The 71,169-nt window shown below is 49.5% G+C and overlaps 1 protein-coding gene across 2 annotated transcripts; it reads left to right on the forward strand.

The window, feature by feature from the left end:
• The first annotated feature begins 31,164 nt into the window (after positions 1-31,164).
• CALB2 (calbindin 2) lies at positions 31,165-57,911 on the forward strand. Of its 2 annotated transcripts, XM_004448830.2 has the most exons (12): positions 31,165-31,336; positions 43,020-43,096; positions 44,471-44,560; positions 46,802-46,882; positions 51,768-51,824; positions 52,358-52,435; positions 52,941-52,996; positions 53,348-53,387; positions 53,531-53,584; positions 54,419-54,490; positions 57,235-57,356; positions 57,550-57,911. In XM_004448830.2, exons 1-11 carry the CDS (start codon positions 31,243-31,245, stop codon positions 57,349-57,351), a joined length of 816 nt encoding a protein of 271 aa, XP_004448887.1. In that variant the 5' UTR covers positions 31,165-31,242; the 3' UTR covers positions 57,352-57,356; positions 57,550-57,911. The 2 variants fall into 2 exon arrangements, with proteins under 2 accessions (XP_004448887.1, XP_004448886.1); XM_004448829.2 differs by having other exon boundaries at positions 57,235-57,911.
• The last annotated feature ends 13,258 nt before the right edge of the window (positions 57,912-71,169 follow it).

A 71,169-nucleotide genomic window follows, 5' to 3' on the forward strand; every position in this document is an offset into this window, starting at 1 on the left:
CCTACATTATCTTCAGAATTTAACATAGAGGCAAAGTGAGATGCTTACCATTAAATACATAGAGTTTAGTTAGTACAGTCATGTAATATGGAGACAGGAAAACACTGAGAGAGAAAAAGACATTTTTGTCATAAGTGTCTATAGGGTAACTAATGCTAGCATTTTCCAACTTTATTGTTTATGGCAACACTCACCTTCTTCCCATCCCACAGATATTCTACTAACTAGCAAATGACCTAAGTCCCTTTCCTCCAGATCTGAAAAGGCAATATATTGGGATATCTATTGGCTTTTGACCACCCAGCACACATTTCCTTTTTCTAACAGCACCACTATTTTCTTTTGAGATACAATACCTTTTCTCTTAGCAATACAATAATCCAAATTCACCTTTTCCTATACAAAGAGTATCCATGCAACCAAAGCCATCAGCAGTCAGACAATCACTCCCTGGAATTTTACTCATGAGCCAAAGAGACTGAACTGGGATGGGGGGCAGGTATGTTCGCTGTCCCAAAGCACTCCCAGGCTGGCCTTGGTTCTGCCCAGCCTGGTTCTTCAGACTCCAAAAGAAATGTAGTGAACTCCCAGTTCCTCCCAATCAATTTCCCTTTGCTTAAATTAGCTTGAGTCAGTGGCTGCGGCCTACCATGAAGGGTAATATTAAAAATATTTTAAAACTAACTCATCTAAACAGATGCACTAAGTGATCTGAATAGGCATCACCCATAAACAACTGATCTGACTGTTCTGGTGTATTCTGGTTGAAGATTAGCTCAGCTTGCACCTGACAAAAATCCAGAACAAACACTGGCATTATGATGTTCAGAAATAACCTCACTTAAGAGAGATCACAGAGATGAGGAACTCTGACAGGCTCAGAGCAGGGATTTAATGAATGGCAAACCAACAAATGAATTAATGAAGTAAAAGCTTCCCAGAAAAAACTATAGGACAAGAGTGAACCTGACCTCTCACCTACATATAATCTAGAGCTAGGCATAGTAGTCTTTCCTAGTGGAAGGATTTAGGTCACCCACTTCATTATATGCATTTTACCCAAAGTTTGGAAGCATTCCACTAATGGTATGCAAGAAAAATATAAGTAATACACAGATAAACATTTATAAAAATGTAATGGGTTCATAACTTATCTTATTGTTACCCTCTATTTATGGCAACTGATACTGGTTTTTCATTCATTGTAGTAAGATATATTGTCCTTAGAAAATAAATTTATTTAAGTAAAAATGGGTCAATTTTCAAAAATTATGTAAATAAGAGTGTTGGTGGTACAAACATGTGGCTAGGATCATTACGGCAACATGAGAAGACTGATACTTAGGATTACATATAGTAGGCAAAGAGACTAAATATATGACCAAGACATGACTTTTGACTTCTTCTTCGACCCTCTAAGCATAGCATTCCCTCCTCTCTCTACCACAATCTCTCCACCTAGTAAATGGGAGTGACAGTACTAACAGTATTCACATATTTGGTGTGAAGGACAGCACCTAAGTGTAGCCATAAAGTGGTATAGAAAACCCAACTATGATAGCAAATTGAGCTCTGAGTCCCTTGCCCATGGTCCACTGGGCAGCTGTTGATGCTTCTGCGTTTTAGACAGTTTTGCCTTGGGCTTTATTCAATTCAGTGACCTTGACATGAAGGACTGTCTGTGCCCCAGTTCTAAGTGTCTGAGTTGTGTTATCCCATCCTTCCTGCTCTTACTGTTTATTTCAAAGTGAACTCCAAAAGACTAAAGAGTTTTCCTATAAAGCATTTCTTTCTGACTTTTTAAAAACAGAGGTGGCTTTAAAAATTAAACTAACACCCACATTGGGAAATGCATTTGATGCCCACATTTTCTAGGTACTCTCCAGTGTTCTTACTAGCCAGAAAAGCATATATCAGAGAAATGATGTTTAAGGGGTGGTACTTGCATGGCTAAAGTCCCAAATTGGAATTATTAAAAAAGACCAATGAGGAACAAGGGTGATATAATATCAACTTTCTCATCTGTAAAATAGGACTGCTATTCTTACCTAATCCGCTGGATTGCAATGAAGCAAAAATTGTAAACCAGCAGCCCAGGAATTAGATCACACCCATGTGTTAGAGTAGAGGAAGTGGGAAGGAAGGATTTTTTAGAATTACCCAAATTTTAAAATTGGGAGCCCTTTCATAAACATGTTTATTTCCAACTTCTTTTCACAAAACCAAAAGATCTAACAACAAAGGACCCCAGGACCACATTCGATGGAATTAAGATGTGGCTGTCCTCTTGAAGTGGGCTGTGTACTTCCCAGGTAACTACAGTCCTCAGTTATCCCTACTGTACTACACCCGGCCCCTTTGATTTCTTTATATTATCAGAGGCCAGTCAAAGGTTACTGTCACTTCCCATGATGGAATTGGCCACAACTGCCCAAGTTGCTCAGGAATGTAGGTGCTGATATAAGCTTCATGAAGGCAGACACAGATTTTGCATTGTATTCCCAGCATCCAGTACCTATCAGGTGCTCCACATATTTCTGGGATGGATAGATGGATGAATGGATGGATGGATGGATGGATGGATGAAAAGATCTTGGGTCCCCCATTGGAGAAGAGAAACATGTAGAGTGCTTCAAAGTCATCAGAGACCATTGCCTTGCTAATGTGGCCCTGGAGAAGTCATTGGCTACAAAGCCCAGTCATAGAAAGGGATATCAGTCCATTCAACTTTCATTGTGGTAAAGAGTCTTTCTCCTGAAGGGGAAGGAAATAAATGAAAGAGAGAGAAGAGAAATTCCCTAAGATTTAAGAGAAGACCATAGGGTAAAACCAGGGACTTTGGAATCAGATGAATCTGCACTCGAGTCTTGTATCTGCTACTCACCAGTTGTTTGACTTCAGCCAAGTTGCTTAATCTCTCTGGGCCTCAATTTAATTTGTAAATTGTTAATCTGTAAAGTGGGGATAATGATTACCTTCTAGGATCATTGTGAGCATTCACGGAAATGATTCATATAAAGCACTTAGCAGATTGAGGGCAATTAAGGTCTTAATGAACATAATTCTGGTCCCTTCTTTTTCCCCAAATCATCTGTTTTCCCTTTCCACTGAATTATTCCCATAACATAAAGTGTAATATAATAGCTCCAGTCTGAAAAAAAAAATACAAGTAAAAAAGCTTCCTCTTGATCCTTATCTTTCTACAACTACTATTGCCTCATTTCTTTATTCCTCTTTAGAACAAAACTCTTCCAAAAATTACCTAGACCTGATTTCTCTAGGCCCTCTCTTCCCATTCTCACCTTAGGCTGTCAGGCTTTTGCTGTACCATTTCCCTACATGACCTCTAGTTAGGATGACCAATGACCCATGGTTAAACCCACTGACCCATTTGCAATTCTCATTTCAGAACTTGCTGTGTCTGATCTTCACTGATACACTTCCCTCACTTGCCTTCTGGGACAATTATTTTTCTGTCTCACTGGCCACTCTTCAACCTTTGCTCATTCCTCATCTGTCAATTGCTAAATGTTTTCTGTTTAACAGGAAGTTTCATCTAGTCTTATGACTTATCATTTCTATTATGTGATTAAAATAGGTAACTCCAACACAATACCCTTCCTGAACCCCAGATCTGTATATAGAACTTGCACTTGTATAAGTGTTCTCAACTTGGATGCCAAATAGGAGATTCAGATTTAATATTACCAAAATTGAACTCCTGTCCTGGAAGTGATTAGACTCTAGTAGCAACAAGCATATTTGGCACCTACATATTGGTTTCTAATACTATTCTCCAATAAAAAGGTACAGGGCTCCTTGGAGAAATGGCTGATCTTTGGACCAGGGCAGAAAATATACAAGACAAACATCTTGTAATGCCAGAAAGTAATGAAGTGATTTTTCTTTTTAAATCCCACATTGACAGGGGTATGTCAAAAGGATGCAGGAGCCAAATAAAAGAGCTCCCAATGGCCACATCTGGAACAGTTTGATCAAAAAATAAATAAGTACTGGATTGTAACCCAAAGTAAAATGCAAATATCCATGAGTTCATGCTGATATAAATAAATGACATAAAATAAATTAATGGGGGAATATAGACAAATATCCATGCAGAAGAATTTAAAATAATTTATGTAGATATTCTGCTCTTAAGGAGGTGGAGTGACTTCTTTTCAAAGATACAGCATGGAAAGGGGGAAAGAGAGTAACTTCACCCTGGAGAAACCTGACAAACACAACCTCAGCCAGGCGATCGAGGTCACCATCACTGAAGGGATGAGAAGGGCACTTTACCTCTCTGATCTTCCTCCCAAAAACCCATAACCCTAGTCTAATCATTAGAAAAAAAATCAGATAAATATAAAATTAAGGGATATTCTACAAAATATCTGATCAGCACTCCTCAGAATGGTCAAGGTCATTAAAATCAAGGAAAGTTTGGGGAAGCAGACTTGGCCCAGTGGATAGGGCATCCGCCTACCACATGGGAGGTCCACAGTTCAAACCCCAGGCCTCCTTGACCCGTGTGGAGCTGGCCCACGTGCAGTGCTGATGCGCGCAAGAAGTGCTGTGCCACGCAGGGGTGTCCCCTGCATAGGGAAGCCCCACACGCAAGGAGTGCGCCCCATAAGGAGAGCCATCCAGCGCGAAAGAAAGTGCAGCCTGCCCAGGAATGGCCCGCACACACAGAGAGCTGACACAACAAGATGACATAACAAAAAGAAACATAGATTCCCATGCTGCTGACAACAACAGAAGTGGACACGGAACACGTAGCAAATGGACACAGAGAACAGACAACTGGGGGGGGGGCGGGGGAAGGGGAGAGAAATAAATAAAATAAATCTTTAAAAAAAAATCCGTAAACATTATTTAAAAAAAAGGAAAGTTTGAGAAACTGTCACAGCCAAGAGAAGCCTAAGGAGACGGGACAACTTAATGTAATATGAAATCCTGGATGGGATCCTGGAACAGAAAAAGGACATTAGATAAAAACAAAGGAGATGTGAATAAAGAATGGACTTTTCTTAGTGATAATGTGTAGATATCGATACATTAATTTTGACAAATGTACTATACTAACGTAAGATGTCAATAATAGGGAAACCGGGTGTGGGGTATATGGAAACTCCCTGTATTATCTGCAGTTTTTCTATAGTCTAAAACTATTATATAATAAAGAGCTTATTTTTAAAAATTAAACTTGTGGTTTCACTCCCACACACAAAATAATGCAGTGTTTTCCATCTCAATAAATGAAAACTCCAAACTTCCAGTTGCTCAGGTCAAAAGTTTAGGAGTTGTTATCAACTCCATTCTTTCCTTCACAGTCTACATCCAATCCACCCAAGCACACTCCCATCTCAGGGCCTTTGCACATGATAACCCCCTGTCTAAAATGCTCTTTTCCCAGATGACCACATAGTCTCCTCCTTTGTACCCTTTGGCTCTCTATTCAAATGTCAACCTCTTTAGCAAAGCCTTCCTGGACTATGCCTGTAAAATAAGAGCCCACACCACCACAGTACACTTATCCCTCTCAAGTTCTCTTACTTTTCTTTCATTCTTCATCATGAGAACACAAAAAGCAGCACCAGACTGCCAGGGCCTGGCTTGGCACTATCAGCTAAGCAGTGGGATTCTGTTGAGCATAAACAATCTCACTGCACAACACCAGAAGGATCAAGACAAAAACAAGACCACTCCATAATCATGTCTGAAGACAGACAAAACATAAACATTGTCCAAAATATGGCAATCACCAAATATCCCTTTTTCTGGCTAGGTGCTATTGCCGATTACAGCTTTAGCCTCACCCCATTCTTCTGGCTTTATGGATAAGAATTATTTACATACCCAATTATAGAGTTATCCGTATTTCCAATCCTGAGCAAAGCCTCACTTCCTTGAACCCACCCTACAATCACTCAACACAATCCCATATCCTATAGCAAGTCCTTTCTAACATCTTAATGAGAAGCCCGTGGTTTGCTGCAGTGTACATTCTCCCTCACTGTCAAGAGCCAACAAATACAACTTTGTATAACTGGTGGTCTTTGACTGAAGGGTATCAATAACCACCCGATGTTCCAAAAATTTAACTCCTTATTTATTGTCTCTCTAACTCAGCACTGCATCCTCCTAGCCTGGAAGAAAGTAGACACACAATAAATAATAAATAAATCCATGAATAATAAATCTTTATGATTAAGGATCCTCAGACAAGGATGATGAGAAGCATTTCAGGGCTATATAGCAGGTAAGCTAAGCCAAACTAATTTATAGTTGGCAAACATTTCTTTCCTTAATTTTTTAATTTTTATTTTGAGTCACTAGAAGGGCTCCCCAACCCTTCTTTTCTTGGTGAAGTTCAATTAGAAAAATTCTGGCCTTGGAAAATGGGAAAGGGTAAGAGGTCTGTATTGAAGACAGGAAAGTCTTGCTGGATTAGGGTTGGGGTGGGGAAGAGAAAGTGACTCAGAGACCTACAGTTGTGGTATCGTCAAGGAAACCACTACCATTTATCAACCCCTACACTCTTCACATGCATTGATTGTCCCAGGCAATTCTCTCAATAGCCCAAGAGTTAGGTACGATTATTACACCATTGCACTGATGAAGAATGTGAACCTCAAGAGGATCAAGTGGTCTGCCTTAGGTCAAACAGCCAATAGGTGGCAGGGCTGGGATTTGAATCCAGATCTGTATGATGATAAAGCGCATGGTCTTGGCCATCATGCTAGAGCTATCAGATCCCAAGAAACCTGATGATAGAGCAACAGGTCAATACTCAGGAGTGAGAGTGCTAGGAACACCTAGGTGCTCTTCCTTGTCCTTGTATTTTTCTCTGTTCCTGCACAGTTGATGATTAAATATGTATTCTCAGAGTTTCCTGCAGAACTGCCTGGGGGCAAGGTTTCCATAAAACCATACAGTCAACATTTATTCATTTGAGTGCCTAGGATGTGCCAGGGACTGAGTCATGGTACATGGGTGAATAATTTACAACTGGGAAATATTCCTACTAGGTCTGATTTGCCATGGTTCAGCCTAGAAGTCCAGGGGTAGACAAGATGACCGTGGTTATCCCTTCCAGCTTTGGGGTCCGGTAATCCTGGATGCTCTCAAAACTGTTTGGCCTCCTCTGCTGTCCATCACACTTTCTGCTCAGAGTGATTGACAGGACAAATAAGCTCCAGGGCTGCACTTCAGCCCGGCAGCCCATGCATTCCAGATGTCTGGTTGGCCTCAGTGCTCAGCCTGGTTTCATCGTGTTGGGACCAGGAGTCTCATAATAGCCTCTTGGTGCTCCCTGTGGGATCTCCAGGCAGCTTTGAGAGGGTCCAGTTTGCATTTGCTGCAAAGGCTTATTAAATCTAGGCCCTTTTCTTACCACTGAGGCTCTGGGAAAGCCATCCCTACCAAACAGTGGGGAAGAGATATTGAAGTCATGCCATGGGCTGGAACCATCCAAAAATATTGCCTGTTTGGTGCTGGCAGAATGATAACTCCATCTGATGCCTGACTTACCATGAGGCCCGCTGCAGGAGCTGTCCTGGAAGGAGTCACAATGCTCAAGGTCAGCAGCAAGTTCAAGAGCTTGGTGCAAGCAGGGCGAAATGACTCTTATGGATTTTCAGATCAAAGGGGTTCAGCTCACAAATCGAAAGGTGCTTCTCTTTCCCTCCTGCTAAGTCTGAAGCCTCTTGCCAGCACCTCACAGGTCCCCATTTGGCCTTGATTACCCTGGATGCCTCTCAGCTGGTAGTGATCTGGAGAGGTGGGTTTGAAGGGTAATCTCGCCTCAATCAACATGGCGCACGTGGTGCTTGGAGACCCTGGGTGATGAGGCTACACAGCTCAGGCAAGAGGGCAGGGTGTCTGATACTCATGTTGGTGTCACCACCTACTTAATTTATAACCTCCAACTCACTCAACTCTCTCGGGGTCTCTTTTCTCAACTATCAAGTGGGATAGGAGCCACTCTTGCCATATGGTTAAGGGACAGGGGCTTTGGAATCAAACAGAATTGGGTTCAAATCCCAAATGTGTTCTGTATGATCTTGGACAAGTCACTTCACCTTCCTGAGCCTCCACTTCTCCATCCGAAAAATGGGCTACCAGAGGTTCCAGCCTCCAAGGGTCATAGTGAAGATGAAGTGAGAGATGTGCATTGAAGTGCTCAGCACTTAGATGGCACATAGCAAGATCAATAAACACGCCCTGTGGTAGTTTGATATTATTTATGAATTCCAAAACAGAGCTATAGATTATGTTTGTAAGCTGGTTTCTTCCTCTGGTTGTGATATCCTTTGATCGTATTAAATTCAAAGGTTTTACATTTACTTGATTAAATCAAGTAACCCATGCCATTAGGGTTGAGTCCCTGCCCCTTTGGTGGGCTATATAAAAGAACACCCACACAGAATAAGATACACACAGGAATAGAGAGCGCTCCATAGACACAGCAGCGAGAACTTCATCCTGGGGCCCCAGAGAGAGATGAGTCATTCGTCCAATAGCTGTCAGCAGAAGAGACCAGAGCCCTGAGCAGCTAAGGCAGCCTGGAAAGAAATGAGCTCTCCAGCCTACAGCTGAGATTGAAAGAAGCTGGGCTCACAGAACCTTAAGAGGAAGGCTGAACCCTCACAGTAATCACCTGCCATCTTGCTTCAACACGTGGCAAATGACACTGGTGAGAAATTAACCTTGAGTTGGACTCTTTAGGGCCTTGTAACTATAAGCTTTTACCCCAAATAAATACCCTGTATAAAAGCCAACAGATTTCTGGTACTTTGCAACAGCACCCCTTTTGGCTGACTAATAAACCCCCTATTTTGGTGAAGTGGGGCTTTCCTAAGATTAAAATAGAATAGTGTAAGTAAAAGCACTTTTAAAAGAACAAAGTACTGAAAAACTCTAAAATTTTCTGTAAATCACTCTACTCCATTTTGTTTACTGGAAAACATTGGCTCAGGTCCCACCTGTGCCTTGGAAGTAGGAGGTAGTGCAGGTTTCTCCATGAAGGTTTCCATAGCTCTGGAAATCCATGAGTAGGGGGATTACTCTCCCCTACCCCAGTTGGGAAAACCAAGGAGAGTTTCACAGAGCAGTAATTGGGCTAGGTCTCAAAGAAAGAGTAGAAGTCCAGCCGGTGAAAGAAGGAGGGGGTACCAGACAAAGGGAAGGGTGTAAGCAAAGGAAGGTAATCAGTCTTTGGAGAATAGTAGGTTTTGAAGTGGTGCCAGATTATTCGGGCTTTATTATAAGAATTATACCTCTGAGAAATTCAATAAGGCCTTGTTAATATTGTTTCAGTGGTCTCAATTGAATTGTTAAGACCATTGTTCTTAACAATGGTCTCAGAATTGTTATGAACTGCAATCACAATTTTATAAAAATAAATAGAATATATATAAGTATATACACTACACTGATTATACACATAAATCATACATACATCAGCTTTTTAAAGGATTGGCATGAGCTAAAATACAGTTTGCACTGACTGAACATTTATTACATTCTGGGTGGTCTTCGTGCATTATTTCATTATAACCCTTTGAGACAGGTATTTATTAGTATCTCTTACTTTGCGGATAAGAACATTAGTAAATTGCCTAAATTCTCACAGTTAGTAAATGGAAATGCCAGGATTTGAACCCCCAAAGCTCATCTTAACCACCAATTTTGACTCCTTCCAAAATAATTCACACCAAAATGCTAACAGTGGTAGCTTTTAGGTGGAGGGATCATGGACAGTTTTTCTATTTTGTACTCTTTCAGTTCCCTAATTTTCAATAAGCAAATGTATTCTTTTTGTCTTTTCATTGTGAAATGTAACACATTTAGAGGGAGGTGAATAACACATATATTTGCAGCTTAATAAATTGTAGAATAAACACCTGGGTAACTACCGCCCGTATCTGCACCCCAGAAGGCCCCCCTGTGTCCTTCTGGTCCATAATAGCCTAGTCCTTCCCCCCTAAAATAACCATTTTCCTCACGGGTATCTTGTCCACATCCTTGTTTTGTCTTTCATTAAAATCACCACCTACTCATGTATCCCTAAACAATGTAATTTAATTCTGCTCTTTTTGAATTTTATATAAAAGGAATAATACAGTATGTATTCTGTTGTGTCTGGCTCCTTTCACTCAACATCATGTTCTTAAGAATACCTTATTTTGGGGGAGCAGCTGTAGCTCAAGTGGTTGAGTGCCTGCTTCCCATGTTTGGGGTCCAGGGTTTGACTCCCAGTACCACCTGAAAAAAAAGAATATCTTATTTTTATAATCTGAAAAATATATATAGGTATAAAATACATACATATATATAGATATCTTGGAATCACCAGAGTGTCTTCAGATCCTGACGCCAATTGCTATCTTCCCAAGCGATACTGAATTATGGTCAGAGAAGAGAGAGACCAGGGACCAAAGCTGGCTCCGTCCTGTGCTCTGCTGGTGCTGGACTCATGGCTGTCCTTCTGCCCGGCCAGCTCAGTCATGTACCTCTGAATGGATTATCCACTTCACTGCCATGTTTTCCAAACCACTGTCTGGGTCACCAATCGGATGCTTCTCGATCCATGGGGGCAACCAGAGGGATGTTGATGTGCTCCTTGGAAGAACATGGTGTTCTCCCTTTAAGGACAACCTAAAATCCCTTCAATTTAGAAAATTACATAATACCTCTCCTCACTCCTTTTATTTGTTTCAATTTTTTAAAAATTTATGGAAATTTTCAAACACAAGCAAAAGTACAGAGACTAGTTCAATGAACCCCATGTAACCATTATCCAGCTTTAGCAATGACCACTTGTCCAACCTTTTTTCTTCTCTACCCTCAATTTTCCCCCTTTCCACTGGATTATTTTGAGATCAAACCCAGATTTGTCATCTGTGAATACTTTAGTATATAGCATTGAAAGATAAGATCCTCCCGGTGCTTGGTGCTGGGGTTGGTATATACTCATGAGACCTGAATCTCTGGACAGTCCATATGACAGCCAGGCCCTGAGCCTCAGCAGACTTGCAACTCCTACCCTCTGGTTTATTACACTCACCCCAGCCAGCTAACAGGGACGTGAAGAAGGTCAACCACCACACCAGGGAGCCAAGAGTGCCTACAATTGCAAGTAGGGGAATTGAATCCATCATCCATGTGGAATCTAAGCCCCCTCTTGATATAGAGGTGGAGTGGACATCACCATCCCAGGGTCCACAGGATGGAGGAATAGAGTATGGATTAGAGTGGACTTACTGATATTCTGCTATGGAACTATTGTGATTAGAATTGGAAGAAATTGTTGCATTTGATGTGGAGAAAGTAGCCAAGGTAACTGCTGAGGGTAGGGAGAGGGGAGAAGAGATATGACGGGGCATTTTCAGGACTTGGAGTTGTCCTGGGTGGTACTGTAGGGACAGATGCTGGACATTGTATGTCCTGCCATGGCCCACTGGGTGGACTGGAGGACAGTGTAAACTACAATGTAAACCACTATCCATGTGGCATAGCAGTGCTCCAAAATGTATTCACCAAATGCAATGAATGTCCCACCCACAATGATGAAAGAGGTTGTTGATGTGGGGGGAGTGGGGTGAGGGGGGTGGCGGGTATATGGGGATCTCATATTTTTTTAATGTGACATTTAAAAAAATAAATAAAGAGAGGGAAAAAAAAGATAAGGTCCTCCATTAAAGATATAGCCATAATACAATGGTTATAATTCCTTAACTTCATCAAATGTCAAATTAGCCTTTAAAAATATTTTTTTACAGTTGTTCTGTTCAAATCAGAATCTAAACGAGGTTTCCCCACACTGCATTTTGTTGAAACGCCCTCCCCCCCCCGCCCCTTTCGTGGGGAATGGTATTTAGAGACTGTAATCTGGGTGCTGGGCTTTTCTTTGCTATGGAGGAGGTCTTTCCTTCTAGATCTTTGGGGGTTCATAGATACAGGAAATACAAAAAAATGCATGTGGATGTATTGTTTTAAAAGAGAAGAAATATCAGAAGTTTATACAGATATTTCCCAATTCAAAATTTAAATTAATTTTTTCTTGGCATCTTTAATTTCATATTTGCATCTCTTTTCTCTTATGCTGAAAATCTTGTTTTCTAATAATGCCATTACTTATCTGCTTTACTTTACTAAATACCTGTGTGGAAAATAGTTTGGAAGTAATAATATTAATATTATTTCTAAGGAGATTTTTACTGAGAACAGTTTAAGATTTGTTTCCAGTTCTTTGTCCTTAGGATATACTCGCTAGTAGGCATATAAAGTTAAGTCACTGAAATCACTGATCATTACGTGTGGTTATGATACCAGCTCCATAGATAATTAGGTTCACTTGTTTCATAATTCTATCAATATTCAGAGATTATTTTCATTTTTGAATATTTTTAATAATCATGTGACACATTTACACAGTGTCAAAGTCAAATCTGTATAAAAGGGGCCTTCCAGGAAATCCATCTTCCATCCTTAAACCTCCACTTGTTCCATCCTTCATAGGTAACTAGTGGCTTTTTATCATTGTTATTTCATCTTTTCCTATTTTAAAATGCATTTCTAAGTGGTAAAGACTCCCCTTTACAACAATAATCATGGAATGCCATATTCTTGTTGTAGAATCTTTCCTCTGAGAATTTGAATGTTCTACCCCCCAAGGAGAGAGGCGATTTTTATGGATAAACACACAGGAGAGTGAGGAAGAAATTTTCCCAAGAGCATGCAGCAGAGATTCAGCTAAGATTCTCGCGTGCTAACTTTTAGGTCCTGTTCTATCCAATGGTGTGCACAGATCAGCCCTGCCTTGCACAGCTATTGTACCCAGAGATATTCTAAGGTTGCTCTAAGTCTACAGTAGGGCCAAAGCAAGTGAGTTTTCACAAAATCTCCCCAGGGGATTCTGATAAGCAGCCCTGGAGAATAACCACGAACCCAAGCCGATGATAGCCAATCCGGCTTCTGTCTGATGATCTCAGGGCAATTTGTTGTAGCAGGAACGAATCTTGCACACAAGACTGAGGGGTGAGAGATACATTGCCTCAGTTTTTCTCTTCTCCCGCTCAATCTCCATTCTGATTGCCCACCAGAGGGACGGATGCTAAATCTTGGCCAGCTGGAGGTCTCCAACCCCACTGCCCCACGCATTTGCATCTAAGTGTTGGGGAGCATGAAAGGGTGGGGGGTAAGTCTGATTCTTGCTGTCCTCTGTCCCCTCTGACCTTGCAGGGTAGGCAGTCACCCCAGCCACCCCTGGGTGTCGGTTCACACAGAAGGTTGCTTCGCGAAGGCTCATCTTGACCACAGCCCTTACGTTTTAGCACCTCCCTGGCCAGCTCCAATGCCAAGCCCGCAGTGCTGAAATCTGCTGCCGCAAACCCTTCTGGGGTGCAGGAAGCTCAGTGGGGCCATCGGAGGCTCTATCTGCTTAGGTCTACCCCGTAGCCCTTCCTCTTCTGGAGCTCCACCTAGGAAATGGGACATTCTTGGCCCAGGGAGCAGAGAGCCTGGCTGTCTTTCTCAAAGAGCCACTAACTTCTATGCACTTGTTGTTTCTCCCTCTGACAGCCCAAGGAATCTTTCCTTAATGTGGTGTTGAAGAATCCTTATTCTTGTTTATATAAAAATACTCCAAATCCCTTTTGTTCTCCTAAGGCTAGACCTCAGAATGTAAAAGCCTGGAAGCATCTCCTTTTTCCTTTGTTGTTACTTCCCTTCCCAGGGCTCTCACACTGCACGATTCCAGAGGGCATCATGCACATAGCCTGTATGAGCTTATGCAGTGCACAGCCTGAGCAGCTGTATGATTACGCACAGCTGCATGTGCTGCAGGAATGCTCACTACATAGCCACACGGTATGAATGGGAAAAATTCCATCAGTTAAGGTTTCAAAAATATTGTCCTGCCACTTAATAAAGCGCCAAGGGGAGGAAGTGCCCCTGGGCCTGCTTGGTGACTTAGAAGTCCAACTGGAATAGAATATCCAGAGTTAAGTATGATCTTCCTCTCCCCACTAATCTGTGCCAACTCCCCAATCTTGGCACCTCACTATACCTTGGAGAGTCTCTGAGCCTGCCTCAGATGAGTCCCAAACAACCTGGAATCCAGAGGATACGCTGGAGACACCATGAGTATGACCAATGAAAGCTCTTGAAGATCCCTTTCCGGAGACTTCTGGCATTGTGGGGCACTTGGGCAGAGTCAGTTCTAATTAACAAGCTTCCACATGCCAGCACAATTCAAAACAAACCTCTTAAAAGTTGCCTGATCGCTGGTCTGTCCCCAGTGCCCAGATTCTAAGATTTGGCCAGTTACCATGGCAGCTGCTGCCCGAGGAAAATGTTCCCATTTATAGAAACTGGCTGAAAGCATTTGGATCCAAGAGCGCCAGGGAGCCGAGCAGGGGATGTCACTGTCCCAGACACATCAGGACGTTTTTATCCAGAAACCATGGGTGGGAAGAGCCTGGCACCCAGACTCCAGGCCCTGGCACCAATTTACCATGTGGCCATGAGCCAGCGACCCACCCAGACCTTCCCCTCTGACGCTTGCAGTGCCTATTTCATCATCATCCGGAATTCATTCATTCATTCATTCATTCATTCATTCATTCACTTGTTCATCCAACAATATAATTCATAAAGATCCACTCACTCTCTCCATGCCCAGCAAAGAGCAATGGAGAGTCCCTGTGTTCATCAGGGTGGTTTAGTCACAGAAGCCAATAAGAAAACAGAATTATGATGCAGTGTGATGAAAACAATGAGGGGGAAAGTGTGGGTGCCATGGAAGCACCAGACTGGGGGGTGGGGTATTTTCTGGGTGAAACCTAACCTGAGACTTGAAGAATGAACAAGAGTTGGCCGGGATGGCAGGGAGAGGAGATAGGAAAGAGGGAAGATGCTCCAGGCAGGAGAGTAGCATGTGCAAAGGCCCAGAGGCAGAAGACGGCATTCAGGGCACAGCGAGCAGTTCCATGTGACTGGACCACGGAGCACGAGGCTCAACGAGGAGAAACGCAGCTCAGGAGGAAGGCTTGTGAGGGATAAGGAAGATCCTTGGGGTCTTCACCGGCTGCCAACCACCAGGCTCCCGTTTGAGAGCAAACAGCCCGGGAAGAGACGGAGAACTGGTGGAGAGGAGACTTTTGAGGGAGAAACAACAGTGTTCCCAAGGAGAAGGGAGCCAAAAGGGGAGAGGTAGGGGCACCGGGGCTGTACCTCATCGTTGTCCAACAGGCCGGGGGGCCCCAACCTTGTCCAGCCAAGACACAGAACATCCCTGCCGCCTCCTACTCCTGTCTCCTCAGAATGTCACGGCTGCTCAGACCCCCGGAACACAGCACGGCCCCTCCCCAGTCGTCCTCTTCAGCTGTTCTAGTAGGCCTTGGGTAAGAACTTCCTGCACACCAACCTGGGCTTGGCACTATGCTTGGTATTTCAGATGCAAAATTCATCCTTTCAAAAATTATGCTTGATGTCTTCCAGGTTCATCCACGTTGAAGCGTCTATCAGTGCTTCATTCCTTTGCTTGGCTGAATAATATTCCATTGTCCAGATAGACCACATTTTGTTCACACACATTTATCAGCCAACAGCCATTCAGTTTGTTTCTGCTTTGTGGCAATTGTGAGTAACACTGCTGTGAACATGTGTGTACAAGGGTTTATGTGGACATAGGTTTTCATTTCTCCTGCGTATCTGCCTGAGAGTAGAACTGCTGGGTCACATGGCAATTCGATGTGGAGCCATTTAAGATGCCGCAGCCTGTTTTTGAAAACAGACGCACCATTTGACATTCCCACAAGCAGTGTGTGAGGGTTCCAATTTCTCCACATGCTCATCAACACGTGTTCTCTCTCGCTATCATCATAGCCATCTCAGCGGGCGTGATGTGGTATCTCACCGTGGTTTTGATTTGCACTTCCCTGAGGAATAATGATGTGGAGCGTCTTTTTCCCTGCTTATTTTGGGCTGATGAAAATGTTCTAAAATTGACTGCGGTGAAGTTCTGCCACCCCTTCGCTCGAATCACATTCATGTTGGAGACCCTCATAATGGGGCAGCTACTTGGCCGCAAAATTCAGTGCCTAGTGGGCGGCTTCACATCCCTTCTCCACAAAGACTTCTCGATGTAAAACTGGGGAGTGGCACAGTCTGTGTGGCAGCACCTTGGCGAGAGTGCCAGAGCATCAGGGCAATTAGCACAGGCTTGTCGATGGGCCCGGTGCTATTTTTAAAATCTTTCCAGCAGGCAAGTTCCACATAGGATTCCAGAGTCCTGCTCAGTCTCTCCAGTGCCTTGGATGGCAACCGACCAGATTAATCACTTGCTGGCCATCACCCAGAACTTTAGGGGAAGATGCAGTCCCGCCCCTCAGCCCGGGCTCCCACTTGCCACCTTTCCTTCTGAAGATGGTGGGGAGTTAAACCAACTAGAACTTCCTCATCTGTACCCCCTTTTCCTTTCACCTCCTGGAGGCTTCCCTGACCCCATGTGTCTAAGCCCCTGTTGTCAGGACAGGGCAGTAGAGGCTTCAGAGCCAGCCACCTGGCTCCCAACCCGGGCTCTGCCACTCACTGGTGGGCTCTTTGGGCCAACTCCTTAACCTCATGTACTTCGGATCCCCCTGCTGTATAAACAGGGGTATACTAGAACACCAAGCTTCCAGGGCTGGTATCTTCCTCGGAAAGAAACCACGGCCCTCAGGCTAAATCCGGCCCACCACCTGCTTCTGTAAATAGAGTCTTATTGGAACACAGCCACACCCCACGCACGCTCCTTCACCTGCAGTCTGCGGCTGTTCCTGTGCTTCAAGCGCAGAGTTGAGTAGTTGCGACAGAAACCGTGTGACCCACAAAGCCTAAAATATTTACTAGCTGGCCCCTTCTATAAAAGTTGCCAGCCCCTGTCAGACCTCCCAGAAGCAGACGCTGGGAAAGGATGCATGGGCCAGTGATTTATAAGGGAAATGCTTCCAGGAGAAACCAGGAAGGGAGCGTGGGGTGGCAGGGAAGGGAAGGAGGCCAAGCTGGGGTGTGACGCCAGGCAGAGTCCTGGCCCCAGGCTCATCTGTGGGGAGCACTCCGAATTCCCTGCGCTTGCAGGTGACAAAGGTGGCAGGGGGACGCTGGGGGAAGCCTGGCCTGCTGAAGTCAAGGGGGCCACGTAGCTCTGGCAGGGCTCACGGCGGCTCTTCTGAGCTCCCCGTGCAGAGCCTTGGGCCAAGCACTTGACCTACGCCGCACCGTTCAACCCTCACGAGGTGGGGCGTGTACAGCGCCTACTTGATGGCCGCGAATTCACTAAGTCCACATGGGCAGAGGCAAGCTCATAGGAAGCTAACAGGGTCAACGGAGCACAGACGTGGTTCTCTAGGACAGCCTGACTGGTTGTTGGGGAATCGGGCGTGGGAAAAAAGAACTTCCATCAGAGCCCTTGTCAGTCAGGAAGGGCAAAGCGGAGGCTCTGGAGGGGGCGTGGGAGCTGCCGAGTTGGGGAAAAGAGCTTCTAGCAGGGGACAAAGCTTAAGCCAGGGCTTGGCAATGGGGAGCAATGAGGGGAGTCCTGGGGCCTCCAAGGAGGGTGGTAGGGCTGGAGTGAAGGCCAAGAGGGGTGGCGGCAGGGGTGAGGCAGAGGGATGGGAGGGCCGTGCAGGCTGTAAACAGGGGCGTGCCCAGGCTAGGCTGGCAGGTCCGGGCGTGCACTCGGGTTTGGGGAGGAAAGGCAGCCTGGCAAACAGAGACGAGGCAGGCAGGCCGGGGCAATTCTATTACGGCTCTCCAGCCAGTCGTGGCCCGAGGAAAGACGGCTGATGTCACAGTCCACGGGTCGGCTGAGCAGCAGTAGTCCTGCTGAACTGGCCCTGCCTCTCCAGCCGTCAGTGGCCTACAGATCCAGGCAGCAGAGAGAAGAGGCAGGCAAAGCTATGCTGCTCAGTAAAGGCAAGAGGCTGGTACCCAGACGCCAAAGCAAGGGTCAAGGCCGTAAATACACGTAAATGCACGAAGCCAGCTTTCACCTTTTCACCTGCACCCTGGACAGTGCGCGGGAGAGCACCACCCTGACTGCAGATTCCATGTTCTTTGGAGATAGCACTATCTGGCTCTCAAAGGAGCCTTGGACTGTACAAGTTTAGAGTTTGCATCAGCAAGGTCACTTCCTCTTCTCACCTGTCCTCAGAGGTCCTGGGAGCTCTCTGATTTGGGCTTATACTGGTCACCCCAGATGGTTCATTCCCCAAAGAGTCAACTTATTTCCTGTGGCCAAGGCCCTGCAGCTTCTACACTTTGTGATTATAAATCTCTTTCTTCTTCTCTTTCTTGCATACACACACACATCCACAGTTACTAAAATTCCACCACTCAAAAATTGATTCCTTTAGTCCAACCTCCTGGGAGAAGAAGGAGGGCGTAATACATTAAGTCACCAACACCTCAGTGTGAATTTATTAATCAGATTCTTCCCCCTGCATTAGCTGGGTGTTAGGAAAGCACAAAGCATTGGAAGGGGAAAGAGATGGAATGGCGGGGAAAGAAAATATAAGCAGGGGAAAAACAACTTTCCTTTCTACCCAATCTTGGTCAACCTGGTGTTTTTAGTCAGGGGACAGGAAACTTTTTCTGGAAAGGGGCAGACAGTAGATGTTTTCAGCTTTGCGGGCATAAAGCAGCCGTAGGCAAACGTGGCTGGGTTCCAACGAAACCTTGTTTGTGGACACTCGAGTTTGAATTTCATACCATTTTCACCTAGGACAGCTATATTTCTTCCTTTCCAATCAATAAGTTCATTATCTTACCTTATTGAACCAAACAGGGCCTCCGGTATAATATTGAATATAAAAATATTCTTAATCTACTGGGAATATTTTAATAATGGATCATGAGTTAATCATGAAATGTTGTTCTACTCTTGAATTTTTCCCTTTCAACCATTTACAACTGTAAAAACCATTCCTAGCTTTTGGGCCATACAAAAACGGGCGGTGACTGGACTTGGCCTTCAAACCACAGTGTGCCAACCCCTCAAATTTGGGTCCCTCCCATCTTGTCAAGATGTCCCCTCCACAAGGACACACAGCTGATCTTTCTTCGCTGCTTGCCATCCTAGCTTCCCCTTCTTCAGGCAAAGAGGGAAGAAGTAGGTCCGCACTCTGCGTGCCTTGTAGCTGGTTCTCAATTGTGGAGGAGACAACAGGGTGACAAATGGGCTAGCATGTGGGCAGGCTGCTGCAGAACAGTGACCTTAGGGTTCACAGCAGGTGAAGAGAAGTGAGCCCGGGGGTTCCATCTGCCCACCCCTCCCCAGTCCCACTCCCCATCTGCCACACATGTGGGGCACTCGTTAGGCCCCTGTCCCAAATCACCAAGGGTATTTATTGTCTCCATTGAACTGCAGGCGTATCATCCCCATTCATAGTAAGAGCAACACTTCTTACCGAGCGCTTACTGTGTGCAGGCTCTAGGTTTCTACTGCTGGTGTTTACTGTGCGGGCAGGCTCTAGGTTAAGACCTCGATGCATTCAATGCTCTCAGCAGCCCATGAGTTCGTGCTATGCATTTTGTGGATGAGGAGACGGAAGATGAGGAAGTTCACAAGACCCAGGATCCCAGCCCGGCAGATCTGACTCTAAAGTCTGGGCCTTTGCCACCAGGCTCCACTGCCTGCCCCTACCTCACAGCCACCCTGCAAGATCAGATTTTCCAGGTGATTGAACCTGAAAAGTTCAGGTCTTTGTCCAAGTCCACGCAGTTGACAAATGGTAGAGGACGACCCTTTGCTGGCAAGCCCACCCTGCCCTAACAAGCAACACACGGTGCTGCCAGAAACAGGCCCTAGACTGGAGGGCCAAGTGCCTCAGCAGGTGGTGAGAAGCACGTTTTATTCTGAGTGCACGTCTTAGGTCAGCTCTAAGGGCACAGCCTGAGACGGGGATTCCTGTGCAAGGAGGGCGGGGTCTCAGGAGACACCTGAAAGACAGCGAGAGGAGACGGGAGGGCAGGGGGAGACGCCAAGCACAGCGGTGGGCTCACCTGAAATCTAACCTCAACCTGACCCCACGTGGAACTCGGGGGCATGAATGGACCACAGAGCTGTTTCTCCTTGAGGTGGGGGCCAGGTCTTTATACCTGTATGGATCAGCCACTGGCTATGGGCTGTCCCGCAGTGGGGTGTGGGGGACATCTCTGGGCAAGGCGGCAATTTTTTGGAGAATGACGCAGCTCGGTGCCTTCGTGGCCAATACTCACAGCAGCTGGGGAGCTGGGGGTCATGGCACCACAGTGAGAGGGGACCTTGGCTGGGCACTGCCATCATCTCCTCGGAACAGGAGACCCAGTGGGTCCAGACAACACTAACTGGCTCTGCAGCTCCTGGAAAATCACATCCCTTTGCTTCCCTCCTCCCTCTCGCTTGTCACCTCCAGCACCGGCTGGGCTTGGCCCAGGCTCCTGGCGTCTGTGTCAGGCCATCGGCAATCACAGCCAGAGCCGAGGCATCCAGGAAGCGCCCCAGTTTGACCCCTTCCGCCCAGGCCTGCTCACTCTGCACCCCATCCTGCCACCTGCCCAGGTGGGGATTCCCACTGACGCCATCAGGAAGGCCGGGCAGGGAAGTAGCTGGGAGCCGGGCCTGCTGGATCATGAATGAGGGGAGAGGACGAGCGCCAGGCAGCCCCCTCTCACCAGCCGGTGCCGCGGCCCCCAACAAGGCCAGCAGCTGCCCTCCTGCGGGCTGCCCAAGTGGGCTCGCTGCCTGGCCCCTGAGTGCCAGGAGTTGAACTGGCCAGGTCAGTACAAGTGGTCATTTCTAGAGCCTCCTCTGGGGTCTTGGATCTGTGTACAGAAACATCCTCTTCCACTCCACCCTCCACTCATTCGTTCAACAATTATTCACTGAGTGTGGATGTGCCACAAACTGGACTGGGCACAGGGTAAAAAGCGATGAATTAAACAGACCCCTCCATTCTAGTGTGGGAGACAAACAAGAACCAAGTAGAGCAGCATCCCAAATTCACTCAGATGTGCAAGGAAAATATAGTTTCCCATAATTGGCCCAATCTTCCCCAAGTGCCCCTACCCTGCAGGGAAGTGGGGGTGGGTAATGGAGAAACACACTGTAAACTTCCAGTTTATGAAACCTCAGTGTCTCAGCTCAAACAGGCTCCAGGGCTCTTTTGGATGAGTTGGTTTCTTTGGGGTGGATGCTCAATCTTTTCCGTTTTTCTCCTGGCCTCCCCTTCCAGGATGGTGTGAGTGTGAGGGAGGGGGCAGGGGTGGAAAGACATCTAGTGGTGGGCAGTGGTATCACTTGGAGGCAACCTGGGGATCCAAGAGTGCCTGGTCTTCTCTCCCCCAGCTGGGACTGTTGAGACACACCTGGTCCTGGCTGCAGTGCAGCAGCTGCTACTGCAGCCCCATCCAATCCCACCTGCTGCAGGTGTTGGCTGCTAACTTGTCACACCTGCACCCTTCTCCAGGGGCTGGCCTTTGGTGGAAGGGCTGGACCCTGGCCACAAAATCTTTTTTGGTTGTCCAGAACTCCACTGGATCAGGCTGAGGCTAGACTTCAGTTGAGCCCACAGCTTGGTAAGCTTCTTCTGCCCCATCCTGTATCCCTCACTCCCACACAGCTTTCTCCTGAGGGCCCTCCCACAATAAGTCACGGGCACAAGATTCCTCATCTCAGGCTCTGCTTCTAGGGATCCTGACCCATGACAAGTCGCTGCTGGGATTGCTTTTGCTTCCCTGCTGAAAGAGCTGAGTACTATAGTGGTTGGAACGTGTGGAAGTGGGGAGCCATCTTGAAACCTAGAGGAAAGGTTGAGAATTAGGGATGAGCTGGGACTGCCAGGGTTGAGCTTTGAGTCAGCACCAGATTCCTTGTCAAGTGAAGAGAACAAACTCCTTTCTGTTTCAGTCCAGTCTTCTGTTCCTTGCCTCTAAAAGCACTTTTCATGTCACAACAGGGGGTTACTGCCATCATCCAGTGAGAGGCCATGGTGACTTGTTCTGGGGTGGGACAGTAAGGATGGAGAGAAAGAGTGACCTGTGCCTTAGGTCCTGGGAAAGCCCACACTTCTCTCCAATCTGGTTTGTAAGTGGCTGACAAGAGAGCCGGGCTGGTGGATACCCTGCTCTTCCCACATCGGTTTACTCCCTGTGGCCATCAAATGCCGGCCAGTTCTGCAACCACATCAAAAAAGGGCAATCGTTCCCACCTTGGTAAGTGCCCTATCTTTGTATTTTGCTAGGTAGGTTTTCTTGCTCAAGCTACTTGAGTCAAGCTTGCCTTGTGTGTGAACCTGCTACATATATTGATACTGCTAAACTCTCCAACACCAGCTCACAGTGATTCTCAGATTCTCATCAACGAACCCAGCAGGGGAAACAGCTTTCATTTCATGAGATGACTCCAATTGATTAGTAATGACTGCTGGGACCTGTATTGGAAATGGTTCTGAGGCTGGGCCCAGGATCCAGGGGAGAAAATGCTGCGATTGACTAGTGGTGTCTGCTATGGTCAAACCACGGAGAATGAACACGCTTAACTAGTCAATATTTTACTTTGTTGAGATAGCACATCACCCTCTTGGTAAGATAAAGCCAACATTTATGAAACAGTTAGAGATAAGACAGGACTGTGTGTAAGCAAGAGGGGGAAAGAAGCTCTTGGCATCAGTCAGGGTTCCCACTTGCAAGTAACAGAGATTAACCTGACTGACTTAAGCAGAGAAGAAATTCATTAAAAGGATATTGGGTGGCTCCCATAATCTCCAGAAGGCTAAAAGCTGGGCTCAGGTTTACACAGCATAAAACAATACCAAAACTCATGCAAAGAATTAGTCAGTGAGAATACCTACTACCACGCCACCACTAAGCACTAGATGCTGCAGCTTGCACTGCCAACCTCGTCACGCATTAGCATCAGTTGCCACCACTGCCACGAGAAATCTGTTTTGTTGCAATTATTGCTCCTACTGTAGAATTATCCCTGCAGTTCATTTCCTTGCATCACTAGCTCCAAACTCAAAGTTTTAATGAGGGCATGCGATGGGAGGATGGGCTTCATGCCTGAACTCTAGCTGCAAGGGAAGATGACAGAGAGAAGCCATTATTTCTAGTTTCTCTAATAAGAAGCAGAATCTCCTAAGACACAGAATTTCCCAAGTGCAAGAAGAAGGTTCAGATGATGGGTCACCAGCATCAACAAACGTCTACTGCACATACTAAATAGTGGACATGCCAGGATTATGAGCCCGGGCTATAAGAAAGGGCTTCCTGATGCTAGATCTAAACTGGTGAGAAGGAGGAGAAAGGAGGTTATCTCAGACAGGGAGAGAAACATAAGCAAGAAGCAAAAGCTAAGGCCAAGGCAGAAGTTAAATCTAAAACCAAGAATTTGGGTTTCCAATAAGGTCCATAAAAACAAGTTTCAAGGTTTTCGCAGTTTGAGATTGGCTGGTCACCATGAAATCCATGTCTTCCTGCAATCAGAAGAGGCTAATTTGTTCTCTCTGCACATGCTCTCCCTCTTCTCTTAAAATAACTAGTAATCTGAGAAGAAAAGTCTGCCCACACAGGGATAGTGCATGCAGCCCCAGGTTTTGGGTGCTCGAAGGTACATCAGGGTGGCTCTCGAGACCTCAGTGGTACTTACAGAGGGTACCTGGTCCTGCTGTCCCACATCACTGCTTACTAAGGCCTGAGTAGCAGGTTTTAGGAAGAGCTATTTCTTTTTTGGTTAGTTTAGTGGCCCAGTGCTTGAAGAAGACAGACCATGGATGCTTTCAAAGTTGGAGCAATCCCTTCTCTCTTGAATGGCTATGGGGGATCAAAGCAGCAGGATGAGACCTTGGGGATGGCAGCAGAGGGCACCAAGGCAAAGAGCAGCCCAAGCGAGGGAGGCCAGGCCCAGTGCAGCCTTCCAGGGCCATGGCTTTGATTTTTGCCGCACCCAAGGATTCCAGATTTGCCTCTCCAGCCCAGGTCTCTCTCCAAGCCCTGAGTCCTTTCTGGGCTCCAGTCACACTAAGGTTCAGTCTCTCCACTAAGGAGACTTTGCCTTCCCTTTGACTGATTCAAAGGTAACTCAAGCACAACAAACCCAACAAAACCAGGGGTCTCCCCCACCAAATCTTGTCCTTCCCTATCCCACTAAATGTCACCGCTCTCCTCCAGAGTGCCATGCTAAGGCGGGTATACCCTCGGCTCCTGACCACTTCTCTGCACACCACTGCCCCTTGCCAAGTCCAAGGTACCACCATTTCTCACAGACACCTGCAGCAGTCACTGCATAGATCTCCCGGTGTCCACTTAGTTTCCCCCTCTCCAGGCAGCCCCACACAGGGACCTAGGAGATCCTTGAAGAAGGCAATTCGGATCACATTTGTTCCCTATTGAAAACCCTTTGACGGCTTCCCAGAGCTCTGGGATCTGATCTGCTTACCTCTTCCGCATCACCCATACAACACATTATATTAGTTTCCTAGGGTTGGCAACCCTAGGACAAAAGACCACAAACTGGGTGGCTTAAAACTCTCTAGAAGTGGCCAGAAGTCCAAATATCCAAAAATCAAGGTGGCAGCAATGGCCCTAGGAAAGGATCTTTCCTTGCTTTTCCTTGGTCCTGGTGGTTGCTGGCAGCCCTCGGTGTCCATGGCTTGTGGCTGCACCACTCCAGCCTCAGCCTCCCTCTCTGCATTCTCCCCGTGTGCATCTGTCTCTTCTCTTCTTTTAGTGACAAGCCATATTGGATTAAACATCCCCCCGATTCCAGTATGACCTCATGTTAACTAATTCCATCTGCAATGACTGTATTTCCAAATAAGCTCACATTCTGATGTACCAGGAGGTAGGACTTCACCATCTCTTTTGGGGGGACACAGGTCAAGCCCTAACACCATCCTCCTTTCTGTGCTCCTGTCACACTAGGGTTACAGTCCCTCCAGCAAGAGCCTTTGAACCTGGGATTTAAATCCCTGGAACGCTCACCACCTTCCTCCCTCTGGCCCGTTCACTCTCAGGGAGTCCTCCCCAAACCTCGGGGAGGCTAGAGAAGTCAAACCACTGTTGAATACCCAGTTTGCCCTTAAATATCCAATTGTGTGTTTGGATCAATACCTAGGTAAACTCCTGGGGGTGGGGCCATTTCTGTTTTGCTAACCGCTGACTCCCCAGGGATTATTACAGGGCCTGGAACAGAGCAGATAGTTAATAGATATTTTTGACAGCACGAATAAATAAAAGTTTGAATGAATGGATGAAACGCAGCTGTTACCTTTTTGCGCCTCATTCCAATATCCCTGTTGCATCCTGAGGAATCCTAGAAGTAGGACACTGCCCCTCTAGGGACCTTTTTCCCATCCTTGGTGAAAAGATCCAAATTTCTCTCCACCAGAAAGTCCTGTTCCGGCAGGAAATGAAGCGGGTTTGTTTGCAAATCAGGCCCAGGGAGCCCTGCCAGGTCCCTGAGCAGAGACGAAGCCAGCCTCCTACTGAGGCCTGCAGGTTTGCATTCATTTGCAGCTCCACTTCTCTGTGTCCTCCCAGCTTAAGCCTCCTTTTTAACTCTCCACTCCCTTTCTTTAGTGTTCTTTGTCTCACCCCACAGAGAGAGGGTTATCAGTCTCTGGCTCAAAGGAAAAGACTCTTCTAGGTTCCCAAAGCAAACTGATGGTGGAGCCAGGTCTAGAATGCAGTTATGGAAAAACAGTTTCAGCCCAACAACAGAGAGAGAAAAAAGCAGCCAACATTTATCTGCTCTGGGCCAGCCACTGTGGTAAGAAATTTACATGCATCCTTTTATTTAATCATCACAACAAGCCTTCCTCATAGGTTCTATTAGCATCTGCATTTCACAAAGAAGAAATGGAGCCTTAGAGAGGTTAGCCTAGAATTCATCCTGCTAGATCAAGCGGTTGGCAAACGATGTCCCATAGGGCAAATCCGGCCCACCACGTGCTTTTATACAAAAGGTTTATTGAGACAGAGCCACATTTGTTCATTTGCGTATCATCTGTGACTGCTTTCGCAGTGCAAGGGCAGAGTTGAGCAGTTGCAACAGGCACCATATGGCCTGCAAAGCCTGCAAAGCAAACGGCCCGTTACAGAAAAGGTTTGCCAGCCCCTGTCCCACATGACACCCCTTCCCCTGGCTCTCACTCTTACCTGCGGACTCGCTTGTCAGGTGTGCTTTATCTAGGTTAACAGCCGACACGTCTCACCACCTGTTTGAGTTTTCCACAGGGAGCACCCAATACTAGACGAGGCATTACTGTTGCTGGACCCACAACCCTGCTAAGGGAAACGGGTCCCTCTCTGCGCTGCCCACCACTCCCCACAGCACCCCTGGCCACAGCCACAGCTGGCTGGATCAAGGGGTGGGCGCCTGACCCCAGGCGTCCGAGCACAGCGGATGGCAACTAGCAATTCAAATGGCCTGGCATAAAAAAAATGAACTAGACCATTCAGATTCCTCTCATGGTAGTTTAAATAGTGGAACAGAGAGGCCAAGGCTGTTAGGGGAAACGGAAGCAAAAGAATCTTGGGGATGAGCTGAGGCCGGGGAGATTACACTAGGTCAGGAAAAGGCAAGGTTGCAAGGATGCCTGCTGCTAGAGAGAGAAGAAAATGGGGGAGTGCTGCAGATGGAGTTGGAATGTCTGAGAGCGCAGTCCTGCTGCTGCGAAAGGGGAAGAGAAACACTTTGATTTCTAAAGGTTCCCACTTTCAGCTCCCATGAGGACAATTGTGCTTTCCTTGGACTATCAGGTAGGCCTTTTGGGTTGCAAATGAAAGAAAACTCAATTTAAAATGGCCTCGACACTGATGGATACACTTTGACGCATATAACTAAAGTACAAAGGTACTTCATGTTCAGCTCAGTCCAGCAGTTCAAATGACGTCACCTCTGACCCGGTTTCTTGCAGTCTCTCTGCCCTGCAATATCAACTTCATCCTCAGTTTCCTGTGTGTGCCCTCCCCCATCTCTGACTCTTCACTCGTGGTGCTGAGATGGCTGCACAATTCCAGACCTCACAGCTTCATACCAGATTGTCTGCAAGAAAACAGGGAGCCCCTTCCAGTAGCTTCTTCACATTCTGGGCTATGACCGCTCTCATTGGATGGAACTTATCACACGCATATCCCTGAACCAATCACTGTGGCCAGACTAGCGGGCTGTCCTGGTTGAATTAGACTCTCCCCTACTTGCCCTCAGTCTTCTCAAGTTTGAGTAACCACCTGTGAGTGCCCATCAGGCTCCAGGTCCTGTGTCACACTTTACTTGCATTACCTCTCTTAATGCTCATAAAAGCCACATGAAGGCGCTACTGGGGTGATCCCCATTTTATCAACAAGGAAACAAAGCTCAGGGAGGACGGGCACCTTGCTCAGAGTCACACAGACAGCACGAGGCAGAACTGCCGATAAACAGTGGAACCAGAAACAGGGTGGGGCCAGTGGGACTCAGGAGCCTGAGCCCTTAGACAATGTGTCTCTACCTGCTGGGGGGGAGAGGAGTCACTCCACGGCCCCCACTGGCTGTTATTCTACCACCTGTTGCTCTCCCCGTGACCTGAAACCTTTGTACAGGAGAGGAATTTTTTCCACAGATTCTCAAGCTTCAGACTGAGTTACTCCAAAGTCCTGCTCCTACCTCTGGGTTCCTCTGGACTCCCTATCCTCCCCCCACCTCCAATCCGTTTCCATAGAAACTGCTGGGCTCCTGTATCCCTTTCATCCTCCTTTCTGGGAGGCAAGGTCCGCGCTCCGGCACCCTCGGTAGCCAGGCCTGACCATTATAAAGACCAAAGAAGCACCATCCAGAAGAAACCCGGCCAAGCGGAGGGAGGAACCGGGTCAGGCTTCTGATGTTTTCTTTGATGTACTCCAAAATAACATCAGGTGCTCTGAGGAGCTCTGCCAATTACCCTGCCCAGTGGGTACCAGCTGGAAAGTTGTTTGTCATCATGGTGCGTTTGCATCTCACCATCTCGCATCGCCAGGCCTCCCTTGCTTCCTGGGGGAGCGATTATGAAGCCAGGGACAGGTGCCTGGGGCAGAGAGCAAGTAGACAAGTCTTCTCATCAACCTTGGTATTGGATCACCATCTTCAGGATGCAGCTGCAGGGTGGGAATGGGAACGTCTACCCCTTCTGGGGCAGGGGGAAGCCAGCCCTCAGCTGAACCCACGGGCATCCTGGAAACAGCGGACACAGTGTCATTCCTTACCACTGGGTCATGTGGCTCTGGTGGCCAGGATCTGGGACAAACCTTACACACACTGCACAGGGGCTTGGCACCTGCTCCACAGTGGAAACTGGAGGAGCCCAAGTGTTCTTGATGTCCCACCCTCAAGAGGTCTTGGGTTGGGTGTTCATCTTTCTGGGGCTCAGTTTCCTCATCTTTAAAAAGGTCCCAATTTCGTGCATTACACACCTGATGAGCTTGTTGTGAGGACCAAACAAGGCCAGACACATGAGAGCCCATTGTAAAGGCATTTAAAGGGATATCATGACTGTCATCACCAGCATGGGAGGGGGAGGTCCAGGAGGAGTGGCAAAACCTCAGACATCTAAAAATAATTACAGGAGTACTTGAGATACGAACATGAAAGAGTTTTGCTTGTACCATCACTGCTTTAAAAATTGCTCATTGACTCTCCTTTGCCACCCCTTAATGATTTCTTGATCTGAGTCCATGGTTTTTCCTCTCATATTCAGTTACTTAAACTTGGCGTGGTCCAGTTTAAGACTCCAGGCTCTTCTCCATTGCTACCTGGACGAGGGGGCTGGCTTCAGGACAATGTGTGGGGGTGGATTGTGGCTGGTTCTGAGACATCCCCTCCCTTTGGAGGAGGAGGGGGATGACTGGGAGAAGAAATGGGGAGGAGGGGATCTTCTCACCTTTCTGGTCCCCTGTGGCTGATGGGAACATCCTGGTTCTGGCTACTGACTCCTGGTCTCTCGCGATATCGAGGATCTCTGCGTGGTGAGATAGTTTTCCCTGGTGTGGTTTTCACCTCCACACTAGCGTCCTTCAACACCAAGGATGGATCAGCTGTTATCTGGCATCTGCTCCTCCTTTAAACCCTTGTCCCTTCCTCAGGAAACACAGCACCCTCCAAGGGCTCCAGAGAGCTGGAACCAGGTGGGCTGGCCCCATCTTCCCTCTAGACACAGGACAGAACAGTCTCTTCAAGCCTCCCCAGCACAAGACTGCGTCATCAGCCTGCGACCAGCTCCCTGTCAAAGCCAAATGCCAGTTCTGTCCTCACATGTGGCCCAAACTCAAAACTTCTGCTCACCCCAGCCTACTCCAGGAGCGGGTGGGCATCATGGTGGCCCCACACGAGCCCAAGAGGTGTTCTGGAGGTCCCCCAACAAAACTTGGCTTCAGAGGAACCAAGTCTTAGCCCTCGCCTCTTGGGCTCCCTGTGGGGTCAGCCCTTCCGGGGGACATTCGCTTCCCTGGGGGAGAGATGCTGTAAAGAATTTCTTCCCAAGCCAACAGTTGATCACTGGCTCCATTGGGAGCCCAAACGAGCATGAAATGAGAGAGCATACTATCTCACTTAAACCTCTGAACAAGTCTCCGAGGTATATATGCTACCATTTTGCAAGAGAGAAAATGAGGTAGACAGATTACACAGTTTGCCCAAAGTCACACATGGCTTTCTCTGGGATCTGAACCAAAGCCACCTGGCTCCAGAACACCTGATCTTAAACACTGGGACATCCTGCCTCCTTAGAGGCAGGGAGATGGCGACTCCAAACCAGGTGAGAGCGAGCCAGGACTCTCCCCTGCCACCAAAGCATCACCAATGCCTGAGGCAGCCTCCTCCCCCCACTCCCCTTCCCTCCCAAATAGTCCTCTAAAGTGGCTTTTTAGGACTCCCTTCTCTCTCGATCTGTTCCTGAAAGCCTCTGTAAACACATTGCCCCGAGCAAAGACCCAAGGGATGCTGGGACCGCCACACTGCATTGGCTCACCGTGGGCTCATCCCCCCCGCCCAGGGACAACCTTGCCCCTCCTTTCCCTAGCGCCCTCCTTTTGATTCTCACTTACCTCCTTCCCTTTCGCTCTCCCCTTGGAAGGCAGTGCCGCTCACACTCATTAGCACATGTTAATGAGCATCAATTCATTTCTCAGCCACTCCGCTGAGAGGGGGCGAGGAGGGCTGGAGGGGCTCTGGGGATAAGGCCTCCCTGAGGCCCCAGGGCTTAAGTTGCCCCACAGAGCAGGGAGGGAGCCAGCACCCAGCACTGGAGTCCTGTCTCCTCCACGACCACCACGCCTGCTCCAGGTGGACATTCTCTGCCCACTGCATTAGGCAAATTCTCACAGGGCCCCCGGGTGGGCGTGGTTAAGAACCTGGAAAAAGCGATCTAGTCCCACTACCCCCCTGGACAAATATCTAAAATCCTCCCCACCCCACCCCCAGGATGTCCAAGCGGAGGCAGGAACCCCAGGGGTGGAGGAGGTCACCAAAGGGAGGACAAGGGACAGTGGATGCCCCTGTCCACTCTCATCTGGATGCTCCCGCCGCTGTCGCTGATTCCAGCAGGCCCCCCAGAAAGCCTGGGCTTCTCCCCATTCCTGGGCCCAGTAAGGGGCCACGTGGCGAGTGGAAAGAGAACTGGGCCCAAATGCGAGCTGTGCCACTTATTTGCCGCGTGGCTTTGGCCAAGTCATCCAGCCATTTTGAGCCTCGGGCCCCCACATCAGAAGTGCGGTCAAGGGTCTTTCTACTGTGGAAGGGTCAGATGCGAGGAGGCACGAGAAAGTCCTGGTGAACTCTGAAGACCCGGGGGTTAAATGCTTGTAAAATCTGTATTTCCTCTTCCTCCTCTTCCTCCTCACTGCTACTGCTAGCCTAGGTGGTGGCTGTCCTCGAGGTGCTCAGGGAGGGAGGGAGGGGAAGGGCAGCCTCTCTACCATTTTCACCGAAAAGACTGAGTTTCCCAGGCGGGCACGGAGCCGTCTCAGCTGGACGTGCCTGCCCCCCACGAACCGCGGCCGAGCCCCTCAGCCGCCCCTGCCCCAGCCGCGATCCCGCCCCGATTCTCTGGGCCCGCGCGCCCCCTGCTGGAGGTCCTGCGCGGGCGCAGCCGCCAGACTGTATATAAAGGCAGCGTGGCGCGCACGACCCGGAGAGTGCGAGAGCGGAGCCGGCGCGGAGGGAGAGCGCGGTGCTGGCTGAGGTCTCGAGCGCTCGCCATGGCTGGCCCGCAGCAGCAGCCCCCTTATCTGCACCTTGCCGAGCTGACGGCGTCCCAGTTCCTGGAAATCTGGAAGCACTTTGACGCAGACGGTCAGTAAAGCGCCCAACTTCTGTGCCCACGAGGGCCCAGGGGACCTGCAGTGGAGGGCGGGGAAGGGCTAGGGGTTAATGCTGGGGCGCGGGGCACATCTTTGCCCGAGGTGGTATCTTGGCCCCACCCTTCTCTTCAAAGAAACTTCCCAGCTTCTACAGCTGCAGCCACAGGTTTCCAAATCCCACTCATGTCTTGCCTCCCGTTCCCCGTTTGCTGAATACTAGGTTAGTACCATCACCAACCTGGGGCCTGGGTCAGTCTGGGGGGGGGGCGCTTCTGGAGGGAGCAGGCGTGGAGAAGGGCATTCGGGGCTCTGAGCACCCCCGTGGGCTTCCTTTGCCCATTTTCCATCCCTGGTAGGCATTTGGGTTCCCCAATCACAGCAGCAGAGGGTGTGGAGAGGGTACACTTGGGGTGCCAGGCTCAGATCTGCTCCCTCCTGATGATAATCCTGGGTGCCATCCCTGGGTGGGGAGTGGCACAATCTTAAATGCATCCGTGACCAACTCCCTGCTCTGAGTGGGGTTTCGATGTTGACTCACAGAGAAACTGAGGACGGGACTGAATGGCCCTTGGAGGTGGCCCTGGCGCTGGGCTTCCAAGGGCCCACGATGCTCTGCCTCGGGCATAAAGGGAGGCTCCCTTTGGAAGCTCTTGAGAGCACTTGAGACTTTCTCCACTATCCAGAAGACAGGTCATCTGATTTTCTTCTCCAAGGTCCTGGTTGGGGTGACATCCAAAATGTGCTGGCATCTCAGACCAGGCACCTCAGACAGGGTGGTTTTTAATCAGGGTCGGGGTTTTTATCCTGGGATTGAGAATGGGGGTGGGGGTGGGGGGGAGAAGGGAACTAAGGGAAGGGTGGGTGGTGGCTCACGTAATCCTTTCTGCCTCCCTTCCTCACTTTCTCCTGGTGTGGAGGTGGCAAAACAGAGGGTCTCTGCCCAGAGCACTGTGGGAAGGCAGGGGTTAATGTCTGGGGGGCGCAACTCAGTGAAGCTTTGTCCCCTGGCAGCCAACCAAGAAAGCTGGAGGGGACCAGGACTGGACATCTGGATACCTGGCTCAGGACCCCGATCTGCCTATGAATTATTGAAGGAGCGTGGGAAGATGGTTAAATCCGTAAAATGGGGCTAAGGAGTGGGCTGCATTTCCAGTCCCCACCTAGTGCCGTGAAACTCCCTTGGTGGAAAAGGCTGTAATAGGGCTGCCGTCTCTTAGTATTCCAGGCGACACGCGTATTCCCTAAGGATGCTTCTGCCAGTTTATCTGCACCAGAGATTACAGGATTCAAGGAAAGTTACGAAATGGCCAAGGTTATACCACCGGCCTCCTGCCAGATGAGTCAGCTATAAACAGGACTCCACAGTTCTACTTTTCCTCCCTTCTCACAGGGACACGCAGTAGCGTGCTCAATAATCCTGCGAATCTTTACATTGACCTGAGCCACTGTGCTTTTCAAAGCACAACCACACCTTCTTGAATCCCTCCCTGTGAGGCTGCTGGGCAGACTGTGATTCCCCCTGTGCAGCTGAGGAAACAGACACAAGGGCTGTCTAAGCCAAGGTCACGGGGGGCAGGTTAGTGGCAGCCTGGCTCCCAGCCAGGGCTTCCTCCCATTTCTCTGATTTCCGATATGTCTTAGGTTGGAAGAGGGGCTTTTCCGTGATGATAGATCCACATCCCCCATTCAGTCCCCCACAGAAGAATTCCCAAGCCAGCCTTGGAACTGACTCCCAGAGAGTGTTGGCTGGGCCATGGCTAAGCTGGAATTAGACTCAAGAGCCTCAGAGAGCCCCAAAGCCCATAGCACCTCTGGCTCCCTCTTCCTCCTGGGTGAACACAGACCTAAAAGCGTGCTTTGTGGCTTCCTTCTCCATGGGGCTCCCCACTGCCCTCTCTGGGTCACAGCCTCAGGGCAGTCCCAAGGAGGGACAGTAGATCAACCGAAAAGGAAGGCAAAGAGATGGAAGAGAAACGTGATTAAGGAAAATGGGCATACAGCCTACTTGCAGTTCTACTAAAGGATCCAGAATTAGACTTCAGGCTGCCTTGCTCTTCCTCCTCTCCCTTTCTGAGCACCCATAGACTCCCCACCTCCCCACCTTACTCTCAGCCTCTCTTTTATGCATTCTCACTTCTGTTTTCAATTTGGGGTTTTTTCCCTGTCTCGAAGAGCCCCACCACTCCAGACCTTCAAAAGACCTCTGGGAAAATTCTCCTTTACTGCTCACCAGGTCCCTGGAGTGAGCTCACTGGAGCCCAATTAATCACAGCCACCTGTGAGAGGGAGCCGCCTCCCCACCCCTTCTGGACTCCCAGACCCCATAGTAAACAAAGACAAGGAGAACTTAGGAGAAAGCTGGGTTCCAAGGAAGGAAGGGGTGATCTTTAACTCAGCCCATTCCTAAACAGAAGGAAGGGTCATCATCCAGGGCCTTGGCCCAAATAGATTATTTTCAAAAATTATCAGGAGCTTTGCAGTAGAAAAAGGAAGGAGCAGGTGTTTTGAGAGTGGGAAGTTGGGACCCAAAGACACAAAGTTATTTTCATAAGATAAACAGCTAAGCAAGAGCGGGGACCCAGGAATCCTGTTTCTGGGTCCCTGTGCCACTTCATGGACTCTCCCGCAGCCAAGGCCTTGCCTTTGGATGGATCCAGGTTATCTTTCTAAAGCAGGTGTGGGAAGATGACAGCCAGGCCCACCTGTGCCCAGGGATGGGGCTAGGCTCTCCACACAACACCCCCAGGCTCTGAATGACCTGCACAGGGACCTCCTGGGCTCTCCTTGGTCAGGAGCGTTTCTTATTCTGACTCTGTGAGATACAGGGCAGCTGAGGGATGCCCAGCTCAGGGTTCACACTGTCCCCTCTGTGTTGTCCAGGTCAGGAGAGCCATGAGCTCCTATTTCTCAGGCCACAAATAGAGATCCATGCAGGAGGGAGTCTGGCTTGGAAGAGACATGCCTTCATCTTTGCAATCCCTTTGGAAGCAACTAAGAGGGAAGGGGCCAGCTGGGGTGATGGGCTCTCTCCCAGGCATGAGCAGAGATTCGCAGGACCTGGGAGTGGGAGCAGGTAGGGATCCTATGTACTTCTAAGCCACTATCCTACACAGACAGACTCGTACACGTGCACAAGTCACCTAAGTGAGGAGGTCTAGTCACCATTGTTTGGAATATTGAAAATCTGGGGGTGGGAAATGCCATTGCTAGGGAACAGAAAATAAATCATGGTATGCCCTACAATGGATTTTATACAACTGGTAAGAGTGGGGGGGGGGAAATGTCCAAGATGTGTTATTAAGGGGGCAAAATCCTGTGGCAGAACACCATTATAGTTTGAGCCCATTTTATTAATGAAGTATGTATGTTGGAAAATATTTGGAACAATGTAATTGAGCTTAATGGTTTTCTGCAGAGTGGATGAGGTGAAATTAAAAGGCATTTTCTTTCACTTTTTAATTTCTGTAGTGTCTGAACATTTTACAAGAGCATGCATTAAAAAAAAAAAAGCAGCAAAACAAAAAAAGATGTAAAAAGAAAATAATTTTATGGATAACCCCCCAAAAAGAAAAATATATATAGACAAACACACACACACATGTGGGAATTAGCCCAGACCCTTCTGAGCCTTCCTCACCTCCAGGTGGACCTGGCAGAGGGGAAGGAAGGGGGAGGGCTCTGCCATCCTCTCAGGGGCCAGGAAGGATGACAAAGGGCTGAGGGGGCGCTACCCAGGGCACAGGTCCCTCCAAACCCGCACAGCACCGAGGACCCCCAGCCAGAACCGGGGTGTCCAGCAGTCCCCCCTCCAGCCCAGGGCACGGGTCACTGCTCATCTTGCATGCCTGTTGGGAAGGGGTGGGGAGTGGGAAAAAGCGAGAACAGCCCCTCTCAGAAGTCGAGAGAGGCCTGGGCACCTCTCATGGGGATACAAAGGCCCTTGGAGCCCTCCAAAACGAAGACGCCCCGAAACAGGGCTACAAAATAGCTGGTATCTATGAAGGGTTTACCTAACTACTACAGCATTGGCCATGCAGTATCCCTGGGCTATTCCTAAGATAATTATAGGATCTATAAAAATGAGCACTGCTGAGCTCTGTACAAATCTCATCTGGATATAAAAGTCCAGGCTCTTTGGGGAGGCCCTCCTGCCCCACCGTGGGATGACCCTGGGAATCGCTGGGGGCACCAGCAGCACGCTAAGTGCCTTTCGCAGGGGACCGTGTGCCCCCCGGCCCCGCCTGGCTGCTGGTGACTGCTGCAGCCACGAGCTGGGGCTCCTCCCCCAGGGAGGCAGCCAGGGGACGCGATTTCACAAACAAGCCACTTGAGGCCGCCTCGCCAGCGCAGCCACCTGCCCAGCCGGCCCGCGTCCCTGCCCTGCTCGCCTTGTTTATCCCCCCTGGACTTCAAGGCTTCACCAGCTGAGCCCCAGGGGGAGGTTTCCAGGGTTAAGGAGACCCCTCGGGAAATCTCCAGTCCCCAGCGAGCAGGCTGGAGGCTCTTCAAGAACAGCGAGGTGCTAGCCCGGGCTCTCCTGGCCGAGGGCGTCACCTGCCTCCTTGGCCCAGCGGTCCCACCTGGGGCCCCTGGCACTGGGCCTTTCCCCCCCTCTGTGGCTCTCTGCTCCCCCCTCCCCAATCTGCCCCATCCTTCTGGCCTCCCCCTGGCCTGGGAGGCAGTCCAGCGGCAGGTGCCCGCAGGTCCAGGGACAGCCCTGAAATGCAGGTCAGAATCCAAGCCTCCCAGAGCACATCCAGGAGCTGCCTTATCATCGAGTCTTTTTTTTTTTCTTTTTCCAAGAACCCCTAAGAGGAGGAAAAGGGAGAGAGAGAATGGGAATGCGAGTGAGATATAGACAGAGGTCAGCCCTGGGATGGCTCGAAGGAAACCCGGGTAGCCCAGGGCCTCTGCTAGCTGGGTGACTGAACTCCTCACCCCCTAAATCCCTGTCTTTAAGATGGGGTAACACCCATCTGGCTTACCTGGCAGAACCGGGAGGCTCAGACGAGACAGGGGGCAGAAAGCTCTTTGTGCATGGTGAGCACCGTGCAAAGGGAATTAATACTGGGCAGAGTCTGGAGAAGCCAATTTCTCGCCCCAAAGGGTGGGATTTGACTGTCCAGAGGGCAATCAGGCCTTTCAATGAGTCTAAACCTCTGGATGGACAGTGACCTGTCCTCGGGAACCCTTTTCTGTGCAGTTACTGAGGAAGTCCAAACTGCAGTAACTCCCTACGTGGTCTCTAACCTGTGCGTCATCGTCACAGAGCACCGCACAACTGGGTGAGCTAGCAGGGCCTGTAGGCCCAGGGGCAGGTCTGATCGTTTGCATTTCTAACAAGTTCCAGGTGATTCTGAGGTTGGTGGTCTAGACCACACTTTGAGAACACCAAGTCAGAGCTTCTCAGACTGTACCGTGCCCAAGAATCACCCAGAAAGTCTAATAAAAGATTCCTGGGCCCCGTCCCTAGAGGCTCAGATTCTATAGATCCGGGGTGAGGCCTGGGATTCTGCATTTCTAACAAGTTCCCAGCTGATGCTGACGCTGTCGGGCCCCGGGCACGCTAGGAGGAGCTATGGCGTCTGGCCTTCTAGTCAAGCCGGGCGGTCACTGTCAGCACTGAGTATCTGGTCTACCATCTCCCTGCTCATGCCAGCCCCCACCTGGACCTCGCACATTTAAAGCCATTGTCTTTCTCTTTAGAGAAGACACTAGCCTTGCTAGCTTTCAAGATAAGTCAGCACCTGGCTTTTATTTTTTAAAAGAACACTTAAGCATAGCATTTGTATAGCAATGTGTACAAATCATAAGTGTACCATTCCATGAATTGTCTCTAGTGAATGTTCTCAAGAAACTCCCACTCCTGGCTTGCTTTTACATACCCCTTAACTGAAGCTCTCCCGGCATGTGCACCAGGCAAGCTGCTCCTCTTTAGCAACCAAAGCACTTTCCTCTATAAATGGTCCCTTCACTGAGGGCTTGTCAAATGAGAAATAGGATCGTTAATCTTTAAACTTTCTAAGCCCCGCCCCCCCACTCCATCTTTTATCCCTTTAGCTTTGAACCCTGGAGAGTTTCTCCCCTGGCAAAGGTCCTAAGCAGTGGCTCTCAAACGTTAATGTTCATGCAGGGTTAAAATGCAGATTCTGATTCAGCTGGTGGGGTAGGGCCTGGGATTCTGCATTTTGAGTATGCTCCCTAGTAATCCAGTGTGGCAAACCTTTACCCTGCAGACCTGCTGAATCAGAACCATCATGTTAACAAGGTCCCTGGAAATTCTTAAGCACCTCACAGTTTGAGATGTGCTGCTCCAGAGCAGACCCTAACCCTGACTGAGCATTAGAGTCCCCCAGGGGAGCTTTTAAACACTACCCACCCAGAGACTCTGCCCCATCAATTAAATCAGAACCTCTGGGTGTGGGGCCCAGGAAATGGTGGCGATTGAGTCTTCCCAGGTGATTCTCACGCACAGCTGGCCTGTGAGCCACTACTCTGACGAAAGCAGTAGGGCTGGGGCTCTTTTGGGGGCTGACGGGGTTTCAGCTGGGGATTGATTCCATTTATGTGAGAGCTTGCATTTTAGAGTGCTTTCACATTGTGACCACCTGTGGCTCTCGTCATAGCCCCATAAAGTAGAGACAGAGGGCATATTTATACCCACTTTAGAGGTCACATGGCAAGTCATAGAGCTGGGGGTAGAATTAGACCTCTTATTCAGATCCTTCTTCCTTGTTCAACTCCTAGATCTATAAATACAAATCTCAGGGAGAAACAAGCAGGCCGCTTTCCACTCTGGGACAGTGCTTTTTAATTAATGGAGCATCCTTCAGTCAAGGTTCTGTCTCTGTGACCAAATTTATTGGAAAGAATTAATTTGAGGAAACTGAGGCATGGTGGTGTGAAGAATGGTGGTAAGCATGGGATAAAGAAAGAGGCAGGGTTCCTGGCTCCCAGCCCAGCCCCCTCTCCCTAATGTTCTCAGGATGTGGCTTTATTAAGAGGTTGGTGGTTGCTATGGTAACCACATCTTTATTGATGCCAATCCATATGAAATTTACATGGTGGCCAGGTACCCCCCAGCCCCCAGTACCAGAGTCATAGAGAAAGCAAACTCCTCATCCAGTGCTGAAATCTTCCCTAGAAGGATATGGGCCCACCGTCCCCGGGGGCAGTAGGGCCTCCTGGAGATGGAAACCAAGGTAGTGAAAGTGTTTCCCCCCATAGACGAGTCTGCCCCTTCTTGGCTCCACAACCTTGAACTGGTTGGTTCTGGCCATTCCTGTCGGGCTGCCTCATGCCAGGAGTCCATTAAATGCTTTCGAGGAATAAGGCAACATTTAAACTGTGGTCATGGCCCCCCAAACAGGGGCCACACAGTTGAGCTGTTGTTCAGTTCAACAAATAAAAGCATGTCTAATTGAAACACATTTCTGTCCCTTTGTTGGAGGTAGAGAGGGAAGTGATGGTGGAATTCCCGGTGTGGCGAGGGGGCTTCTTTCTACAGTGGCACCATCCAGTACCTGTCCTCCTCTCCCTGCAGTTTTACTCCTCCCTTTCTCTTCCCTCTGCCTTCCCTGCCCCTCTGCCCCAGTAACCACTCCTGTAGATCGCTATCCCATTATGTCATTGTTTCTTTGCTGCACTTAACGCTACCTGGAAACATCCTGTTTAAATTCATTGCCTTGTTTATCCTCCCCACTCCTCCTTAGAACATAAGCCCCATAATGGTGGAGCTTGTGTAGCTCATCTTTGCATCCCCAGCTCCTAGCACGGGGGTGCTCCACAAATGTTGAGTGAATGAAGCCTGAGTCAAGAATCGGGGCACCAGTTCTGGTCCTACCTCGCTGTGTAACTGCATTAGTCAGCCAAAGGGATGCTGATGCAAAATACCAGAAATTGGTTGGTTTTTATAAAGGGTGTTTACTTGGGGTAGGAGCTTATAGTCACCAGGTCATAAAGCATAAGTTACTTCCCTCATCAAAATAGAAAAGTCTATTTTCACATGTTGGAGCAAGATGGCTGCCGACAGCTGAGAGGGTTCAGGCTTCCTGGGTTCCTCCCTCCAGGGTCTTGCTTCTCTCAGGGTTCAAGGTCTCTTTCTTCCCAGGGCTTTCTTCTTCCTGAGCTCAGGGTTCCTCTCCTCCTGGGGCTGGCTACTCTTTCCTCTGTGATCTTGCTTCCCGGGACTCCAGCTTAAGGCTTCAGCATCAAACTCCAACATTAAGAACCCCCAGCATCAAAAAGCTTCAACTTGGTCCTTTGCCACGTCTTGGTGCCCCTTGGTGGGTGGGGACTCAACGCCCTAATGACGTGGTCCGATCAAAACCCTAGTCATAACTTAATCATGCCCAGGTACAGACCAGATTACAAACATAATCCAATATCTATTTTTGGAATTCATAACTATGTCAAACTGCTACAGTGATCCTCAACGAGTCGCTTACCTTCTCTGTGCTTCAGTTTCTTCTTCTGTCGCAAGGAGAGGATTCTACTTGCATTCCATGATCACGTGTGTCTGAAAGGGTTATGACCACTTGGAAGATGGGGGCTACCTCTTTTCCATGTCCATATCCCCCACGGCAGCCCCCACAGGGTCTTACCTAGGCCTCCAGTTACTGGCTAGTCAAAGAAAGAGGGTGAAAATGCTTTGAAAAATTGAAAGCGTGTGTCTGTAAACGAGTTACTGGCATTCACAAGTGTCCCTGATTTCCTGCTGGGTGAGGCACTGGCTGATTGTCTGGGTTTCTTGAGGCTGTGAAACCACCTAAAAACCTTTCTAGAACAAGGTGGTGTAAAAATAAAATGTACATATTCTTTGTAAGTCTCAGACACCCCACAGAAAAGGTGACTCCTCAAGGGCTGCACTATTTTACCTTTCTTGTTTTGGTTCAGAATGCTCAGACTCCCCTGCCTTGGCCTCCCACTGTGCCCCCAAATCTTCCCAGCCTGAAACAAGCAGCCCAAGGTCAAGGTGTCCCCGGCAGGGGCAACAGGCAGAAACGCTAAGCGCAAAAGATACCGCTGGCATTTTTGAGGCTCGCTGTGTGCTGGCTTGATCCTTGCCACGAAGGGTGAGGAAAGCACCACCACTGACCCCACTTTGGGGGGGAAGAAACCGGGGCTCAGGGAGGCAACGTGACTGGCTCAGAGGCAGGAAGAGAAGCAGGCGTCGGCTCCTCAGCAGGTAGGGCCGGTAGTTCTGCTGAGCTCCTGAGCAGTGGGCCAAGGAGCTGCAGCGGGGACAGCCCGGGCAGCAAGGACTGGTGCAGAGCGGGGCCCGCGGGGTCAGGCAAGGGCTGCTGCACCTCCCGGCTGGCCCCTCTGACTTCCTTCCAGCCACCTCCTGGCCTGCTCCTGGAACAGACACGCACACACTCACGTGCCCCCCAGCCCTGGCTTCCCACCCAGCCTCGGCGACCCTTGCTTCACTGGACCACCACGTGCTCATGGTACCAGCCCCGGTCCCAGGCTTCTGCACGTGGGCCCCGAGCTGAGCTCTGCTTTCCGCCTCCTACAACGCCCCCAAGGAGACAGATGTGCCTTTGCCTTCTCAATAGATCAAGGCAGGGAGTGGCCAGGGAGAAAAAACGGCTGGGCTCCTCCAGCTCCCAGGTGTCGTCAGCCAGACGTCGAAAGCCCTTCTTCCTCGTCTCCCTCCCTCACACCCCCGCTCCCACCCGGCCTGGCCTGCCACTCTCCTAAATCCCACCCCGCCTAAGAAGCTTCAAAGGGTGCCCTAGAAGAAGGATGACCACCTTGCCCTGGGATAAAGGAACCTCAAGTCTCCCCCACCCACCCCGCCCAATTGCAATCACATCTTTTCCCTCCAGACGAAAATACGTAATATAGATCATGTGATTTTCTCCATGTAAAGTAGCCTCTTCTCCACTAGAGGGCCTTTCTAAGGTTATTTATTAGGGTTTTACATTCTCAGGGGGCACTAGGAGGAGAGATCCCCCAGGGGCCAGGGTAAATGCTCCTTTTTTATCTTTGTTTGGTCTGTAAATTCTATTTACCCTTAAAAAGAGCTACCGCCCCGCTTTCCTGTTCAAGTTGAAGAGCCTTGCTCAACTGCTTTAGGTCACGTTTGGAAACTTGACTTCAGGCTGCTGCTTTCCAAACTTTGCTGCACATTGGAATCGTCTGGGTAGCTTTAAAAAAATCATGGTGTTCAGGTTGTACCTTAAACCAATACCATCAGAGTGTCTGGGGATGGAGGCAAGACATCCATGTCTTTTAAAGATGGCCCCAGAAGATTCCAGTGTGCCATAAAGTCTGCGAAGCACTGCCTTGAGGGTTCCTGATACACTACCCTCCACCAATCTTTCCTCTCCATTACAGATGAGACCAGTGACCCTTGGCCGTGGACTCAGCTCACCCCTGGCCACTTGCCCGAAACTGGCGGGGGCAAGTCCAGGGGCCTGTGGGAAGAAGCAGGGGGTAGGGGCAGGAGTCGAGAGAAGAATGGAGGCAAGACAGGATTCTGATCAAGCCTCATTTATTGGGGGTAGAACAAGGGGATTTATACTGAGGGGAGGAACGTGTCCACAGGTGGTAGGCTGGTCTCGCGGGTGGCAGACGTCCAAGGAGGGGATTGGCTGAAAGTTTGTGCCAGCTCTGCAGAGTTTCGGGCCTTGTGCATGCGTGCTTGCTGTGGTCACCAGAGTTGTGGTGGGAAGGGGAGAACAAAGAAACAAGGAGGAAGAAGAAGGAAATGGAGGGGCAGGGCTGAGGTAGTTGTGAAATCCGCCCATGTTGTTGGAGGCTGTAAATAGATTTCACAGCGGGTGGCTCCCCACAGACTCAGCTCACCCCTGGCCTTAGTCTAGGCCACCAGGCCTCGAAGCTTGAGACTCTAAAGGGATCTGGTTTTGATAATTGCACATTTTTCCCGACTCATTCCCATTGTATACACAGGTTCTAGTAATTGAACTCAATAACAACATTTATGGTGCACTTATAGTAGATTGGGCAGTGCGTGATGGGCTTTGCATACATAAAGCCATTTAATGGTAACCCTGTGCAGTACTGTTATCACCCCCATTTTGCAGATGAGGAAACAGGCTCAGCTATAACTTGCCCAAAGTCACACAGCTGGTAAGTGCCGTGGAACCACCAGGGTTTGAATCTGCCTCCACAGAGCCCAGAGCAGTGGGGCTGCCTCCCTGGCACTTGATCCCTGGGACCCCGTCTCTCTGGTGCCCCTATCCCACAGGACAGGGCCTGCCTTTCTCTTTTCACTCTTCCCCTCACCCCAGGGCCTGCCACCTGCTGACAAACCTCCTGGATCTTGCTCCTGCTGTCACCTGGCAGACCTTGGCACCTGCCGCTTGCCCAGCTGGTTTTGGACAGATTCAGCAGCTCCCAGCTTTCTGCTCACCTCTGCTGGCTTGTCCCAGATGCTGGCTCCTCCCAGTATTCTCTGCCTACTGGACATATATTCCCAGTACACTGTTATTAACCTTGGATCTCTATGGTTGCAAACAGCCTAAGCACAGAAACCGCATCCTGACACACGCAGTCCAGGGCTGGCCTGGACACATGCTGTTGATCAATGGGACAAAGGTCTCCACGAGGTCCCCAACTCCCCCACCGCTCACCCCGTGTCAGCCTTACTATTTAGCTCTGACAGTAGTTGCCTCCCTCCCCCCCACCCTTTGCTGTCTTTGCAGGAAATGGGTATATTGAAGGTAAAGAGCTAGAAAACTTTTTCCAAGAGCTGGAGAAGGCCAGAAGAGGCTCTGGCATGGTAAGCCCAGCCCCCTCTCCCATGGTTTGGATTTTTCCATCGCCCCGAGCTATGGCTTTGAGCATTGTCTCACCCAGGTTAGATGTCGCTGGTCTTGACTAGATTGGACTCTTCCCTGCAAAGACTACCTTTCCTCAGTAGCCTTGGGTACCTGGGATTGGGAGGGGGGTTGTTCATGAATAGGCATCAGGGATTTATGAACCTCCCCAAATTGCAAAGTTTGTGTCTATATATGGATGGATAAATTTTCCTGAGGACAGAGTGTCTACGGGCTTCCTAAGATGCTTAAAGGGACATGACTCAAGAGCAGATGCCTAGGGCTTCCAAGAGCTTTTATCCTTGACCAGAGGTTCTCAAGCTCACACCATCGACGGGGGGGCACTATCCTGTGCATTGTAGGATGTTTAGCAGAATCCCCGACCTCCACCCACTAGGTGCCATGAGTACCTCCCCCAAGTTGTGATAATTGAAAATGTCTCCAGACATTGCCAAATGTCCCCTGATGGGGAGGAGAAAACCGCCCCTGGTTGAGAAGCACTGCTCTAGACCAGCAGAAGCTGGACCCCTTGGCAGGTGCCTAAAGGAAAATTGCTGATTGCTCAGGGTCTGAGCCCTGAGCTGAGTGAAGCAGGGGTATCTGCTACCAGTGGTGGATTCCTCTTGGAGTAAGGCTAAAGAAGAGCTCACTAATGCAAATAATTAATCAGCAGCTCCCCAAACCAGGGGAAGGTTTTACAACTCCAAGACAGCCTCATATTCAAGATAGGCAATGATGGGCTAAAGAAATTTCTGAAGTTCTTTGTCTTTCCAGAAGTCACAGTAATTACATGGCCTACTCAAATTACTCAGATGAATGAAGATTTTCTTCTTACTTTCCCCCTGACATAAAATCAGGGTGAAAAATATTCTGCAATTGCAAGTTAGTCTTTAAAGAAAATGAGCAATTCCCCTGGTGGTGTGTTTACTGGAAGGCACTGGATTAAGTTCGGTTCTACTAGAAGCTGCCTCAATAAAATATTGGGGCCTCAGGTCTCACTTCTGAGTGACAGGAATAAGTCCCTACCCTTCTGGTAGAGGTGTGGTTTAATACACCTCAAAGGCGGGGTGCACGTTTGATTACGTGGTATAAAGTATGCCTACGTATTCTGTGCCCCTTTGTAAAGTATGTAACTGAGTCTTGAAGAAGAGGCAACTGGATTTGGAGGGGTCTTAAAAAGGAAAGGACAGCAGCCCAGAGCAGCAGCTGGGGCTAGTTTTGTGCCCACAAATTCAGGACACAAAGTGATCCCCACCGCTGCCACGGAGAACGTGTGTGAGATCCCTGGATTCCAGAGGGACCCAGCAGCAGAATTAACTCCCTTCGTCTTCCCACAGATGTCAAAGAGTGACAACTTCGGGGAGAAGATGAAGGAGTTCATGCAGAAGTATGACAAGAACTCGGATGGAAAAATCGAGATGGCCGAAGTGAGTCCTGCTGTCCTGGCTAAGAGCTACGTGGAAGGGCGATTTGTCCCTGTGCCTTTCCCGGGAACCAAACAACCCTCTGGGGACCTAAATGAGGTGGCCTTAAAGCTGCCCCCCTCCCCCACCAGCCACCAGCCCAAGGGCTGAACAGAGAGAACAGGTGGGGCTTTTTTCTGTATTTCAAAAGGAAGGTGAGCATTAGCAACTAGCTGTGGTTTAAGACAGGGATGAAGAGCTCAGATACCTTCAGGATCCAACAGGTTTTGTAAATGTGTGAAAAGCTCAGCTTAGGACAGTAGGAAGCGTGAAGGCTGTGGTGATCAGGTGAGTCCACACCCCTCCTAAAGGCATCCAAAGGCAAATTTTTGTAAAGCTTATCCATGTATTTATACACACACATATACATGCATGCACGTGTATATGTGTGTGTATACACTCATACGCACACATATGTGTGCCAAACCGAACACTCCTGGCTATCAGTCTGCAAGCCCTGGCCAAGGGGTGGAAGCGGTGATGGCGGCACGTGAAGGCGGGCAGAGCTCCTTCTGGGGTGTACTGGTTGGGGTGCTGCCAGGATGCGGTCTCAGGTTGGGTGTCCTAGAAACAGAGCCTGAGGCAGATTCAGCTGCATGTGATTTGTGATCTCAAGGGGACGAGAGTGAAGCAGGAAAGGGCAGAGCAGTTAAGCCAGGGCGTGGACTCAGCCGGAGTCCGTTCTGGCCTGATCTCATGGGGAGCTCCAGAGTGTGGGTTGCCACGAAGTTGGTCCTACCTTGAGGCAAGGGGGGTGATCAGACATTGGATTCAGGCTGCCCACTCCCCCAGATGGGGGGACGTCGCCCCCAGTGAGCAACTATAGTTTGGTTGAGGGCAGTTCTCCAGCAGGGGGCAGTGGCGAGCCCCCAACCGTTCTCAGCAGCCACAGGGAGAAGCCTCTGGGAGGGGCCCCACGGGTAACCTCTGCAGGTGCCTGTGCTGCAAGACTCAGAAAGCCCTGACCCAGTGGGCTTAACCCAGGGGTGGGCAGACTTTTTCCTGGAAAGGTCCGGGTTGTGGTAACTGCTGTAGACTTTGCAGGCTGTAAGGTCTCTGTTGCAACCATTCACTCTGCCATTGTAGCACAAGCAGCCATAGACAATACGCAAATGAGTGGGCATGGCTGTGTTCCAATAAAACTTTATTTACAACAATATGGTTTATGAATATGTTTCAACAAAATTGATTTTTAAAAAAAACACTTTATTTATAAGAACTGTCAGGCCAGATTTGCCAGTAGCCCATAGTTTGCCAACTCCTGGTTTCAACCATGAGGGCTTCTAACAAGAAAGGTCATAGGTAGGGGTGGCTCCACATCAGGGCTCCAGCTTTGCTTCTCTCCAGTTCTCTTGATTCTGTTCTTTGACCTAAAACAGCTTCACGTTCAGGCTGGTAGCAAGACAGCTGCAGTAGTTCCAGATATCACATCCAGATACAACCATGGCTAGATGCAGAAACGCGCTCACCGGGAGACTTTTCCCATGAGTACCCTCAGCAGGCCTCCCCTCACAGTTCACGGGCCAGAACTGAATCGCATGCCTCTCCATAAGCCAATCACTGGCAAGGGTGTTGGGATTACCATCGTTAGCCCACTTAGACCAGTCAGGATGTGGTCTGAGAGAGGAGAAGGGGGACGGCCAGCTGGGTGGGCAGCCAGCAGTGTTCGCTACACAAGGGTACTTGCATTTTTCAAAGGTCAGATTTGTTGAGGCGTAATTTGCATACAATAAACTGCATCCATTTAAAGTGTAAAATTCATTGAGTTTTGACACTCGCATACAGCAGTGAACCACTACCACAATCAAGATAAAGCATTTCCATCACCCCTAAAACATTTCTCCCACCGGTCCTGGCCATGCCCCTCAAGGCCACCACTGGTCTACTTGGATTAATATGCATTTTTTCAGAATTTCATATAAAAGGAATCCTACGATAAGTATTCTTTCAAGTCTGGGTACTTGCATTGTACAGTAGCACCAATTTCTGTCTCTCCAGCTGTTCATACCCTAAGATTTGGGGTGAGCCAGAAGCATTTCTCAGAGCTTCCTCCCTCCCCGCTGAAGGGCTACCAGCCCCTGCTCTAAAGGGAGAAAACAAAATGTGACCCCCAGGCTGCCTCTCCACTGACCCCTTTACCATCCTTCCTACAAGAAACTCTGCTGTGTCCCTCCCTAACGTTAGTGCCGCTCTGTATCCCCACAGCTGGCACAGATCCTGCCGACCGAGGAGAACTTCCTTCTGTGCTTCAGGCAGCACGTGGGCTCCAGCGCTGAGTTTATGGAGGTGAGGCCAAGGCGCTGCCTTCCCGCCGTGTCCAGAGGCAGGCTCGCCCTCCTGCCTGGGAACAGTCCCTGAGAGATGCTAACCTGCTTAGAACACTGCTCGTGCAAGTGTGGTCTGTGGACCGGCAGCTCAGCACCGCCTGAGAGCTTGTTAGAAACGCAGCATCCCTGAATCAGGCGCTGCATTTTAACAAGATCCCCAGGTGATTTGTAGTCACGGTAAAGTGTGGGGGGTGAACTGAGTCAAAGCTTGGGTCAAGCATTTGGGAAATGTTGAATTTGCTGCAGATATTTGCATATTATAGGCTCTGCGAAATCGTGGAGTGGAGAACTCTTTCACTCGGTTTGGCTCCCACATCTCCCCTACTTTCTTCTCATTCAATAACATCAGTGTCCCTCGAGTTCCCAGTAGCCCAGTTAGGGGGAGATGCTGCTTCAGGCTGACCAGCATCCTCTTTTACCACATCGCCACAGAGAAAAGAAGGGATGGTGTGCCATTCTAACATAGGGAAAGCCCAGTGAGAATTCCAGCTCCCAGTGTCTTCCAGGCTTGACCTTTGACTGTGGTCTGGGCTACAGTGTACCCCTTTAAAATGGATATTGCCATCTTTACAAGATAAATTCTCTGAGATTCTCATGTGAAAGACAACATCAAAATTAATGTGTCTTTTGAGTAATGTTCACTATGTCCTACTTCAAAACAGGTAGCATTAGTTTGGACCACATAAAATTGCCAATATTCGACCATCCTTGACTTACAAAAATGGCAATTACACAACCATTCAACCAAATATGGTACTACCCCCCATGTCCAGCTAATTCCCAATTATTTCCTGCTGTTTTTCTGAGACTCTGCACCTTTGCTCTTCAATGGATGTCATCCTATACGCATCACACGTTCTGCCTGCTGTGATAAATAATGTCTAGTCTTCAGTGTGACTCTTGGGGCCACACTGTGTATGCTGAATCCATTTCCAGCCACTAGTAATCCCCTCTCGGTGATGCACTGCCTAAAGTGACTGGAGAGCTAGCCCAGAAGCCCACTCATGGCCAGAAAGCCGGTTAGAAATAACCAAGTCTCAGGGCAGAAGAGTCCGTTTTTAGGTGGCAGCTTGCCTCAGTATCAGATATAGATTTCCTTTCGTGGTGCTTTAAAGGATTTTCTTCAGTTTTTTCAAGATGGCAAGATTCCGTACACTGGTAATTGATATTCTGAATTCTGTTCTTCGTCAGTTGCCTGCCTCTCTGGGGGGCAGAAGTCCTGCCTATGCTTCTAACTTGTCAGGGGCTACTTTGGGAGTGCTGGGTTTTATCTGTCTGTAGAAAAGGGAGCATCTTGCCCAGCCCCTCCTCTCCTGACAGGAAGGCAGTCAAAGGCTGGCCTCTGTGCCATCCCTGCTCTCAAACATGGGCACAGTGATAGCTTACAGGGGCAGAGGTGCTTAAAGAGGAGCAAAGAGCAGCTCTCTCCCTCTCCCTCCCCATCTCCCTTCCTCCATAGTACTCATTCTCCTAACCTCAGTCTCACCCAACCCCACCTTCTCCCCACCCCTCAGTCTCTCTCCCTCCCTCTCCCGTTCTCATAAAATCATTCTGTGTGGTTGACATCATTCCATGCCCTTATCTGCCTTTTTCCTTCTAAGGCCCAATCTAATGGCAGAGCAGATATTCCCCCAAGTTTCCTGGACCCCTCCCTCCTCCCGTGCCATCCCCTCCTGCAGTTTCCACTTGTTCCATTTTCCTCAGCCAGAAATAAGAAGTGGTCGCCCATTAGCTCCGAAAGGCTTGTGCTGTCAGATAGCTCCCACCCCAATGTCCAGGCCAACATTTTAATTTCTAATTTTAGTGAAGCCTCAGGACTTCTTTGGGATTTCAAAAAGCATGAGTCTCTTGAACTCTTTTCCTTGAATGGGAAGAGAATAATGACTCACTGAGGCTGAGTACAAAGTACTGAAGGGAAAGAGAAATCAAATGTAAGAGCCAGAGTGGGGGGTGGCGAAGGGGGCAGGGAGGGGACAGTGAAGCCAGGGAGGGCACGGGGAGGGGTGGGGGTCAGACCTGGTGGAAAAGCAGCCAGATGCTTTGCTCTGTGTGAGGACTGGGGTCCCTCTGGGTTATCCTTCTTTTAGGCAATTTTGGGGTATCTGCCTTCTTTCAACATAGGTGAACTAGATTCCAATACACTAAATACATGCAGGTGGTTGGTGAAGTCAGGTTTGGAAACCTGCACATATCTCTTTCACCCTTGGTACTTTTTCAAGAGTGTGCTTTTTGGATGAAGAAAGGAATATTTTGATGGAACCCAAGATTTTTTATTTTTCCGCTAGAAAATATACCATTCCCTAATCAGGTACTGTATTAGTCAGCCAAAGGGGTGCTGATGCAAAATACCAGAAATCTGTTGGCTTTTATAAAGGTTATTTATTTGGGATAGGAGCTTACAGATACCAGGCCATAAAGCATTAGTTACTTCCCTCACCAAAGTCTGTTTCCATGTGTTGAAGCAAGACGGCTGCAAATGTCTACCAGGGTTCAGGCTTCCTGGGTTCCTTGGGGCTCAGCTCCTCTGTTTTCTCCACTAGGTCAGCTGTAGTCTTTCAGGTGAATGGCTGTCTCTCTCCCTGGGGTTTCTGCAGTGTCTAAGAAGCTGCCTCTATTCCTCTATGTTCTTCTCCTGGCTCAGGTCCTCTCTTCCTGGGGCTGGCTTCTCTTTCCTCTGTGAGCTAAATTCCTGGGGTTCCAGCTTAAGACTTTAGCATCAAACTCCAACATCAAAACCCCTCAACTCTGTCCTTTGCTATGTTTTTATCTGTGAGCCCCCACCCACCAAGGGGTGAAGACTCAGTGCCCTAATGACGTGGCCCAATCAAAGCCCAAAACATAACTTAATCATGCCCAGGTACAGACCAGTTTACAAACATAATTCAATATCTATTTTTGGAATTCATAACTATATCAAACTGCTACAGATACCGTCTACTCAATTTGTCTGTAGTATAGACCTACACTTTTGCTAAGATTTGCTCTTGTCTCAGAACTAAAAAAAAAAAAAAAATCAGGACCAGATTTCCTGAGGCCTGGCACTGCTAACCCTGAGAGTTGCAGCCTTGTTTACTGGCATTGAAGAAGCTCCTAAGATGTCCAAACACCTTCACACTCCTGACAGTAAAAGGGGACCTGATGTGGAGATGTGGGGGAGGTAAGAGATAAAATTTAGGCATTTTTATCAGAAAATCAGGAGTTACTGGTATGCAGGTATGCAGTTGGGAGCTGGAGAGGAAGGGCGGGAAAGTCAAAGGAACAAAACCTGAAGGAAAATCTAGGAAATAGGATCAGGTACCAAAATAGTCCAAAGACTGGGGAGGACAAAGACTCCGGGCCTCTTTGCCACAGGTACAGGCAGCCTCGACCCCATGGCAGTCCCTCCTCCCCGCCAGATGGTTTAGGGAAAAGGCGAGGGTTTCCAGGCAGTTATGTCCAGCACCATGATTTCTCAGGGACCCTGTCTTAGCTATTGCTGTGTGACAGGTGACCCTTGAACTTAGCACCTTAAAACAATCCACATTTATTATCTCACCATCTCCGTCGGTCAGGAATTCAGGAACAGCTTAGCTAGTCGTCTGGCTCAGGGTGTCTCGTGAGGTCATAGTCAAGGTGTCAGCCAGGCTGCTGTCATCCAAAGGCCTGGCTGGGGCCGGAAGGTTGGAAGATACACTGCCAAGTTGGGCCAGTCCACTGGGCTGTGGGCAGGAGCTCTGGCTCCCCCCGCGGGCCTTTCCATAGGGCTGCTTAGGTGTCCTCACAGCACAGCAGCGTCCTCCCGTCCAGAGTGATCCAAGGAGGAGCAAGGAAGCCACATTGCCAACTAGGACCTGGTCTCAGAAGTCACACCCTGTCACGCCTGCCATACTCAACTCATGAAGAGGGAGTCACTAAGTCCGGCCTCCGTTCAAGAAGAGGAGAATTGGGCTCCACCGTTTGGAGGGCAGGAGGTGCGCTGAAGAACTCATGAATATTTTAAAGCTGCTGCACCTATTTTTCCTTGTTTCTCCTGTGCATTGTCTGCTTCTGCCAGGACAGAACGTAGAGGAAGGAGGCATCAAATCCCTGTCACCTGCTGAAACTTTGCTGCTCTTTGACTCCCAGGTGCTACAGTCTGGTGTGTGGCTCCCTCACAGGGATCAAACACGTGCTCCAAATCCCTGGGACCCACATCTGAGCCCAGCACTGAGGAAGGGTGGGGTCCAGGGAGCCGTCTGCTTGGCCAGGTCAGGGCCACATGCCTGCCTCTGAAGATGGGGCCAGCCCCGCTGGGATCATGTGGATTGAGAGTAGAAAGGCGGTAGAGGTAGGGGTTCCTAAAGAAACAAATGGAAAGGTGGGGCAGTGGCTTTGGGTAGTCTAAAAACGGATTGTCCTGCCAGCTCCTCTCCACCCTAAGACGTGGCTGCCATCTGCAACAGCACGGAGGGCTAGAGTGGGGAGCATGGTGGAGAGGCACCTAAGCCTGTTCCTGCCCCTTGCAGAGGGCTTGCCCCCTGCCCCGGGTCCCCACTCAGAGCGGCAGAAGCCTTCAGAGCAGTAGAAGGACACCCCACGTATCCACAGCTACCACAGTCCTGCCAGATCCTGGAGCTGCCTGGCCTTAGAAACCACCCCCTGGTTACAAAATGATCCAAAGAGGGACCCAGCCAGGGAGCAAGGTTGAGGAAGGAGCCATGGTTCTAGTTCCCGCACTTCTCCTCCTCCTCTGCGTGACCTTGGTCCAGACACTTGACTCACTTCCTCTTCTGGGACGTGAAGGGCTGGGCTGGACCCTCAGCACATCCCCATCCTCCCTTTCTTGGATACCACCGAAGGAAAACAGCTTGGCCTTCCCGTTGCAGGCCTGGCGGAAGTATGACACGGACAGAAGTGGCTACATCGAAGCCAACGAGCTCAAGGTAGGGTGGGCCTTGGGGAGGGGTGGAGGCTTTGGAAAAGGGGACGGGGGCCTGAGCAGCTGTGGGTGGAAGGACCCTGGGGAGGAAGGAGGTGGGTGAGGAAATAGGGGCTTGCAGGCTCTGCCGGAATACCCAAGCCAGGGGCAGCCACGTGAAAGCAGTAACAGGGAGCTGCAGGGCCGTGGGCGTCACCCAAGCCAGCGCCGGGGGCAGGTGTCCTCGGGGAAGTCGGCCGGCTGTGGCTGAGAGCATTCTAGCTCGTCCGTCTGCCCCTGAGGTCCTCTGGCCAGCCAGTGACCCTCCGGCCCTGCTCAGCCCTGAGGGCTGGGTCCAGGAGGAGGCAGGGCCAGACTCTCCTGCTGACCCATGGGGCAAAGCTGCACCCAGAGCCACCTGCAGGTCCTGAGGGCCCTCCCCAGGGGTCCCGGGGCTAGGGAATTAAGAGGGCTGGAAGTGACACCCGTGGTGGAAAGTCCCGTTAGCAAATGACTAAGGGAATGAATGGAGCTGTGACGAGGCCTCTTGTCTTCCAGGGCTTCCTGTCAGACCTGCTGAAGAAGGCAAACCGGCCGTATGATGAGCCCAAGCTCCAGGAGTACACCCAGACCATCGTGAGCGGGCACAACGCCTCGCCCGGGGACTCGGGACCCGGGCCCTCGGGCGGGGGCGGCTGGGGTTGAAGTTCCTTTGTTTGCTGACTCTTCAGCATGAGCAGCTAGCAAAGAGGGGTGCCCGCGCCCCCCTGAGATCCCCACTGAGCTGCCACCGAGGCCGGTGTGAGCCTGGGGAGCCTCTGTTTCCATGACAACCTCAGCAGCTCCAGGCGAGGATAAACCTGGAGAGGGCGGGCCTTTGGGGCTGGCCCGCTGCGCCTCTGCTGCCCACTGCCTGGGACGGGGAGAGGCGCAGTCACAGAGCCCCTGCCTTCCCCACCCTGTGAACCGCTCCCCCCAGACCTTCTTGGGCCCTGTCCCCCAGGTGACCTCAGAGAGGCCGTGAGCACGCTTCCCCTTGCCTCCTTCCTCGCCTCTCCAGTAGAAGGCGGTGGCAAGCCAAGGTCCCACCTGAGACCAGGTCAGAGCAAATAACCCAGGCACCCCTTTCTGTCCCCAACAGCTACGGATGTTCGACTTGAACGGCGATGGCAAACTGGGCCTCTCGGAGATGTCCCGGTAAGCACCTGCCCGCCCCCCACCTGCCTCCCCAGTGTCACTTTTCACAAGATCCCTGCAGCTCATTCCTGGGCTACTGCCCCCATCTCTGAGATCGATAGGTGGGCAAAGCGGCAGGTCCACAATGGCCGGGCACCAGGTGGGGAGTCAGGACAAAGCTGGAGAGAACCCTGAATTCCCGCACTCGGGTTGGTCTTGCTGCCCTCTGCCTCGGACTCGCCACTAACTCGGGATTATCCTCGCTCAGCCTTCTTTTCTGTGACTCCAGCCCCTGCCTCTGCATCCCTGCAAGGTCTGGGCACACGTGGCCTGCGCTCGCTCCTAACCTCTGCTCTAACATTTTCTTTCCAGACTCTTGCCCGTACAGGAGAACTTTCTGCTTAAATTTCAGGTAAAAGAGCCGCTTTGCTTCTCTGCTCTCCCTTGCCCTCATCCCCCTGAGCTTCCTCCTTCCCCAGCCCGCTGCAGCCCCTGTCCGCCGTGGACACGTGCCGCTCCCGGGCTTGCCCTTCTCTAATACCGTGGTCCTTGCAGGGCATGAAGCTGACCTCGGAGGAGTTCAACGCGATCTTCACCTTTTACGACAAGGTAACAGGGAGCCTGGTGCACAAGGGTAAAGCTGGAGGCCTCATCACCAGGGGAGCCGCCACCCCCCTCGCCCCGTGGTCAGCTGCACAGGGGCGGCTGGGGCTGCAGCCGCGTGGTTTCTGCCAGGCCCTTTCGGCTCCCTGCAGCCTCTCCTGCTGTGAGATCAACGGCATTCACCGTTCGTGGCCCATGGAGCCCACGGTGTTGGTTTCTTTTTTTTTTGAATTAGAGAAGTTGTGAGCTTACAAAACAATCCTGTAAAATGTGCAGAATTCCCATCCATCACCCTTTCACCAGCATCTTACATGGTTGCGGAACATTTGTCACAGATTATGAAAGCACGTCATCCGACTGTTAGCACTCTGGCTCACAGCCCGCGCTTGGTATATTTTCCCCATACACCCCATGGTATTAACTAACACTGGATTGTACGTTGGCTATAGTTCCTGAGAGAACCAGGGTGTTGGTTTCTGAAAGATGCAGCAGAGAAGAGTTGATGGAAGAGGATTCAGCCCCTGGGGCTTGGGGCTGAAGGGGCGAAGTCCTCAGTGCTGCCCCCTGGTGCCAGCTCATAATTTTGCACTCCAGCCAGGTTTTCTAGGAAGTTGGGAGTTAGGAGACCTCATCCACGCCCTACCACCCCCTGCCCGAGCGACTCTAATGATGCTCTTTATCACCAGAGGGTTATTGTGGCACCGCGCAGTCCAAACCCCTCCTTTTGAGTGCAGTATGGGAAGGTTAGCGTGGAGACCACCCCGGGAAGGGATGCAGGGAGGGGGGGACCGGGAGCAAGGTCAGGGCCCTGTGCAGATGAGCCTCTGCCCCCATCGCCAGGACGGAAGCGGCTACATCGACGAGAATGAGCTGGATGCCCTGTTGAAGGATCTGTATGAGAAAAACAAGAAGGTGAGCCACTGGCCCGGGGCGGGGGGCTGGCGCCTTGTCCCCAGGGGAGGGGGCACGCTGGAATGCCTCGGGCTGCACTTAGATCCCCTCTGATCGGCCAGGCTGGTGGCAGCCTCTGCCGAAGACCAAAAGCCTTCCTGTGTAAGGAGAGACTTTGGAGAGCAGCGGCCAGTGGGGGCTGAGGGGCTATTCTGAATCAACAGTCTGCAGGGCTGGAGCTGGAGACGCCGCCAGAAAGAGCCACCAGCACGTTTGCTCCCCTCGGGGAAAAGGCAGAGGCCTGAACCCCATCACCCTCGAGTGGACCCTCGGGGGGCTCCCCTTGGTGCACCAGGGAGGAGGGGTCTGGGCCGAGTGGGAACCTGGAGGCTCCTTCCCGCAGCAAATGGTTTTGCCGGCTCTCTTTAATTAGACGAGGAAAGCTCTGTAATTCCTTGCCTTGCCTAAGTGCCGTGGCTGCCAAGCAAGAGCTAAATTTAATGCTCAATTTCAGGAATAAATTCATCGCAGCCTGAGTCTGTCTGCCTTTCCACATGCTTCCCGGCCTCTTTCTCTTCAATCTCATCTTTCATTTATTTTTATCCCAAATTGATCTTTTTCATTGTGATACCTAAAATTGCTTTTTAAAAGGGCAGAAAATAAGTTAAAAGTCGGCAAATAGTTCCTAGGAAGGGGGAAGTATTTGCCACTGTGTTTGGACCTGGCAAATTTTTCGAGGCACCGAATTCTAGGAGAAAACGATTTATGTGCCTGCATCCATCAAAGGAATGTCAGGGACCATAATGGAGAATATCTAACTATAATTGTATTAATGAGGCAATTATTCTCCCGATGGCCCCTCCTTACGCCTGGGGTTGATAAACTCTGAAGGCATGGATTAAATTCAGCAGTGACCTGAATGTCATGGTCATCAACCTACTTTGCTCTTTCTTGCTTAACACAAAGGACAGCTAATTCATAGAGCCACACAGGTTGACTCCAGATATGGAAGTGAAAGGAAAGGCTCAGGTGTTGGGTTGGGAGCAACTGTGAAGGTTAGCGAGCAAGGATAGTAATAAAGTTTGTTTCCCTGGGAGCCCTCCACCTGTACCGGGTTCCAGAGTTGGCACTTGGGAATCAGGAGAATGACTCAAGAGAAAGAGAAAGCTGCGTGCCTGTAAATAATGACACACGAGCTGGGAGGGGACAGGCCCTTTTTGGGGAAGCCACACGGCAGGCACGCATTCCCTTTGGATGGTGCCCGCATGGACTGCGACAAGGGTTCTGCAGCAGATTCACGTTGGAGTACTTGGAGGGCCAGGCCGAGAGGACCACCCATCAATATTTCTTCACACTTCTAAGGCAGGTGCAACTGGCTGAAGCCTTCCCCAGCTTCAAGCAAAACTTCTAGACCTAAGAAGTCAGCTGCCCCCTCTCTCCGTGCTGCCAAGCCTCTCGCTGCTGCGCCATGCCATGGAGAGTGTCCTGAAACTCAGGGTTGCTACGTGGGGTCCGTCCCTGGCTCTCAGTCAGTACAGGCCAACCTGGGAAGAAGATGTGCGAGCTGAATGGCACACCCAAGGATTAGGGGTGGGAGGACATTCCCAGGGTCGTCCCAAACTTCAGGGTCCCAAAGTAGGAGATGTTTGCACAGTGCCCTTGGACCAGATGGTGGGACATCCCCGAGCAAAGGAAAAAAGAGTTGTCTTTGAGCACAGAAAAGAGGTGACTGAGGACAAGTTGAGCCAGGTAAAGATTTAGATGGCCTTCCGGGCCTGGGAATTAAGGGTATTTATGGCTGTGAGCTGGGCCCTCCCTTCAGCAAATACCTTAGTCCAACTACCTCGGTTTTCTCATTAGCAGAATGGGGATAATGACCCCCTCGAAGGCAAGGGGTTAAAAAATATATATATATCAGGATCTTTCAGGTATTGAGTACGTGGTCTGACAACAGTTTCAATACAAAAAAGGAGGAGGAGGAGGAGGAAGAGACTGAGGGAAGATAGTTGTTCAAATGATTCTCCAGTGCTGATGATGAGCCTGCTATTGTGCTGACCTTTTGGCATCCAGAGCAATGACTGTAAAGCATCTATTTAGGCTGAGGCATCCCATGTTCCATGTAACATGGGGTCTCCATTTTAAGTGAGAGACAGGCTCATTGTTTATGGGCCACCTGTCTCAGCGTTCAGGCCGAGGTTCCACGTTCAAGGAGACAGGATTTGGAAGTCCTTGTTGAAAAGGCTGAGGCTTAAGGAAGTGCAGTCCAAGGGGCCTGGAGACAAGGCCTGGTGGCTTCTCCAGCGTCTTCTCCATCAGCTGCAAGGACGCAGGTTGGCTTTCAGTAAAAGGAGGCCCAATGAGGCAGAGGAATTGACTCCAGTTATGCACAGATAGACTATCATCACCCTAGCTGCCATTTGGGAAGAGCTTGCTGTGTGTCAGACACTGTGCTAGCTGCTGTTGTCATTTCATTCCCTCATCTAATCCTCACAACACCTAAAGGGGCAGGTGCTGTTAGTGTACCCATTTTACAGGTGAGGCTGCTGAGTTCAGAAAGGTTGAATGTGTTCCCCAACACATTGCAGCCAGTAAGTGGCAGAGACACAGGTGACTCCAAAGCCCATGCTTTGTATCGCTCTCGGCCACTTACACAGGGGAGTTGGAGGGGGGCTGAGAGGTTCTGGCGTGTGTTTGTGAAGGTGTAGATGGGCCCTTGGGTCGGGCCCTCCACGAGCCTGCTCTTCACCTCCTTCTCGTTCTCCTAGGAGATGAACATCCAGCAGCTCACCAGCTACAGGAAGAGCGTCATGTCCTTGGCGGAGGCGGGGAAGCTCTACCGCAAGGACCTGGAGATCGTGCTGTGCAGTGAGCCCCCTCTGTAAAGGGGGTGAGGTCTGCTTCTCCACCTCCCCCAAACCCTGCCCTTCCCTGCCCTGACATGTCTCCCCAGACCCAGGGGTCGTGAGCCCCTGCCCTCCCGCAAGCCGCACACCCCAGCCAGCATTGCAGGAAAGGAGGGATGGAGGACAGGCCTCCTTGGAGCGCCTCTCCAATCCCACCCGACCTGACTTCCTGCGCAGCCCGAGCCCAGATCTCCAGCCGCCTGGAAGGGGGGAAGGTGCCCGGTGGAGGCTGCCCATCTCTCGGCTGTGCTGCATGAGCTCATTCGCTGTATGATTTAGGCTTCGACGTCCAACAGAGTGGACTCCTCCCTCTCTCTGCCTTTCCCCCGTGCCACCATCCGCCCCAAACTTCCAAGTCCCACCCACCACCTTGCTAGTGGTGTCGCTGTCTGCTCCGGGTTCCTGTCCATGGAGGGCATTGGCCCTTCCCTTGCTGTCTTTATCCACGTGCTCCTCTTCTCTTTTCGTTTCTTGTCTTCTTGTTTACCAAAGAAGAGTTTACAGACAATTAAATGGAAAACTTCTGCTGTGGAAGCTTACCCATTTTCTTGAGTTATCGACTTCTCTCTGCAGTTCTGAGCTCTTCTTGACAAAGAGGGGCCTGTTCTCATGCAGGTGGGGAGGGCCCGGGACCACCAACCGCGAAGCCGCCACTAGAGGCAGAGGCCCGGGGCCGGGGAGTGTGGCTCTCACTCGCACTCACTACCTGCCGTCCTCCTCGCCGACTGTATCAGTCAGCGCTCTTCAGAGAAAAAGAGCCAACAGGATATATGTATTTACGTGTGTGTGTATAATATTATGAGATCTATCACGGGAATTGGTTCCGTGATAGTGGGGTTTGGCAAGTCCACATTCCATAGGGTAGACCGCACGTCGGGAACTCTGATGAAGGCTTTGATGAGCTCCCCAGGAGAAGCTGGCTGGCTGGAGTAGAGACAGAAATTCTCTTTTTCTGACTGCTGAAATCATCGGTCTTCCCTTTAAGGCCTTCCACTGATTGAATGAGAAATCTCTCATTGCTGAAGGCAGTCTCCTTTGTTGATTGTCAATGTAACCAGCCACAGATGCAATCAACTAATGATTTAAACCCACAAAATATCCTCACAGTACAATGCTTGCTTGGCCAAACAAGTGGACACCATAACCTAGCCAAGTCGGCACATGAACTTAACTACCACACCAACCTGCGTCATTCTTTTATTCTATGTTTGTTTCTGCATCTCCAGGAAAACAATAACCAGTTCACTGAAAGCTTCCTAAGTGCCAGGTTTCGTGCTAAGCAATTTGCGTGGAGTATCTCCCTTAATCCTCTGAGGGAGGTGCCGTGCCCCAAAGACTACAGAGGTTAAGTAAGGAGCCCCAGGTCCCACAGCCAGGTGATGGCAGAGCTGGGATGTGAATCCAGCAGTCTGAGCCCACGTCCTGCTGCCTCTGTAGCAGGGGCACCTACAAGGTCTGGCAACAATGGGGAGGAGGTGATTTCCACAAGGCAGGGGGGACCTCCAGCCAGGGGTTCTAGACTACAAGAATTTAACTTCTCCTCCTAAAAGCACAAGTTACCCCACAACCATGGATCAGTTGGCTCCTGGCCTAGGGCCAGGTTGGCCTTTGGGTCCACAGAGCTCTTTGAGACACTCGTACAAAGAGAGAACTGATTTCTTTTTAGTGCTATAATTTACTGTACAAGATGCTCTTTTACAACACGGCATCATTTAATCCCACAACAGTCCTATGAGATGGGTAGCACTTTCCAGATGAAGAAACTAAGGCTCAAAGACATTAACTTGTCTCCAAAGTGATTGAGCTAGGACTTACATGCAGGCTGGTTTGACCCCAAAGTCACCTTCAGAAACCTTTTGTCCCTCCATCTGTTGCCTTGGGACTGCCCAGAGCAACAGACCACAGAGGATACTGGCCACCTGAGCCACTTGTAACTCATTTCTTTCCCAGCCACACCTCTGTCTACAGAGGGTGCCCTGCCGCACAGCCTGGACCTAGCAGGCCAGGAAACCCTCTGTCCCCGCCACAGCCAGCTGGGCCACGAGTGGACATCTGATGTAAGCCAGGCCAAAGAGTTTCTCCTGGATTTGGGTTTCAGACCCGGGGTTGTTAGGCAGAAGATGTGACGTTATGACTATGGGGGAGGAGGGGAGGGGTTGCCATGGCAACCCAAAGCCACATTGATGTTGGGAAAAGCAGAAACAGAGATCCTTGAAGAAGCCAGTCAGATAATAGTGAAGATACGCAGAGAAAAACACAGATGGAAAACCAGCAGTCAGAGGAGGAGGGAGGGAAAGAGGAGGGGGGAGAGAGTGAGGAGACACACACAGAAAGAATGGGGGGGGGCGCGGCAGAGGAGCCATCTGCCTGCCATCTGACGGCATCGGGCTCCAACGAAGCCCCACTGCCCTGCTTAAAACCGATTTCCCTGCACCCCCCGTATACCCCACAACAAGTTCGTGTTTACTTACACTTTCTTTTTTTTTGAGGTCCTGGGATTGAACCCAGGACTTCATATGTGGGAATCCGGTGCTCAACCACTGAGCCACATCAGCTTCCCTGAGTTGGGTTTTTTTCATTCGTTTTGCTTGCTGTTTTTCTTTTTTCAGGAGGCTCCGGGAACTGAACCCAGGACCTCCTGTGTGGGAGGCAGGTGCTCAACCACTTGAGCCATCTCCACTCCAACTTACGCTATCTTGAAAGGGCCTCTCCTACCCACGAAGCACAGTGCCCAGAGGCTAGGTGGCCAGAAGACCATTTCATCCCTGGTGTCTGCCTCCAGGAGCAGCAGAAGCCCCTCCAGCACACACATTGTTCTACCTACGCTTCGGGTCAAAGCATCCCGGGGCGAGATGGGTGAGGCAGTCACCATGGGTTGAGGTCCACACTGGGACAGAGCTGGGCCAGTCTGTAATTGGTTGAGCTTTCCTGGCTCGGATTTACTGGATCCCTTTCTCCCGAGTGTGCTTCCGGTCAGAGTTGCAGGGAGACTTGTGGTCTTTCTTAATGAGCCTGTCTAGTTGCCCATTTCATTCACTCTGAGCATGGGTGCTTTTGTTCATTGCGACAAAGGGAGAATGGAGAGCAGCGCCACAGCCAGTCACAGCAGCATCAGTCGCGATTTCCTCAGACTCTCCGGCGCTGAGGAGACCACGCCCAGCGAGCAGGGACTGGGGGGACATTTGTGATTGGTTTGAACCATTCCTCCCTCTTCCATGGACACCAGACTGTTGCCTCCTCACTCACAGAGGCATCAGGAGCTGGTGAGTGGGCAGATCTGTTCCTGGACCTCCAGCCTCAGGAGGTCCTAGCCAGCTCCACTGCCCTCAGTGGCTGGGAACCCAACATCTCCCAGTCCAAAGAGAAGCATGGGGCCTGCCAGGAGCGAGGGGTAAGGAGCAGCACATTCAGACCCGGAGATTTCAACCATGCAGGCAGCTGCCTCCAGGGCACGAGCTGCGTTCACAGTCTTGGTGGAGAGATTGCTGAAAGCCAGGTGCCCAAACTCTGCCTCGGGGAGGGAAGCACGGTGTGTTCTTCCCTGGTCCCCAGGCCCACCCCCCTGGCACAAAGGTCCTCAGTGCCTTCCAAGAGCGTTACTAGAAGGCCACACCAGCCACTGCCCCAGCTTCAAACACAAAGGTCAACAGGAATAGCTTCTTAAGAGGAAGGAAAAGTGCCCGTGGACGAGGTCTTGATGAGACCTCAACAGGCTGGAGTTCCGTGGCATCCTCCAGAGCCCAAGGCCAAGAGGAGAGTGTTCCTGCAACAGACGGGCCAAACCCACAGGATGCCAGGTCGCTGGGAAGACTTTTAAAGGGTTCGGACCACTGCGGTTCTTCTTCCACGGAAAAGGTCTTTCCCTGACACCCTGCTTTCTACCGGCTGTTGCACAGGGAGACAGGGAGGAGCCAAAGCCACAGGAGGCAGGCTGAGCGCTGAGAGGGCATGGCCTGGGCTTGGTCCTGGCCACGCAGGGCACACCGGTGTGCCCCAGTGCCTTCCATTGTGTGGCCCGCAGACCCCTCAGCAGTGCCTCCCAAGGGAGCCATCCCTTCCTCGGGGAATCCCCCCTGGCTTCCCCATGTCTAGGTTGGGTTCCACTGGCATGGCCACCTGGTGTGTGGCTCCATCGTCTTCCTCAGTAACAAATGCTTATCGAGCAGCCTCGTGAGCGTATCACTCTAGGTATTACACATAGAAATAAGAATATACAAAGTAGTGGCGAGTGCTCCAAAGAAAAGTTAAACGGTGGGGAAAGGACAGAAAGGGTGGGGGGAGGTGCTATTTTAGCATCTCTGAAAAGGGGATGTTCAAGCAGAGACCCGAAAGAAGTGAGGGGGGGAGCCCTGCCGCCATCGGGGGAAGAGTCCACCCAGAGGAAAAGCGAACGCGAAGGGCCTGAGGGGAGAGAGTTCAAGGACAAAGGTCTGGGGGGACTGGGACACGATGAGGGAGGGGGCCAACTCTGCACGAGGCTGGGGAAATAGGTGAGGCGGGACACGTGGTGTCTTGGAGACCACAATAAAAAGGACTTCAGGTGTCATTTTAAGTGTCTAGGGAAGCCTCGGAGGGGGTGACATCAGAGAAGTGACATGGTTTGACTATTTTAAAGGTCCCTCTGGCTTCTTCGGGGACCCTAAACTGTAGGAGGCCAGAGAAGAGGCAGTGGGACCAGTTGGAAGGCGGATGTGCTGGTGCAGTTGAGAAATGTTGACTTGGGGCCAGGAAGTAGCAGGGGTGGTTTATTAACATCAGACTCTGGATGTACTTTTAAGATAGAGTCAAAAGGACTTGCTAAACATTGGGTAAGAATGACTCCCAGACTGCTAGCTGGAGCACCTGGGTGCAGAGTGGGTGCCAGTCAGAGAGATGGGACGACTGGGAGAGGAGCAGCTCCAGGGAAGGGAGCCGAGGAAACAGAATTTTGGACAAGCTGCCTCATATTTGTTGTACCTGTCAGATAGCAACAGAAAACAGATGGAACATTCCCATTAGGATAATTCGAAGAGGACTTGTTTACAGGGGGTCTATTTATAAAAGGGGGGGGGGACACAGGGGAGCCACAGAAGATGGTGCAGCAAGCAGAGGCTGGCATCAACACATGAGATGACCTAGGTATAGCCATATAATGGCTTTTATGAGAGAAGGACTGGTTGTCATGGGTGGGGTGGAGTAAGGGGTGTCCAGGGAAAATTTGGAGATTCAAATTCCTTTGCCTTATCCATATCTGTGTGAATGTGCCTACCCATGTCTCTGGATCCCACTCTTTCCCTACCAGTGCCCTTACCTAGATGTAAGAGACCTGATGCAAAAATCTTCCTCTGGCCTTGGTCCCCACCACCATCAGAGAGAAGAGACTCCTTCAAAACCATCCTAGAGGTTGCCTGGTTCTTCATGTGTGTTCTTAATTGTAGGTTTATAGTTTGAAAATTCCCCTTTTCCCTTTGTGTGCTTTCTAAGGTAATAAGAAAAATCCAAATAACTCCAAAATCTTTAAATTCACTTTTGTTGCCATAGAAACTGAGGGCCAGTGCCACAGCCACTTGAAATCTCAAAGCTTTACCCTCTACCTGGGTATCATCTCAGGCTACTACCGGTGATAATGTGAGGAGTTGCGATGTCACCACCTGCTAAGGAGAACCCAAGTTCAATTTCCCTCTGATAAGAGGAGGTTATCTGTGCCCTTCTTGAATAATTAATCATCCAAATCCCAGAATATTGAGAGTCTGTTTCCTAGGGCCATTTCCAGTACCAATCCCAAATGAATTCAGTCCAAGTCCCAAATGAAAACAGATAGCACCTTCAAATTTTCAAGTCAAAGAAGATTTGTTCACAAAGGTCTTTTTAAAAACATGGGTGAAGTATAGGGGCATCTGTAGGATTAGTGGATAAACAACGGCTGATAGCAGAATCGCTGTTACCATCCCTAGGCTCAAAGGATGAAAGGAGGAGGCAGTAAGCAGAGTCCAGAAGGAATGAGTTGTGCAGAGAATGTCACATGCCAACCTGAGGTTGCCTCTTGGGTAGCAAATACTATACCTCCACCCTCCTTCCTTGCCTCTCATCTCATTCCAAGGTTCCCATTGCCTGGACCCAACCAGAGGCCAGAAGGCCAGGAGCAGAAAGCAAGGTGGGGAAAGGCGCAGAGTGATGAGGGGGGGCACACCTGGGAAAATAGAGCTATTAGCAGGCACTAAGCATCTGCACCGGGAGTTCCAGAAGAGATCGGGGCTGGAGGTATGAATTTGTCAAATTCCAGTGCAAAGATGGGGTGTAAGGTCATGCGTGTGGGATGAGATGAGCCAGGAAGTGATGAAAGGAGGTCTGAGAAAGGATCTCAGGATCCCACAATTAGAGCTCAAGGCCAGTGAGGTAGAGAGAGACAAGGCAGTTGTAGTTTCGAGATAGAAAAGAATGCAGTCAAGGAGGAAGAAGTCTTCAAAGATACATGATGCTGCAGAGATGTAGAAGAGCTAAGAATGAAATGGCCATTTCCTTGTCCAAGTCCTCCTCAAGGGCAATGGGAGCTCCCTGAGCTGGGGGCTGTATTTTTTTAGCGTTCATGAATGCGAGAGTGAGTGTGTGAATAAATGAATAAATGCTTCCACCCTAGGAGCAAGAACGTAGGTGTGAGCCTGTGCTCCATCCTGAAAACCTTTTGAGGAATGATGGAATCAGAATAGCTCCAAGAACTCTGATTGGTCAGGCCTTTGAGTGAAAAGCCACAGAAAAACGCATTTCTCTCAAGCTTAAGTAAAGAGAAGTACTTGGACAGAAGCTGGACTGTCACATATCTTGAAGGTCCTCCAAGACGACCTGAATACTGCCAGGGGAACTAGAATACTGCCAGGATGCTGAGAGCGCCATGTCTCAGAATGATGTCTTCCATATGGCAGGAAACACGGCCAGCACTGGCTATATTTATCCACAGCATCAAGAACTATGCCTGGCATAGAGTAGGTGCTCAATAAACATTTACTGGGTGGACTGACAGGCTCCAAGTGACACATCCGAGCTCAGCCTTGTGGGCAAAGATGGACTGCCCCTCTTCTCTTAGTTCTTGTTCAAAATGTCCAGGGGGAAGAAGTCTGATTGGCCCACCTTGGGTCATCTGGTTGGGGGTCACCCTCATTAGAACTGAATTGTGGGATTCCCAAGAAAGGAGGCATGAATCTATTCCCAGAAGATGGGAAGTGTGCTGACAGCAAAATGGTCATCAACAAACCCCCATCTTCCAAAAAGGGGGAAGAGAAGTCAAAACCTGGAAAATGGGGTGCAAATATCAACAGGTGGGCACGCACGTTAACGAGCCAGCAGGAGGGGACGGGGGCATATGTCAGCACGTGGGCACAAGTGTGAGCCAACCAGTGGTCTGAAGAGCGCCTTCCAGAGGGGACCACGACTAAGCGTGACAGATAAAGGGGACCCGAGCCGCATCCAAAAGAATCTGTACTTGACAAGGAGTCTTCATGTACTGCTTATCACTACAGATTAGGAAATTCTTAGACTTTCTTCCCTTTCCAGTTCTGGGTAGAAAAGAGATGAGCGAAGAAGAGGGAGCAGGGCCACATTAGGACTTCCATGAGCCCTGCGCACCTTTGCCTTGGTGGGACTCTTCCTCCATTTAAAAATAAAAGTTAATGTCCTTTATGCCTGCATTGGCACAAAGACAAATATTTTAATATTACATAATCAAATGTTTCTTCAATTTATTCTTCTGATTTTAAAATCACTTAGAACATTCTCATGGACCTAAAGTAGCATGGGCAGTAGGTACTGCCCTACCGTGCCTCGTGGAGGAGACATCCCTGAGGGAAGGGCCACTGCCGATTCCTAGAGGGGGATTAGTTCAGGAGCCACAGAGACCGGCAGGGGCTCCTGTCCTTTTTTTTTTTTTTTTTTTTTTGTACTCTTTAAAAAATTTTTTTTAATTATCTTTTTTTAAAGATACATAAATAACACAAATTGTTACAATAAAAAATAAATAAGAGGTTCCCAAATACCCTACTCCCCATACCCTCCACTCCTCCCAAATCGACAACTTCTTTCATTAGTGTTTTACATTCATTTCATTTGATGAGTACACTTTGGAGCATTGCTACACTGCATGGATTATAGTTTATGTTGTAGTTTACACTCTCTCCCAGTTCATTCAGTGGTTTATGGCAGGATATATAATGTCCTGCATCTGTCCCTGCAATATCTTTCAGGACAACTCCAAGTTCCAAAAATGCCCCAATATCACAGCTCTTTTTCCCTCTCCCTGCCTTCAGGAACTCCCACGACCACTGTCTCCACATCAATGATATAATTTCTTCCATTGCTAGAGTCACAATAGCTCTATAGTAGAATACTAGTAAGTCCACTCTAATCCATATTTTAGTCCTCCATCCTGAGGACCCTGGGATGTCAATGTCCACTCCACCTCTAAATCAAGAGGGGTCTTAGATCCCACATGGCCGATGGATGGAATTCTCCTGCTTGTAGCTGAAGACTCTCTCGGTTCCCTGGTGTGATGGTTGACCATCCTCACCTCCGTGTTAGCGGACCTGGGTAAGTCCAATGAACTGGAGAGTAGGTGTTACAACTCTGCTGAGACTCAGGGCCCAGCTAGCAAATAGACCGTCCAGAGATTCAAGTCTCCTGAGCATATACCAACCCCAGTGCCAACCACAGGTTCAGTAAAAGTGACAGAAGAGGCAACACCTATTACAGTGATAAAAGGCAAAAGGTCAAAAAAAATTTTTTATGATATTTTTCATTTTGTTAATGCCTCAATTTATTTTTTACTCTATTTTAGTTTTTCTAAATTATTGTGTATTCTATTTCTAATAATTAAACCTATCATTACTTTTTCATTTTCCTATTAATTGCATTTCACAATATATTAGACTTTATTTTTGAAGATGTTTTGGATCACAGAGGGGTCCATCTATGGCAGGGGAGGAGTACTGATGTGGGCTATCATTGATGGGGAATGCATGGGTGGGAGGGAGTTCTCCAGGGCATGCATATAGGTTATACAGATATGTTCAGATGTTCATTGGGTATTGACATAGAGGGTAGCGTATCACATGACAACTGAGGGAGTGCTGAGTTCCCATTCCAGGAAACTCTGTCATAATCCCCAGCGGAGCAACAACAATCCCCCAAGTATAAGGGCAAAGACCAGAGAAGAAGGATGGTCCATGATGGACCCTTGATACTGATGACTATGCTTATGAGTCTGTGTGCTTGAAATTTCAACTAGGCCTAGAGCTGCAAGGTGCCTGAGAACCTCCATGTTGCTTGAATGTGGCCACTCGCTAAGCCAAACTCAGCATGTAAATGCATTACCATCCCCCCAGTGTGGGACATGACTCCCAGGATGAGCCTCCCCAGCGCCAAGGGATTACTGCCAAACACCAGCCGGTGATACAACTAGAAAAAGACCTTGAATAAAAGGGGGAAATGGTAAAGACAAATGAGTTTATATGGCTAAGAGACTTTAAAATGAGTTAGGAGGTCATCAAAGGAATCACGTTTACTCACGTCTCAGCAGGATCCCAGAGACAGCCAAAGTAGATACAACCCCAGGTACTGGTGTTCCTGAGGGCTATGGAGACACCCAGGCCCTATGGGCATGACAGATGTCTCTGGAGTTCGGTGCCTTGCCAATGGGCCCTGCTTTGGAATTTGTGCTCCTGCGTGCATTGGACTCAGATGTGACTCCCTGTCCCTTCGAAGGCTTGCTTGTTAAATTTGCTCCTTGGCTAAAGTCAGGAAGAATGTGTGGGCTAAGGAGTCGCCAACCGGCCGATGAGGACAGCCACACAGGAAAAAGAAAACCAACTTAAAACAGAGCATCCCAGAGTCAAAGAGCCCATCTTCCAGTGATTAGTTTCATTATGTTTTGTTTCAGGACAACTGAAGACTTAAAGCACTGGGATGAGGTTGAGCCAGTGAAACTCTATGCACGAAATATTAGAGAACACCACACGGCACGAAATATGAGAGAACAATATGCAGCATGAAATTTTAGAGAACACCACGCAGCACCATCATTACAACAGGTTGTGGGGGGCACGTATTCAGAGTCAGGTTCTCTGTTGAGAACATTTACGGGATTGGCATCCTTCGTCCTCCTTCAAACCCTATGTGGGAGGTATTGTTATTATCTCCTTTATGGAGGTAAAGAAATGGCGGCACAGAGCGGTGAAGTTGCTTGCCCAAGCTAACACAGGAAGTCGGTGGTACAGTCAGAGTTCAATGAGAAGAGTCTGACCCCACAGCCTGTGTTCAAAATGACGGCGCTTTCCTGCTGAGGACAGATATTTACTGAACACCTACTAAGAGCAGGACAGGGCATCCCTAACAGGAGCTTAAAGACTAGAGGGCCTCAAGGATGAGGACGCCAGCTAACAGCGGCTCAGCAGGATAAGTGGTGGGTCCAAGAAAAACACAGCAAGAGGCAGCCAGCCTAGATTGGCGGTGGGGGAAGGCCAGGGGGAAATTCCTGGAGGAGGCGATGGATAAGCTGAGACCTGGCGGAAATGTAGGATTTGTTCAAGAGAAGACAGGAGAGAAGAGAGAAGCATTTCAGGAAGGGAAAGGAAAAGATAGCATAAGCCATGGCACGAAGGCCAGAGGCCACCCGGCTCGCCTGGGCAACAGCAAGTCACGCGACAGCGCTGAAGGCTCCAGGACTAACGCGACCAGCTCAGGATGTAGCCAGAGGGCCTGTGTAACATTTGGACTGTACTCACTTCTCCTGGGGCTTCACGGCCCCCTCCTCTCCTCCTTCCCTGCTTGGCTCACAGCGCCCTCTCAGGGAGGCCCCCCTGATTAAACCGCAGCCCGCTGCCACCCCCCACACTGCAGAGCCCTCCCCAGCATCGCTTTGCTCCACAGCCCTAAGACCACGGGACTCCACATGTGTTTCATCTGCTCCCCCAGCTAGAACGCGCAGCCACAGAGGTGGCCAGTTTCCTCTCCACAACTCCTGCCCACACCCACTCACCACTCATGCCTCGGGGAGCCCGGGTGCTTCCCGGACTTCTCTTCACCTCTTATCCACTCTTTCCCAGAACAGTCAAGTCTCAGGGGCCGAGCAGGCAGCGGTAGGCAGAGTGCCGGCCCCCAAGGATGTCCAAGTGCAGGGAACATGCCCGCCTACCTGGCAAAGGGGAATTAAGGTTGTTAAACAGCTGACCTCAAAACAGAGAGCTTATTCTGGATTATCTGGGGGACCCAATGAAATCACGGGGTCCTTAAATATGGGAAAGGGAGGACGAAGTGTCAGAGCCAGAGTGGTGCAGTATGAGAGGGAGTTGACAGGCCACTGCTGGCTTTGAACCTGGAAGGAAGCATCTAAAGACTGGAAGAAGAAGGAAACAGACTCTTCCCTGGAGCCCAGCAAGACCCATTTTGGACTTATCTCCAGAACTGTGAGATAATAAATTTGTGTTCATTGAACCCCAGGTTTGTCATAATGTATTACAGCAACAACAGGAAACTAATGCACAGGCAAAAGCATAATTCTGCCTAGCATTAATATTTTTGCTCCTGCCACGTTATGAAAGAACATATCTTCCTCAGAGTGGTTTGGCTAGACTTGAAACTAACCCTTATTGCACACTGTGATGGCTAAGTTCATTGTCAACATGGGCAGGATACGGTGCCCAGTTGTTTGGTCAAGCAAGCACTGGCCTGATACTGTAAGGGTATTTCATAGATGGATTTGCATCTATGTATAGTCTACAGCTGATTGCATCTACAGTCAACAAAGGAGAGTGCCTTCAGCAAGGAGAGAAGTCTCATCCAATCAGTCAGAGGTCTTAAAGGGAGAACAATGATTTCAGCAGTCAGGAGGAATTTCTCTCTACTTCAGCCTTCATGGGAGTTGTCCCCTTGCAACCTGCCCTATGGAATTCAGACTTGCCAATCCCCACAGTCACATGAGCCAAGTCCTATAATAAATCTCACAATATGTACATTTATATCCTGACAGTTCTGTTTCCCTGGAGAACACTGACTGATACAGCACAGTGCCTGGCACATGGTATCATTGATGGCAGCTGTGGGGATAAATAGTTACCATTGCAGCTACAGACGAAGCACCAGAGGCCTCTACTTCCCAGTGGATGTTCTGTGGCTGCCTCAGGACCCGCAGGGAGCCACTTGGTTCCGAGTTCAAGAATTCCTATTCACCCCTGCTGCCCCTAAGCAAGATGCCCACCTGAATGAGATCCTGCCAGGTGCACGCTCTCCTGCTTAGGGGATGGGAACCTACAAACCTAGCACAGACCCCAAAGGGGGCAAGTGGATCCCCTTGGTCTGGGAACTGACCTGCACACACAGATCCACAGCCCAAGAGACTGCATCCTGCAAACTACCCAAGGGCCCAGCTCGGGAGGCACTTTGCTTCCTTTCAGAGACCAATGTCTGCTGGGAGAACTTGGCCAGACAAATCTTTTGGAGTCTCAAATTCCCAACCTGTGGACTGGGAAGTTTGGAATGGATGGTATGCAAATTTCCTTTCAAAGCTTACCTCCCAGCATTTCACCCAGAAGGATATACAGATGGCAAAGAAACCCAGGAAAAATGCTTGACATCATAGGACATTGGGGAAATGTAAATTAAAACCACAGTGAATTACCACCGCACACCAGTGAAATTCAAATATTGCTTAAAAAATTTTATTTTAGTTTACAAAAGCAGGGTCTGCTAAATCCCCACGGGCTGCAGGCAGTTTAAGTGAAAGGGCTTTTTCCTACGACCAGAAAACAGAACATTAAAGTAGCATAAACAATGTTTTAAACAAATAACCACAATGAAATCCCTGCATTACTTCATGCACTCCTGGGTAATTAATTCTTGTTTGCTGGTTCTTGGATTAGCAGTCTGTTTCCATGAAGTCTTTGGCTTCTGGACTAAAAAGAATCCTGGAAATCCTGACTCAGTCCACTGGCATGCTCTGAAAGCTGTCTGAGTGATGTCAACTCAGAAACCCGTACCCAAGAGTTATCCTTCAAAGTGTTGATAGTTTGAAGCACCTGGTACAGTCATTTTTCAGGAGGCTCCAAGACTGCCCTTTCTCACTGCCGCAGCCTGTAGCTTCTAGCAGATCCTCCAGGCAAACGTCAGAGTAAAGAAAAGAGCTGCCAGTGGATGACAGAGACTTCATCCCTGTGGCCAATTTGTCACAATAGCTAATAATATCAGAATGGAGAATGAACTTCTCTATCAGAGTACAGAAATATTCTACAGGAGTTTCGATCAGCATATCCCCTTAGGGTAAAAATCTTACGGGCAGTGAGAGTGTTGACAAATCTCCAGGGACTCCCCATAATTGATTGCTAATCATTTCTGAAATGCTTATATTAATAACATTTACCTACACAAGATTAACCTCGGGAAGGCTGAGCATCTGTTCTGTTCTGACAACTCCTCTCATGCAAATCTTACAAACAATAACACAACAAACAATAACGTCTAGCATCTCTTTTTAGAAGGTGAAAGAACAAATCTTTGTGATTTTCCAGGGGTCCTCTGGAGAATCTCAAAGATCATCTGATTTGTAAAAGACATCCTGGAAGTTTCCTTCTTTTTATGGTCTGATTTGGAGAAGGCAAAATCTGGAGAGTTGTCAGAGAAGATGTGCACACCTGATTAAGGTATGGTCGTCCGTGCTGGAGGAATGATCCTTAATTGCCTATTTAATCAAGTGATTTTTTTTTTAAAAAGAGTTTAAAAATAAATAGATCCAAGAGAATCAAAGACATGACCACCTTGTACAAAAATGCTCACAGCAAC

This window comes from Dasypus novemcinctus, chromosome 18 (assembly GCF_030445035.2).
Source record: "Dasypus novemcinctus isolate mDasNov1 chromosome 18, mDasNov1.1.hap2, whole genome shotgun sequence".
Classification (NCBI taxonomy): domain Eukaryota; kingdom Metazoa; phylum Chordata; class Mammalia; order Cingulata; family Dasypodidae; genus Dasypus; species Dasypus novemcinctus.

Coding starts and splice junctions, on each gene's coding strand:
- CALB2 (XM_004448829.2), top strand. CDS start 31,243: ATGGCTGGCCCGCAGCAGCAGCCCCCTTATCTGCACCTTGCCGAGCTG. Junction 46,883..51,767: donor CCAGCGCTGAGTTTATGGAG/GTGAGGCCAAGG, acceptor TTCCCGTTGCAG/GCCTGGCGGAAGTATGACAC. Junction 53,388..53,530: donor ACTTTCTGCTTAAATTTCAG/GTAAAAGAGCCG, acceptor TGGTCCTTGCAG/GGCATGAAGCTGACCTCGGA.